At 41.4% G+C, this 63,656-nt stretch overlaps 7 protein-coding genes across 17 annotated transcripts; 4 read left to right on the plus strand and 3 right to left on the minus strand.

The window, feature by feature from the left end:
- Positions 1-1,014: 1,014 nt before the first annotated feature.
- LOC111650265 (epidermal growth factor receptor kinase substrate 8-like protein 1) lies at positions 1,015-10,708 on the plus strand. Of its 2 annotated transcripts, none has more exons than XM_023400124.2 (19): positions 1,015-1,119; positions 1,872-1,924; positions 2,038-2,196; positions 2,339-2,488; positions 2,610-2,686; positions 3,948-4,060; positions 4,347-4,405; positions 4,504-4,633; positions 4,738-4,826; positions 4,913-4,987; positions 6,215-6,363; positions 6,728-6,872; positions 7,207-7,262; positions 7,350-7,458; positions 7,759-7,884; positions 8,018-8,168; positions 8,989-9,154; positions 9,383-9,515; positions 10,224-10,708. In XM_023400124.2, exons 2-19 carry the CDS (start codon positions 1,895-1,897, stop codon positions 10,308-10,310), a joined length of 2,004 nt encoding a protein of 667 aa, XP_023255892.1. In that variant the 5' UTR covers positions 1,015-1,119; positions 1,872-1,894; the 3' UTR covers positions 10,311-10,708. The 2 variants fall into 2 exon arrangements, with proteins under 2 accessions (XP_023255892.1, XP_023255893.1); XM_023400125.2 differs by having other exon boundaries at positions 4,350-4,405.
- luc7l (LUC7-like (S. cerevisiae)) lies at positions 10,699-18,303 on the minus strand. Of its 5 annotated transcripts, XM_087172270.1 has the most exons (11): positions 18,090-18,157; positions 16,362-16,432; positions 15,197-16,050; positions 14,850-14,948; positions 13,749-13,859; positions 13,434-13,577; positions 13,150-13,326; positions 12,873-12,961; positions 12,738-12,767; positions 12,470-12,631; positions 10,699-11,952 (listed from the first exon to the last, which is right to left on the minus strand). In XM_087172270.1, the coding sequence occupies exons 4-11, from the start codon at positions 14,943-14,945 to the stop codon at positions 11,832-11,834; spliced, it is 930 nt and encodes a 309-aa protein (XP_087028396.1). In that variant the 5' UTR covers positions 14,946-14,948; positions 15,197-16,050; positions 16,362-16,432; positions 18,090-18,157; the 3' UTR covers positions 10,699-11,831. The 5 variants fall into 5 exon arrangements, with proteins under 5 accessions (XP_087028396.1, XP_023255894.1, XP_087028395.1 ...); XM_023400126.2 differs by lacking the exon at positions 16,362-16,432 and having other exon boundaries at positions 15,197-15,291; positions 18,090-18,303; XM_087172269.1 differs by having other exon boundaries at positions 15,197-16,432; positions 18,090-18,298.
- A 277-nt stretch (positions 18,304-18,580) lies between these two features.
- On the plus strand, positions 18,581-24,434 carry fam234a (family with sequence similarity 234 member A). Of its 3 annotated transcripts, none has more exons than XM_023400146.2 (12): positions 18,581-18,780; positions 19,535-19,836; positions 19,917-20,027; positions 20,130-20,312; positions 20,868-20,992; positions 21,249-21,381; positions 21,896-22,028; positions 22,137-22,280; positions 22,521-22,602; positions 22,724-22,876; positions 22,977-23,079; positions 23,199-24,434. In XM_023400146.2, the coding sequence occupies exons 2-12, from the start codon at positions 19,566-19,568 to the stop codon at positions 23,408-23,410; spliced, it is 1,650 nt and encodes a 549-aa protein (XP_023255914.1). In that variant the 5' UTR covers positions 18,581-18,780; positions 19,535-19,565; the 3' UTR covers positions 23,411-24,434. The 3 variants fall into 3 exon arrangements, with proteins under 3 accessions (XP_023255914.1, XP_023255915.1, XP_023255916.1); XM_023400147.2 differs by having other exon boundaries at positions 18,656-18,780; positions 19,532-19,836; XM_023400148.1 differs by lacking the exon at positions 18,581-18,780 and adding an exon at positions 19,213-19,332.
- A 1,281-nt stretch (positions 24,435-25,715) lies between these two features.
- Positions 25,716-28,229, plus strand: cox6b1 (cytochrome c oxidase subunit 6B1). The gene is made up of 4 exons (XM_023400114.2): positions 25,716-25,954; positions 26,733-26,846; positions 27,211-27,311; positions 27,963-28,229. Exons 2-4 carry the CDS (start codon positions 26,741-26,743, stop codon positions 28,014-28,016), a joined length of 261 nt encoding a protein of 86 aa, XP_023255882.1. The 5' UTR covers positions 25,716-25,954; positions 26,733-26,740; the 3' UTR covers positions 28,017-28,229.
- A 225-nt stretch (positions 28,230-28,454) lies between these two features.
- katnip (katanin interacting protein) lies at positions 28,455-43,760 on the minus strand. Of its 2 annotated transcripts, XM_023400142.2 has the most exons (29): positions 43,649-43,760; positions 42,942-43,059; positions 41,720-41,808; positions 41,272-41,447; positions 40,734-40,846; positions 40,542-40,643; positions 40,239-40,388; positions 39,757-39,997; positions 39,337-39,468; positions 39,028-39,179; positions 38,650-38,756; positions 38,256-38,352; positions 37,933-38,142; positions 37,189-37,326; positions 35,385-36,249; positions 34,153-34,920; positions 33,853-34,061; positions 33,683-33,761; positions 33,419-33,596; positions 33,166-33,331; positions 32,868-33,034; positions 32,708-32,772; positions 32,188-32,298; positions 31,495-31,634; positions 31,284-31,385; positions 31,026-31,186; positions 30,720-30,746; positions 30,287-30,372; positions 28,455-30,181 (listed from the first exon to the last, which is right to left on the minus strand). In XM_023400142.2, the coding sequence occupies exons 2-29, from the start codon at positions 42,951-42,953 to the stop codon at positions 30,123-30,125; spliced, it is 4,902 nt and encodes a 1,633-aa protein (XP_023255910.1). In that variant the 5' UTR covers positions 42,954-43,059; positions 43,649-43,760; the 3' UTR covers positions 28,455-30,122. The 2 variants fall into 2 exon arrangements, with proteins under 2 accessions (XP_023255910.1, XP_023255911.1); XM_023400143.2 differs by lacking the exon at positions 30,720-30,746.
- A 195-nt stretch (positions 43,761-43,955) lies between these two features.
- On the minus strand, positions 43,956-50,895 carry dcun1d3 (defective in cullin neddylation 1 domain containing 3). 3 transcript variants are annotated; one of them, XM_023400164.2, is made up of 6 exons: positions 50,387-50,891; positions 49,187-49,269; positions 48,720-48,834; positions 48,487-48,537; positions 47,777-48,327; positions 43,956-45,987 (listed from the first exon to the last, which is right to left on the minus strand). In XM_023400164.2, the coding sequence occupies exons 5-6, from the start codon at positions 48,214-48,216 to the stop codon at positions 45,444-45,446; spliced, it is 984 nt and encodes a 327-aa protein (XP_023255932.1). In that variant the 5' UTR covers positions 48,217-48,327; positions 48,487-48,537; positions 48,720-48,834; positions 49,187-49,269; positions 50,387-50,891; the 3' UTR covers positions 43,956-45,443. The 3 variants fall into 3 exon arrangements, with proteins under 3 accessions (XP_023255932.1, XP_023255931.1, XP_023255933.1); XM_023400163.2 differs by lacking the exon at positions 48,720-48,834; XM_023400165.2 differs by lacking the exons at positions 48,487-48,537; positions 48,720-48,834 and having other exon boundaries at positions 50,387-50,895.
- A 236-nt stretch (positions 50,896-51,131) lies between these two features.
- lyrm1 (LYR motif containing 1) lies at positions 51,132-54,647 on the plus strand. Its single transcript, XM_023400121.2, has 5 exons — positions 51,132-51,260; positions 52,654-52,825; positions 52,914-52,974; positions 53,807-53,838; positions 53,940-54,647. Exons 2-5 carry the CDS (start codon positions 52,667-52,669, stop codon positions 54,051-54,053), a joined length of 366 nt encoding a protein of 121 aa, XP_023255889.1. The 5' UTR covers positions 51,132-51,260; positions 52,654-52,666; the 3' UTR covers positions 54,054-54,647.
- The last annotated feature ends 9,009 nt before the right edge of the window (positions 54,648-63,656 follow it).

Raw genomic sequence — 63,656 nt, forward strand, 5'->3', positions numbered from 1 at the left:
CACCCACCCCGCACGCCTGAACCATGTGTGTGCGCACGTGCATGTATGTCCTGTATAAAGGTGTTTAGTTTGAAAAGCTGCAACTCTCTGCCTGTGTCTGCAGACACCAGGTAACGATTCACTAGTACACTTTATTTCCCAACATTTAGGTTTGAATGTTGTTTAAAACCTTCTCCTATCAGGGTTTGGTTGTTTCCTTCGCTTTCCTTGTGTTATCCCTTTTTTTTCCATACCTGTGTGTGTGTGTGTGTGTGTGTCTGTGTGTCTGTGTGTCTAGACGTGTGCGTGGTTACTTAGTTCATCTCCCGCCAACCCATCCGCACAGGTGAGCCTCATCATCTCATCAATTTATCAACCACCCACGCCAGTAAATAAAACCCGGCTAATCCCTCCGGTCTTCACCAGGTCGTACCAGTGCGGTAAAACGCCACGGCCAGCTCTCAAATTTTTCTCAAGTTGTCCTAGTGTTTCTCATGCTCCAACTTATGCTGTTTTCCTGTGCCTCAGGTATCACCACCTGCGACTCCTATCTGTTTGGATTCAGCTCCAGTCTGCCTCTCCTCCTCAGCCACTACTGGCATCCCCAGCTCGGCTCCGCCAGTCTCCCAGCGTCCCCTGCCCAGCTCCGTCGAACCCATTCCTCAGCCTGCCTCCAAACCTGTCTCCATATCAACAATAAATTACTCTGTAAACCTCCACCTGCCTCTCGAGTTTGTGACCTGATTACAACATCTCCACAGTTATTAATAATAATTAAAATTACTCACTTTGTATGTATATGCCCAACATGGGTAAATCTCTAAACTAAGTTACCCAAAGATCCCAAGTTCCAAAAACAAGTTAATACTTATTAATATGAAGGTGTACAGGAGGGAGAATGAGTAAATATTTTTATCTCTTATATCAAGCTGGGTTGGTACACTGGGCGGGACTGCGCAAGGTGACACAACTCTGCTCTGTGAAAGCTTTCAGTACCAATGAGTGGAGCATAAGGCACCTGCAGGTACACTGAGAGGCAGGACAGGTTTTACTCTCAGTATAAAGACACACACACACACACACACACACACACACAGCTGTTAGCATCAGGAATACCGCACTGGAAGCCTTTCAGCGTTGGTAAGTTGATCAAACTTCCATTTCCAATCATCCATCTAGCTCATAGCTGGTTAATTTTGGACTCCTTGTTTCTACATTTGGATACTAATCTGGATAGCTGATGATGTGCTTTTTAATGGTTATTATCAGGGTGATGTTGCTGCGGTTGATTTTTTTTAACTATGGAAACATTAACTCTCAGAAGTGTAGATTGAGGAATTTAGTCAATATTTTAATAGGTGTTAACTCTTTTCACTTAATAGTGTACACACTGAGCTCTCAGACTTTTATTATATGTGAATATGACTCCAAACACACCAGTTTGCCACTGACTGTATGAGGTAACAAGACGGATCATGTATTTCTGATGAAACCATAACTGATACTGAACGTTTGTTGTCTCAGTACCAGTGATTCCAGTATTGATGGTCACTGAGGAGCAGAGAGATTGAATGGTGTGATACACTGTACTGTGGTCAGACTGGTTGGGTGGCTCACTCACTGTGCGTAATCCCAGGGTGCTGAAGGAGACACAAGTACAGGCTGACGTAGACTGAAACAGGGTAAAGGAAAATTTGAATGAGGATGTCGCTTTCACGGGTACTGTCTAAGAAGTGTTAGTTTAGAGAAAGACTACTTCTTGTCTTAAACAACACCATCAGTACTGGATGAAGAAATCTACATGTCTGTGGATCAAAGGTCCTTTGGCAACACCCTTTGCAGCTGCACCTAAAATGTTTTCTGATCCTCTCTCTCCATCTGTCTACTCATAGAAAGCTGACACGGTGGACAAAAGATGACAAACATCTCGCAATATCTTGTTAACGTGAGTCTTACCTGCTACACCTTAACTCAACCTGTCTCCTCTGAGATTAGGTGATATTTTAAGAAGCATTTTTCCTCCCTTCCTCATCATTACTTCTTACTCTCTGCTTGCAGCACCTGCTGACGTTCTCACTCCAGGACGGGGATGTGCAGAGTGTGGAGGAGGCCAAGTCACGTCTCTCCTTCCTGGCTCAGAACAAAAAGCTATGGAGCCAACAGATGTGCCTGGATGTTGGATCAGAGGCCATTCATCTCCGAGACATACAGAGCCAGGTGAGAATGTGACGTGATGCTCTACAGGCCTGTAGGTTGTGAGTGATTTAAATGAAAGAGGATGAGATTTAAACATGTTCAACTGAGAAATCCCATTTAGATTTGTGTGTATAACATAATTAAATTTGATCTACTCCTGCAGGATGAGCTGGAGAACTACTCCTTCAAATCCATCTACCGATGTGACGCCATTAACACAGAAAAACACTTCTCATCCCTCCTCATGTTAATCTGCCAAAGTGAAGATCAGAAGAAGCCGGACATTCTCTTCTTCAACTGTGAGACGGTGAAGGTGAGTAATAACACCTGAGCAGCTTCCCAGCCTTTCCTGCCTGACTCAGCGAGTCAGTTTGAATCATCAGCATGGTTCAAGTTTTACAAGTGATGCCACCTCCAGTTTCTTATTCTCACAGGCAGACGAAATCTGTGACCAAATAACTCAAGCGGTTTCGGATTCCTCCAGGAGTAAGAAGCTCCCTGATGCCCTCAGGTACATCCTGCACCAGAATGACACTGACAAAGACTTTAAACCTGTAAACAATTGATTTATTGTCGGTTCTTTATGAAATTCAAGCTTTTAAGTGACAATTTCCGCGTCTTTTCATGGTTTTAATGGAAGATACTATGATTTAGTCTCTGTGTGTGTGATTGCCTTCATATTGTATCAGAGGAGGTTGATGGACACGCAAACTAGAAACAGACACGCAGCCAAACAAAAGACAGACACAGATAATACATGATAATTCACCCATCTGCCATTAAACTGTTTGCTTTCTTCCTTTTTTATTTCCATTATGTCCCTTTTTTTCACTGAATCAAAGCAGCCATCCACCTGTCTGAGAGAGGGAGAGAGAGGGGAAGAGGGGGGTAGAGAGAGAGAGGGAGGGAGGGAGACAGAGAGGACAGTGTAAACAGCTGAGAGAGAGAGAGCGAGAGAGAGAGAGAGAGAGAGAGAAGACTCGTTATACCGGTTTCTACATAACTTAAGAAGGTGTGACAGAGAAAACAAGGCCATTGTGACAGAGAGCAGAGACAGAGAGCGAGTGGAGGGATGACGGCGGCAGAGTGTTCGCTCAGAGCCTGAACCGATCACCTGCTTTGAAAATTTTTCTTTTTAAAGGACGTGCGAAGGACAGAGACATGTGGTAAGACTGACAGATAGACGGATGTTTTTTTGTTTTGTTTTATGTTTAGATGCCCATTCAGTAACACAAAGGGAAACGTTTGAGTCAGCACTCCCTGGTATTTACATAAAGATTATGTGTGCGCAAGAGTGGGCAAACATACAAAAGTTTTGACCTACGTCTTGGTCTTTTGCATTTAAAACTGGCTTGTTGGTAACTGAGAGGAATTTCGATTGAAGCACGGTGTTGTGTGCTGTATGAGGCAAAGTCATGAGTAAGCACAGTTATATTGTTTACAGTCTTTCATAGTGGAATAAGGGCTGCAGGATTGAATTTCAGTGACACCACATTATGTCTACGCTGATGAAGGACTGCGTTGTCTGGCTGGACTCTCTGATCAAAGATGTCCTGTTGTACCTAGTCCCTGAGGCTGCTCTCAGAATAAGGATGAGCCTGTCTGACAATCAAAATGTGTGTTTATGAAAATGTGTTTGACTTGTTGAAGCCCCCTCTGAAGGCTGTTACCTTTTATTGGTGCTGAGTGAACGGTGGCTGCCGTCATCAGCAAGAAGGATGCAGTGTTGTGTGAGAGTGTGGCGGGGTTGAAGCTCTCCTCTCATCCTCCAGGCTTCCTCAGAGCGGTGGGGAGATGATCGACCCCTATGAAATCCCAAGTCCCCCATTTGCACACGCTCCGAATGCCCCACCAGCAAACCCGCCACCTTACCCTGGACCTAGAGGTAAGGAAAAAAAAAGACTTATTTTCTCATGAACGCCTTGTGCATGACAGTAAAATCCTTTGCTGTAAAAGTATTTGGTGAGATTTGACAAGATTAGGAAAGAAGTGAGACACTGAGGTATTTAAGGTTAAAGGCTGAGGAGCACAGAGATTGCTTTGTGTGTTTGTGTTTGTAAGGGTGGGGGTGGGTTTCAGGGGTAAGAAAACGGGGCAGGAATTCCAAATGCAGCAAACACCAGGGCCATGAATGAAAATGGATCAACTGAATCGTCTTCTCTCTCCCCCAGCAGCAAACGCTGTGAACGGCGAGCCTGATATCACTTTCCTACGAGCGGAGAGAGAAGTGGTACGTGTCCTCGTCACCTTTGTGTCTTTTCAGTCCCCTCCACCTGCACTTCATACCTGAACGGCACAACAGACTGTTTTCTCTCTCTCTCCCTTCAGGGGATCCTCAATCACTGCTTCGATGACATCGAGAACTTCATGGCCAGGCTGCAGCAGACGGCCGAGGCTGCGACGGTGCTGAGCCAGAGGAAGAAGAAAAAGAAGAAGAGTAAAAAGCAAAGTGCCGAAGGTAAAAAAGACAATGATAGATTTTCATTTTCAAAATTGAACTACCACAGCTTTTGGCCACGATAACCCTTTTGTATTTTGTATATCTCCTATTCTGAACAACAGAAGATCTACTCACAGCAAAGGCCCGCCCCCCACCAGAGGAGGAATTCATCAATATCTTCCAGAAATTCAAATATTGCTTCAGCCTACTGGTGTGTCTTCAGTCAGGTCACAGTTCTTTTCTCTTTTTTTTTCTTACTGCACAACATTGTGTTAAATTCTATTTATGTCTTTATAGGCCCGTCTGAAATCAATCATCTCCAATCCTTCATCAGAGGAGCTGGTTCACCATGTGTTCAAACCTTTGGACATGGTGAGTGCCCTAACCTCTACGTCTCCACCAGCTGGGCTTGTGGGGACAACACCTGTTGTTGCTATTGTTGTAAACACAAGGTCTTGTCTGTTATAGCAGCACAGATAGGAAAGCCGGGGTGGGACATGACGAACGTCTTAAAATAAATCTAGCATCCACGTGTCAGAGGGATGACACATCATTTACTATATGGGTGCAGATAAACAGAGGATAAAGGTGAAGGAAAAAAACAAAACATTTGAAGACCGTCATGGTGATTACGTCATATATTAGATGTTACTGGACACAAATCCGTCAGCATGTGTCTAGTCAAAATAATGGAAAAGTCGTCAGTGTAGTTGAGTTGTGTTGCCAGAAACTATAAGTTGTCCTCAGTGTTTGCACAGGGAAGGTCCCTCTGTGAAAACCTAATTGAAACTCCAAACACTTGATTAATGCAGCATTTGTTTTAGCATTTGCTCTTGTTTGCGTGGCAGTGTTTGCACGCTGTCATGACTTTTTTGGTACATACTTCTAAACACATTTGGTTCAGATTTGAGCTGCCAAACTGGCCTCGTCGGTGTCCCCTCACTGCTGCTTTGAATCATAGAAATGGTTTATTCCAGCTGTTACAAATACTTTCTGCCCTAACTTTCTTTAAAAAAGAAAAACAAGTGCTGCTGATTTAGAAACTGAAATGGCAAAATATTAGTTCTGATAACATTTACCTGCCTGTTATTACAGCCACAACAATAACGCAGCCTTAGTTTGAAGTGCTGTACATCACAAGTCAGCAGAAACTGAGAGAATTTAATTCAATGCAATATTTAACAAAGTAAAAGAACAAAATAAAAGTACATCGTCAGATGTGGAATGTCAGGTGTGTCTCAGTTGATGTGATATAACATTAAAGCTCTCTGCCTCAGTTTCTCCATTCAGGTATGAATCAGTCCAAAGAGAGTCAAATGGCGTAATGGGTGTGTTTGATTTGTGTATATTGGCACACCTGAAATGAAACACAGAGCCTCATACCTCTGGGACACTTCTTCTTGTGTGTGTGTGTGTGTGCACATGTGTTGTTTGTGCATGTGGATGTGTCCATTAGGCTTTTGTGTCTCTGTGCTTTGATTGTCAGTGCTAGTAGCTAACAGAAGAAAACAGTTTGACCGCTACACTTTGAGTATCAGGCCTGTTTTTGCAGACTGGAGGCATTAACATTTCGGTTTTGTCTCATCTGGGTCCCGACAGATGGTGAAAACGACTGGAGGACCAGGTCTCGGAGCCTCTGTGTCCAGCCCCGCCATGACCAACTCCGCTGTGTCCCTGCTACAAGACAACCTGAACGAGGAGGAGAGGCAGCTGTGGTCGTCTCTGGGACCAAACTGGACACTCCCTCGGTCAGTACCAACAATGACCGCCAGCTAACAGTGAAATATTTTTTTGTTAAGAATATTAATCCATGTTCACTTTATTTTGCCTGCTGAGATTATTTATTACATCTCTGCCAAAGTTAACATTTCATGGTTGGGATTCATTTTTTTCTTATTATATTGGATTAATAGACTGATTATCACATTGGATGGAGGTTCTTCACTAACCACAGCTGCAGGAACTGTTCAATACCTTAACATCATAATAGGGAATTTTAGAGTTAATGTGTGCACCACCTGTATTAGCCTGGTAAAAACAGGATGAACTCTTTAAATGTAATCATAGTTTTGGGGCGATGAGGACCAATGCAGGCTGTGTCTGCTCTCTCAGGTCTCAGCTCAGAGGGCCTGTGGCTCCGTACACCCCTGTGTTCTTGGACGGTTGGAAGCCGGAAGCCTCGAGGGCAGACGGGCAGGTTTGGGAGGATCCGGTCGAGTCACAGCACAAACATGAAGCCCTCCGAGTCAAACAAGAGGTATGGAATACCTGCGCATGAAGTAGGTTAGACACTTGTTCCTTTGTGTGTCAAAAGAGAAGAGTGCTGAAAAATATCAATAAATATCAAGCACAATAATCACCAGAGCCGCACTTTCCTTTAGAGTTGCTTCAGTTCAGTCTGCTCACGCCGTTAGAAATTCAGGATTGTTTAACATTTAGCAACAGAAACATTTGCACTGGAGGTGTGTTTCTAAAGGGTTTGAAAATACATGTTTGCACTCTATATGCAAACTTGTTTAAACCTTTGGGCATAAACTGGTTGAATGGATGGGTCGTGTGTGTGTGACAGTCTATCTCCTTTTCACCCACAGCAGCAACAGCCTCCTCAGCCGGTCGGTCCTCCTGATACCCGTGTCAGTGATGAAACGTAGGTCAAGTCTAAGAAGCAAATCAGTCAGCTGCTCTTACTAACCTCGACTGCACGATAACAGCATCTGTCTCCTCTTCCTCTCAGAGATGGCGGCACACTCCCACCAGAGGCTGAAAGAGTCTACAGCTGCAGTTACGACTTCATAGCCAGGAACAGTAGTGAGCTGTCAGTGCAGCAGGGGGAGACACTTGAGGTGATAAAGTCAAGTAATTCATGCAGAATTACACAGTGAAATGTGTTCATGGTGCATTCGGGAATCCACCACGAGGCCTCTGTATTCATTTGTGATTAATCTTATTATTCTAGAGGTTGTGAAATTATTTGATGTGCAGCTGTAAGAAACACACATGCACTCAGGATAAGTGTGCATGCTGTCAACAGAACACTGACATCCTATGAATAATATTTTTTTTAGATGAAAAGCTTTAGAAAGCATGCAGTTGTTGATTCACCCGACAGTTCACTGACTGACAGCAACTCCTCCGTCTGACAGGTGATCGAATCATCCAAGCGCTGGTGGAAGTGCCGTAATCGCTTCAACCAGATCGGCTTCGTCCCCTTCAACATCCTGGAGCCTGCAGCTCACATAGATAGCCCCGTCACCAACAAACCCCCCAATGTAAGACACAAACACACCTGCACATGCGTGCATACATGCACACATGAAACTGACAAGCACAGAGGTATGCTCTCACCTGTACATACCTGAGTGAATTCCAGTGTTACATTCTCTCCACCCCACATTCCTGCAGGCTCCCGCTCCACCTCCCCTCGCCATGACTTCCTCTACAGTCCCACCCAGCCCTCCTGCTCTGCTGCTGGCCCCCACCCACTCCCCACAGCGCCCCCGCAGCTCACCGGCATACAGCCAACATATACCAGCTGCAGAGGACACGGATAAAGGTATGAAACTACATGGGTTATGTTTAGGAGACTTGGGTGTGACACATAAATGCTGTGATAAGGAACTTAGAATATAGGGGAATACATAGTGTCCTAGATTGTCTCTGACACAGGTACTCTGTGTGTGTGTGTGTGTGTGTGTGTGTGTGACAGAAATAATGGACAGACAGTAGTGGAGAAAATACTGATACATTACATGTATTTTCTTTTTAAATAAATGAAATACTAGGCCTCATTTTAATGATAAACAGACGTAAAGACAAGACGTAAAGATAAACAGACTGAGTTTCCATCCCATGCAACTCTAACAGAATGAAAGGACAGAACCTAAATAAATACTTTTAACTGGTGAACAAACATTAAAACTTAAAGATAAAGGTCTCAAATGTCAGGCAAAACATTTTCGCCTCAAGGTCCATTTAGTAGCTGCTCTGATTCTTTTGAACATATCACACAGTCTTTCTCAGCAGATGGAGTTTGTCACTGATTTGTAGATGTTCAAATTTTCAGATTACTCATGTTTACTGGCTTATTTAGGAGGCTTATGGCCAAAAATGTTCTCTAGAAGAAATGTGATTTCAAAAGTATCATAATTAAAATTAAATCTGGTAGTCTGATGTGAATAATACTCACAAAATGACAAGCACACAAAAAGATTAAGAACTAATTAATAACTGATTAGTAGTTATTTCTGGAATGATTGTGTAATTTATGTGAAGCCCAACTCTTGTACATGTCTTTCTCATGTAGATATACGTTATCATTTGAGCATGACAGGCTGAAACGTCGCCCTCACTTCTATCACCTTCAATCTTTTCAGTAATGATGGTGAATGACGAGCTGCTCCAGAGGCTGACCAATGGAAAGGCCAATCTAAACAAACCTCTGGTCATCCCTCGCTCCGTGGAGACCTCTGTTCCTCTGGACTACCACTCTCCTCCAGAGGAGGTGGCTGAGTGGCTCAGAGGGAAAGGCTTCAGTGAACCGTGAGTAGATCTCAGCTTCTGACTACAGACCAGATTACCTGCATACAAACACTGGACTGCTGCCAATATGCTTGAGTTAATTCATTCAGCGGTCGACACAAATGACCGCATTACACTGATACTTATTGTAGTAAATAAGTGCAGATTTATATGGAGGGAAAGCGTGTACTGTAGCAGCTCCAGGAGAGAGTTTACCGTCTGGAGTCACCTGTGTTTTGTGTCCCTCAGGACGGTGTCATGTTTGGGAGTGCTGACAGGTGCCCAGCTCTTCTCCCTCAACAAGGAGGAGCTGCGAGCTGTGATTCCAGATGAGGGCGCCAGAGTGTACAGTCAGCTCACTGTGCAGAAAGCACTGCTGGAGGTAAACTCAGGGAACATTGCAGCTACTTTCAAGTTGGGAGTTATCTCCCTGTTTTTAATTGATGTTTATCAATGACAGAACTATTGAGTAAGCAAAAAACCCAATGTGAACAGTCAACAAGCAAGTCCCCATGTGAAGATTGGGACTTGCTTGTTGACAATTCACTGCATCTAATTACAGTCCTGATTAAAATGCTGAACTATGCACAGAAGACCAAAACAAGTTTCCAGTTTCCAAACCCATAAAGCTATTACAACTCTCAGCAGTCTCACAGAGTGAAATGTGCTCAGTCTTCTTGCCTGAAATGACACTAATTATGGTGTTACATGCTTTATTTTAACCAGAATCATGTTCATTTAAAAGCAGTATTTATTCATCAACAAATGCATAATTAACTAGTGTCAGAAACAGGGAGACTAATATTTAATTAATGGTTAATAGTCCAATATTAATTATGTGAGGATTGAAACTGTAATAGCTTTCTCCTGCCATCACTATATATTGTGAACTACGCAGCCGAGTCAAAAAATAGTAAACACCAAGGTCTCTATTCACACGTGAGCCCACACATTAATACCTTTGAACTCTGTGACACGAGCTTTTTCAATCTCTGCAGTTTTCACCTCATTATCAACGCAGCATGCTTTGATGGTAAGAACACTGACCCCTTTAGCTTCAGCTGTCCTAATTTGCTTCTTTCTTCAACAGGATGCCAGACGGGCCACAGAGTTGGAAGCAGTCATGGAGAAACAGAAAATGAAGGTTGATCTGAAACTGGAGAGCAGCACATTGTGAGCAGGAGGAGGTGGGGGGGGGTCTACATCATGAAGTTTCAGATGAAGGATTGTGTCACCGAAGAGCGAACTCATGAATTGTTGATTATATTTACCTGAGAACAAACAAACATCGTCAGCTGACCATCAAAATGCATCTATGAACATCATGCTCATTCTCACATCATTACTTCAAGCTTTTAATGCAAGCAGGTGCTGTGCAGACGAAATACATTTGCACATAAAGAAGACCATTTGTAAATTATTTTGTCTGTTTTAATGTGAATAGTTTTCTTCACTGTCCATTTCTGCTTAGTAGTTAAGAACTAACTTAAATGAAATGTATTTAACTTTGTAAAATACGTGTCTAACAATTCAACCATGATTAACATGCCTCGACACAATAAAAATTAAAATGGTGGGATTGTTTAATTCAGACATTAAAGAAAGATTTCCAGCAGAACATAAACAGATATGACTTCACACATTAGGTATGCATTCATTAAAATCTGTTTGCATTTCCGTATAAATCTACTCACAAGGGAATTTGTTCAAATTGGGCCAAAAATTCAGTTCGACTTGACACAAAGGTGTACACAGTTTCAGCATTGAATTTCCAATGTATATTTTCTGAGCCTACTGTCTCACATGCCGACACTAAGTTTGGAGTTACCATCTCTTCTCATTATTTTAAATAAAAGAAATCAAACTCGAACAAATTATAAAACAAGAGACTTGCAGCCAATATAAACTCAAACCAAACATTTACTTAGACTGGCCAAAGTCTTAACTGAACAGATTCCCTTCACTACTGGCAGCATAAAACAAACATGGTTTAAACAAAAAAAAAGTGGACAATGAGAGACATGAGATTCATACCTATACTAGCAACTTTAAAACCTTAAGGTTTTCAATTGATTTCCTAAAACTTTAACTGGGCATCAGCAAACTAAGTACTGGAGACAAATATGTAGGCAGACATTCAAGAACTGCAATCAAGCAGAGGGAGAAAAAAAAAATCCCAAAAAACCACAACTTCTTGATAGGACGAGGCTTTTCAGACCATGACAATCAGTGGGCCCAAACATATTCACAGACAGATTCTGTATCAAAAGACCACCGGTTAATAATAAAAGAATATACATAAGATCCATTTTATGCTTCAGTCCAGCAGATCATCAGTTCATGTTTGTTGGAATAATTGTAGGGTAGTTTATAACAAGACATGGGATGTGTTGGACAGACAGCCACCAAATACAGATGTGGGTATTACAATACACTCCACTACTGATCAATAACTAATCCCGCCATCCAAATGCAATCTGATATATCTGGATGCTAGATAAGTGACTCCATACAATATTTCAGGTGTGTGTACACTCTGGGTCGGCTGCATTAACTGTTAAAGCAAAGAAAGGAGGCAGGCGGGAGAACAAAGGGGTCAAGGCAAGGACTGTGTGTAACATTAGGTTACTATAAACAGACAAGACAGGTGAGAGAGACAGGAGGAGATTGTGTGTCGGTGGTGGATGGAGTTTGGTCTTCAGAGGTCCCCTGCGTCCCTGTCGTCTGCCCGGCGGGAGTCCGACCTGCCGTTCATCCCGTCCCTCCTGTCTCGCTCCCGTGACCTGTCTCTGGAGGAGCGCTCTCGGTCCCTAGACGACCTGGACGACAAGAACATGAAAGATATTCAGCAAAGGAAATCAAGCATACAGAAGAAAAAGAAAGGAAAATGGGAGTGTATCTCTTCGCCTCTTCTCCCTTAGCCTGAAGGGCTTTATTTCAGATTCATGACCAGATACGTGTATATACTCTACTTGAAGCTAAGGACCGAACAGATTAAGACACTTGCAAACATCTGTCAAAATATGAGCCTATTTCAAGTAATAGTACCAATCATTTTGGTATTTACTGCTAGTGATGTAATCAAATATGAAACGGTTTGTAGGAAGTTATTTAGGAACACACACCTACATCCTCTGTTTCTTGTCACAACATGCCGGTAACCTTTCACTGTTCAACCGTCTCAACAGAGACAAACAAGCCTAAGTACGGCTAAAATTCTTTATTTTGTTCTAATAAACAAGTAAAAGACGCACAATCTGTAAAACAGCCACAACAGTGACAAACGGTGAAGATATAATTCTGTGGTGCAAAGTGTGTGAGCTTTGCTGTGTGTACTTGTGTCTGGAGCTCTGCTCGTGGCTGTGACGGTGGCCTCGGCTGCGGGAGCGGGAGCGGCTGCGATGCCGCCTCCTCCTCTCCCTGGAGCGTGAGCGCGAGCGGCGCCTGTCTCGTGATGAGGAGCGCGAGCGCCTCCTTCTGCGGTCACGAGAACGGGACCTGATGAAAGTGACAGATAACAAAGGTTATAATTTGCCTCAGATAATCTCTTTCATGAGAACAACTGATTTAAAATGTAGATAGATGGATAATGCAGCGTTCTTACCTTCTGTGCTCTCTGCTCCGTGATCTGGTCCTATAAAATAAATGGAAAACAAAACAGTGTAAGTTTGAACAGTAAAAAATACATTTCATGCAACAAATGAACTTCCATGAATGTCCTTCAGGACTCTGCACCCACCTTCTCCTCATCCTTTCCTCTTTCTCCCTCTCTTCTCGTCTCTTTAGGCGCTCCTGATTCCTTTTCTCCTGCTTGTCGACCACAGTTTTCTAATCAAAATAAAATCACAGAACACAATAGGTGAGATCAACTTTATCAAAACTTCTGGGCTCTGGACTTTTTCATTCCTGCATGTTTCTTAATAATCAGCCCCATGTCACTCCAAGATATACTTTAATTCATTTAAGATATTTTTGATTCTTTGTAGGTTCACATGGTGAGACAAGCTGACATATACCTTTAGTTGGTCCAGTTTCTCTCTGATCTGGATGAAGCCCAGGTGAAGCTTCCCACCAAAATGGTCGGCCAAACGACGGTCATTGTCATGGAGACCCAGGTAAGCAGAGCATACCTCACACACCCGAAGCTTCTGCTGCTGGAAGCTGGAGGCTGGCATTGAGTTTCTGTACTCTTCCTGGGGAAACATGTACAGAAAAGGGAGGTGTTGAGGGATCAGAAGATGGAACTATTAATACAATAACCCACACTCCACTAAGCACTTCCTGTGTACTCATTTCTCACCTCCGCATCCTTCTTCCTGGTGCGGACCTTCTCCACTTCCTGCAGGACCTTCTGGGCCTCATCCACATTTCCCTCAGCACCGAGCTGCTCAGCCTTGGCCAGGAGCTTTCCTATTTCCTCATTCAGTTCATGAACCTTCTCTGCCTACAGTCCAGGACAACACAATTTACATCTGGTTATACCCAGAACAAAATATACTATAGCAAACTAGATGGTACATAAAAAAGAAAAGAGCATTAAAAAAACAAACAATGAATTCACAGTGAATGTGATTCATGAGTTTCATAATGTTTTCTTAAAAATCTGTTTGCTCACCTTTGCTGCCACCTCAGCACTGATCTCTTCTTGGGTCTCAGCCAGGCGCTTCTTGGCTAGTTCCGTTCTCCTGTCACAGTCGGCAATGAATGACTCCAGGTGATCCACCGCCTTTCAGAGAAAGAAAAAAAAAAGTCATTAACAGAAAGTGGCAGACGGGTTGGCCGTGCTGATTCTTACTTTATAATGTGTCCAGCTTTGATCAACATAAAACCCCAAAAAACTGTCAGTCTGTGGGTTTTTGTTGAGGTGCTGCATTGTAGGGTTAACTCTGCATATACTGTACATCATATATGTGATGTGCTCATGTGAGCTGGTTAACTCATGATGGAAGAAGTTTCAGGAGACACAGGGTGTATGTGAACCCATTCAAAACTCATAAAAAAATTCACTACGTATCCAAATAAGGATATTCTTCATAGAACCGCAGCACCCATCCATACATGTGTGAATACCTATTGGGTACCACCTTAACATTAAAATCAAGTTATCCTAAGCCTTGTTGTATATTTCATTCAATGCCTATGTTCTCCTTAAGATAGGACTGAGTATCTCGTGGCGCTGAAGAGTTCCAGCATTATGACTGTTCACTCTCTCAACCATCATATCTTTTACAACCTTGGTTGCTCATGGCAACTGCTGTTGCGTATTGTGCCAGACTGAATATCAGTGTCTTCACAGCTATCTTTGAGAGAGACGATGAACAATTGCTTTTAGGAATTATTTCCAATTGATCTGTGGAAAAACTGCCTTATACTACCTAATACAGCAAAATACATCTGTTGATCCTACATATCTTGAGTGAGAAGTGGGATTTGTTGTTTTTTTACTTTGTGCATACTGTCTAAAATGGTTGGTCAAAGACTATAGCCATTTTGTGGCTGCAACCTGGTGATAGCACGTAGCTACTTGGTTTTTGGGGAGGAAATGTAGTGTACAAACTACTCTCCACAAAAGCAACATGCAATCTATTGTTTAAACAAAATAACAAAATTTAAGAATATAAGAATTTACCTTCTGATACGGAAACACTGCAATTAGTGCAAACTGACATTTCTACAATCCGCACACTAGTGTTATTTATAGTATGTCATCACTTACATCAAGCTCAAAGAACAGATCTCTCTCCTTGGAGGCAATTTCATAATCTGCCCGAAGCGCTAGGTCATGGATCTTCGTGCACTCTCCGAGGTCCATACGCTGTCAAACACAAGCAGACGTGAACCAAACTGCACAAACTCAAATACAAATGAGTGATGTTGTTGTGTTTATGATGACATGATGGTACATATTCAGTTTCTATTCTTCTTTGTAGTATTTTACTGAAAGAGTACTGGTATCCTGTGAAGATTCAAATGTGTTTTTAAAGCTTTCGATACATTTCAGCATCTTAAAATAGGTATTGGTGTCATATTTTGGTGCTTAGACCTAAACTGTAGCCCACTTACAGTTCCAGACAGGATGTCATGTGGACAGCAGTTGAGAAGATGACTTTTGCAGACTCGCTCGTCAGTGAACTTGACCCTCTGCCGCGTCTCATCCCCTGAAACAATCCAAAACACAACCAGTGAGACAGACCTCACATACTTGATAGTAGGTGCGAGGTATCCAGTGCTTTAATATATATTCTTGTAATGACAATAAAATAATTGAGGAGTTATGTGTCTTTATAAATAAATTCAAAGATTCTGTGCCAATGAGATAACCAATTCTTTCTAATTGTCAAAGTTTTTCCACACACTTCATCAGTGTAACATTATATTTACCAGTAATGAACTAACTGTGCATCTACTGGACTTTGTTTACATGTGTACATTACATGTGGTTCTGCATGTATGTGGTACTTGCTGTTATTCATGGTGCTTACCTTACCCAAACCTCAAAAAATTAGACAATATTAGAGCCTCAAATCAGTTTAACTTGTGATCAGGCTCAACATCCACTCTGTACAGTGGAGCATCAAAGGATCAGGCTAGGACTGACAATACTGGTAAATGGCGAACTTTTGTTTCATTTAGCTATTATGATTTTATGTCATTATTACATTGACTATGCAGGAAAGGCCTGCTATCAAGACTGTCATAAGAAATGTAAACATTTCAGACAAGGGTTCCAGCCAAGCCCTTTACAAATATAAAACATTGAAAACAAAAATACAACAGAAATCCAAGGAAAAAATTTAGTTTATACACACTGCGATCTGCACCACATACTGTACCCTTCTGCATCTTCAAGACCTCAGCAGCAGAATTTTAAACCCGCTGTAGAAAAGTATAAATGGGAACAGTTTTCTTGCCCATACCTGTAGTAAGAAGTTGGGAGTCATACACAAGTCAGATTGTAAATGATGTGTGCAAAGTTTTTGCTTCGACTGATTGCTAAAATTGCCTTCTGAAAACAGACGTCTAATGGAAAACTGAGAAGTGTTCGTTTGGATTCAGCGCGATCAGACGTCTTAGCTCAGGCTGCATAATATTACTCCAAATGGTAATTCTACTGCCACTGAAGATTTACCCATTTGTGTGATTAAAAAAAGGCTACAATAACTTCCGGAAGGCAAACAAATTGTTCGGATATTCATCATAACAGCTTTAAAAATTATGTGTGACTCACGGCTCGATGAACATGAGGCTTTTCTGCAACTCCTTTGCAGATTGATGTAGGCTGGCAAAGATACACTGAACCTTAATGAATAAAATAAAGGGGCCACAATTGTTCAGTTTGTATGCAACAAATGTATGGGAAGAATTTGATATCAATCTCATCACACATACACCCACAAACTCACAACACAAATTCACTCTTACTGCACAGATGGATTTAACAACTTTTTAAAAGACAATCCACAAGGCTGCAGTTTTATTCAACGCACTGTCACGATGAATCTCTGATTTATAAAATGGCAGGACAGCAATAAACTGTCATTTCCTGCCAATGACAATCAGACTTGATAGCTGAATTACCTTTTAATGTTTACGTCCAAATGGCTGGAAGCTAACACTAAAATTGTATTTTAGAATGTTAAAGCATCCATAAAGGCAGCTGCCAATCATATCCATTATACAGAATAACAGTATTCAATAATTTCTAAAAACAGATTTGCTTGTGTCAAGTTCACTAAATAGGCTAGGTCACATAGACATCACTTTTAGATTTTATCATTATTTATTTAACAACAAATCAATAGTGCTGGTACACACTTTGATGTAGCTCATGCAGACAAAAGCAGATCAAGTAAAATTTTAATGTACTTTAATTTTACTTCAGTATTTCCATTTTTTGATTCTTTGCAGTTCTATTAAATTACAGAAGTATGTATACTTTTGAGTCCCTTAATTTCTCAGAAAACTGCTGTTATATGTTATTTGGCAGATTATGATGTACAATACAATACACGGAACCAATTTAAGGTTTCAGAGATGATGCACTGTTCTGAAATTAACAATCCAACACTATATAAAGTAGTTCAGGTTAGCCCCACCTTACATCAGCAACAACACTAAAAATTTGCCTCCACGTTAATGTATTTATATTTAGAAATAATTCAAAACCACAACGCTATGCTAACGGGGCATTCCAATGCATTAATATTTTTACTTTTAATACTTCAAATATATTTTTCTGATTATAGCAAGTATATCCCGAGTGAGATTATGAATGCAGGATATGATCTTCAGTCATTTTAAACTGTTGTGTTGTGTACTTGAATCTTCTTTCTCTCCTGGTGACGTTGTACTGTATCACTTGAATTAATATGATTGATGTTTATGCATTTGCCACAGGAACGTCTGATATTGTAACATTTGCAGTCTATCAAATGATCGGTTGAATATCCCGTAAATACCCGCAATGTTAATTTAGAAACAACTGCTAGGCCCAATACGACTGCGTGATCGTTAAAAGTGTATCAACTATAAAAATATATGAATGTAACAAAGTGGAGTCAACATTATCCAGCAGTTATACTTGGATTAATAATAGATTGATAAATTGTTGTATATCGTCCAGTGTTAAGCAGCAAAGCGCCTGATGGATCGATAACTTCACAATAAACATTAGCGTTAGCTAAGTTAGCCAAAAGCTAGGAAGTTGGTTAATGTTAAAAGTAGTGAAAGCGTAACAAAAAACGTCTTTAAATTAAAACTAGCCACAGTGGATGCAAACATTAAATCCTAACGTTAATCCGTAAATGGTTCTTGAGTCTAACGTTACAGTATTTTACACAGCCCTCTGCAGTACATCCATTCATGCAGGTCTGTCCATCACACGCCAACAGCAGCCAGCCTCAGCGGTGGCTCCATCTTGGCTAGCTAGCTCAGCTAGCATGCTACGGCAACTCACCATCCCTCGCTGTTCCCATCAACTGGTCGAGCAGAGCTCTCATTTGAGCTTGAGCAGACATTGCTGGGTCTTCCGTCGATAGCGCTATATAAAAATTTGGTAACTGAGCGCAGCTCCTTAGTATTTCTGTTAGGTTATTTGACAATTTAGTCGTCCAAGCATCACCTCTCGCAGCTTTTCTCTATTTCGTGGATTCGCCAGTTTCCGTTTTATATTGGGGGAAGTGACGACAGAGCCCGTTGTTTCAAAGTTCCGGTTAGCTAATGATAAAAGAGCCTGACCAATCGTAATGCTTGAGTGTAGATGGATTAACCAATCAGAGCGGCTTCAACCCATTTCTGGCAAACCTTCGTAATTTTAACCCCTGAGTTTAGCCTGTCAGGCAGCAGCTACTCACAATTCGTTGTCCACTGGTAGCTCCTCTAACCACAGTTATATCTAGGTTTGGATTAGAAAAGGTTCATCTTAAAGTTTTTTGTCGTAGTTTGAGGTTTTCATGTGATTTTGTTGTAAAAATCACCAATATAAGTTGAGAGAGAGCTTTACCTGACAGACACACTCAGGGCATCAAGCACAGCTAGCTAATTTGTTTACGCAGCTGAGGTTGATAGGCAGCTTTGTTGGTGTTTGTCAGGCCTACTACCTGATTTAGCCTCACCAGTGACCACACGAGACGTTAGTGGAGAGTAAAGTAAGAAAAACTTTTCTTGGGTCGGTCTAAATTCTGTTTGAACTTCAGATAGTGGGACTTTTGTGACAACATTAGCCCGTATTCCTTTTCTGTGGGGGCTGGCCTTTGTTCAACAAGTTGGTAAACTAACCAGGTGTTAACCGTAAACTTTCCGAACCAAAGGGCGCTAACAAAGATAGCTACACGACATTGAATTGTGTACTTGGAGGAAACGCTTTTCTTGGGCTACATAGTGAACATCGTATGTTAAATCCACTAATTTAAAAAATAAATTTTCACAACAGATGTGCTTGCTAACCTTGATACATACACGCCAATACCTTTAACATTTTCCAATGGAGTAACAAGCCTGAGGCTACAGAACAATTAACAGGGTGTGCTAGCCTGAGTGTTGATGATTGTTCATTATGGGTTTGTTGTTTTTGTGCTGAGAAATCTCTGGAGTCAGTGCTGGCACCTCTGAATAGGCTCAGATCCACAAAGGGTGATGCAGCAGAAATAGCTGGACCGACAGACACTGCTGCCTTCAGTATTTTTTCATCTACTATATCTGTGAGTGCCAGCGAGTTTTGTCTGTTATTATTGCTGGTTACTTTGACACATGCAGGTTTGTAGTTTACTCCATATTGCGACAAATACAGAAGGAAACTCTACACAATAAGAGTGTTTACTGTGTAGTCCAAAAATAGTGCTTTCTCATTTAAGTGTTAAATTAAGATCAGCTTTACTGTAATCTCTTTCCCCTGTCAAGCAGGTCAGTGGGTCAGGAATGCATTGAAGCGACAATGGAGTCCACAGATCATGCCACTGAAGGCGACCCTCTGAAGAGGGGAGAGGATGGGGCGGAGACGGGAACAGCACCATCAGCAACAGAGCTGAATAAGAAAAGTTGTAAGGAAGTCCTGGGTTTTGCCAAACTGACCCACTGGCGAACTGCAGTCTTCTTCCTCTCCTTGTTCATCTGCCTCACCATAGTGTTTGCCTTCTCCTTCGTCATCCCCTGTCCCGTCAGACCGCAGTATCTAATTTCCTGGAACAGGACTTTCTCTGAAGCAGGTGTGTACGGTGGTGTGCTTTTCACTGCTCTGTAGTGTCTTTAATACAGGACTAATTTCGACTTTCTTTCTCTGCCACAGCAACCTATGACTTCTTAGCTATTGAAGCTGCAAGCAGCGACAAGGTGATGGATGTGCTGTACGTCCTCAAAATGAGGGAAGGCAGTCAGAACAACACATGTGCTGATGCAGGTATAAAACGTTCTTCAAAAAATTACCAAGTGCTCACACTATATGGTGGCTCGGTATGATGGTTGGTTTGTGTAATTCATATACACTCTGTGTGTTTTCTAGGTCTGCCTTCCCCATGTGTGTTTGTGTTAGCAGTGGATGGGACAGATGGAGAGACCCTGTGGGAGCGTCCACTGCATCCTGAATTCCACTGGGCCCAGTGCGGTCTGCAGAAAGAAACAGGCAGACCTTGGGACTGTCTGCTGTCCCATTCAGACCAATTCACAGCTATTGACAAACACTCTGGTTTGTGACTAATTACTATATATCTCTGTTATGGATAGAGTAAATTACATCACATTTTTATGATTGATTTTTATTCTAACACATTAATAACAACACAGAACACTTGAGTTGTTTTGTCACTTCTGTTTTTTAAAATTCAATTGTTTTTTTTCAGACGGCAATAAAATGTTTAAGCCCCTAATAGAATGTGTATGTGATTATAGCAAATTGCTCTGATGTTATGTGTTTGTGAAAATTGCAGTATTCTGTGTAGCGCTTTCAGATCAGGTATCGTGTAAAATTTCGCTCAGGTTTAACACATTGTGAACTAAGTTATAGTTATAAGAAAGCTGCATTTTGCTCTGTAAACTGAGCAAACTGAACCTGCTGATGATGCCTGAGATGCACTTAAAAGGTCAGAGAAAATGTAGTGAGTAAGTGAGTTAAGATTATTTTATAAAACTACTATTCAAGAATGAAGTTTAATGCTCAAGGAAAGTTGTAGTTGTTGTTATATAATCTACTGAACTCAGTCAGTTTGAGTGCTCTGTTCCTGTGTGGTGTGTTTGTGTACAGGTGAAATTAAGTGGCAGCACCGTCAGCCCCCTGATCTGCACAGCACTGTGCCTGTTCTTAGTGTCCCAGATCTGGATGGGGACAAGGTCAATGATGTGGCTCTGGTGGCGTCTGACAACACACAGGTAAACATCAGTAAGGCTATTTGTTACAGCTACATTTATTTACTTCTGTTGTATCACACAGAGCGAGTACTGAGTTATATTATAATCCTCACTGTTTGAAATGTGTGTATCTTTTTGCATTGTCCTTGCTAATAACCTGCTGTAACAGGCTTCAAATATGCAAATAAATTACTTTCGCTTTGGCAGTGAAATAATCTATTAATGTTGCAGGGAAATAGAATTTACCCAATTTCATTGTCTCCCATCATATCTGCAGACTCAGCTAGTTTTCCTCTCAGGGAAGACGGGCGTCCAGATCGGTTCTACAGTAGCTCTTGACTCCAAAGAGACACCCAAACATCTTCTCCATCGCACAACAGAAGGTTCTCACTATGTACTGCTCCAGAAAGGTTAGTATCTGAAATCAGCTATGGCATTCCCAACAGGTTACTGCATATCTGCATTCAGGCCAGCTAAGTCTTTCCTAATGGAGGAGGTGCTGCACTGTATTGAATTTTTTTTTTTTTTAAATGCCAGAAATTAGAATTGCAGTTCAGGTGCTCTTTAAATCTAAAAGTGAAAATAACCCAAAGTTATAAAGAAGTTCAAAAGCCATTATTAGAACTGGAAACCAAGGTAAAGTGGCACTGACTCAGAGAGCATGATGAGACAGAGGCACAAAAGCAGCAGAATATAACAGTCTGGCGTAGCTTTAAAGACCCCTTTTTTCTTTTTATTAAAATGTTTTAATAAAAAAGTTTATTTAATAAGTTTTTAATAAAACTTTATTTTATAAAAATAACCTTTCTAAGCAGCAATCTTACAATTATATCCCATCTTTACACAGTTTTAACAAGAATTGAATTATTATGACAGATATTTTGATGAACTTTATTCTCAATGTAATCTTGTATTCGTTCATAGACACGGGCTTGTATGGACTGGCACTGTGGAGGATTGCTGCCCAGGCTAAAGCAGGGATGGAGGTCAGTCTCAAGAAGGATAAACACTGGGAGAAAAATGCTAGTGCCACATCTGGCCTCGTACCTATCTATGAGTAAGAAGAACCTTTTTATTATTTCACCAACATGGATTTCACTTAACAGCTTGTAATCATTGTGGCTTTAGCCAGAGATTTTTGCTCCTATTTATTTCTACCTTGTAGGTCTGACTCAGTGAGACAAGTGCTCAGAACAGACGAAACACAGGATCCATCCAACCTGCTGCTTGTGACCGGGAAGGAAGTGGCATTAGTCGATGGAAAAAATCTGCATTTACTGTGGAGATTCAATACCAGTTCAGTCCTCGGGTAACCCTTCTGTTTTTTATTTTATTTAAATAGGCAACAGTTTTGATCATTCACATTTTTCTGGCACATCTTGTGTTACCAGTAATAATTTAGATATAGTTGTATATGTGCAGTAGAAAATGTAAGCCAGGTAGATCTTTATTATAGCAGTGGGAGCACTCCAAATATCAAAGTAAACCATTGACTGTTATTATAACCAGGCTTCACGAGTCAAATACATGTTGTCCCCTGTGTTCTCAGTGAACCCTCCTTTGGTCACTTCAACAAAGATGGTTTACTTGATGTTGTAGTGGAGGAGGATATTGGCAACTACACAAAGAGGGTAAGTTGAGTTAACACTTTTGTGATACCTACATTTTATTTCCTATGTGCAGCTCCTCTCATATGGTATTGGTGATGGAGTTGAATCGTACATTAACTACCACTTCCTGCCTTGTATGCAGATAATAATTCTTGATGGGAAGTCTGGTTGTGTGCTGTGGGAAGTCAACCTGTTGGCCAGCCCTAATTCACCAAGACCTGCCTCAATACACACCACCAACTCTGTTTCAATCTTTGTGTTTTGGGGCATAATGCCAACAGAGACCAACTCTTCTGTAAGTACACTGCCTTTATGGACAGACATATGTCATAGATGAAACTCAGTTACTCCCAAGATTTACATAATGCTGATGTTACTCACCTGTTTGCTTCTAGGAACCTTTAACTGGTGACCGACGTTCTTACATGCTGCATCCACTCTATTCTAAAGTTCTTCTGGAGTCCACCAATGTCATGGACCACATCATTACATTTAAAGGTGCAGTTGAATTTCCTATGCTCTAAAACGAAATTATACTATCATTTAACTACAATGTGTGACTCAGTGCTTGGAGAGATAACAATCTTTTTGTGACGGAATTTGTGTTTTTATCTCAGCCACGCTGTTGGAGCGTGGGCGCCATGCTGCCTACTTCCTGCTGACAGGGCCTAAGACAAAGGGGGATGAAGGCACTGTGGTCCTCAGCAAGAGAAAGCTGAAGCAGGACGTCCCTTACAGCAAAGTACTCCGTATCGGCACCGGAGGAGGCTCAGAGACCAATGAGGACATCAAAGAGGCCTTCAACCGACTCCGCTTCAGCGACTGGTGAAAGGACCAACTGTAACATGTAGTGCTGAAACCAGTTTGGCACAGCTGACTGTACGCTGGCTTAACTTGGCTTTGTAAACCAAAGTGTGTACACTAGTTATGACTTATCAACTGCTGACAGCCAAAAAAATCCCTTTTTTTATTTAGAAACATGGGCTGACTTGATTTGATAGGGTTCTTCCATTGCTCTCCATTGGACAAACTGGGCATTGTCTGTCTTCAGACTTGACTGTATACATACAATCATTTATTTAAGTTAATCTTGTGTCCAAAGAGCTACTTGTTCTGCGACAATCACTGTGCACAGATGCTGTTCTCCTGCTGATGAATCCAGAGGACCTGCCTTGTTGTATTGTTTCTAGCACTTTCATGAATCAATACAATACTCTTTTTTTTTTTTAACTGCAGAGGCTGGATTATTATTTGTATCTATGCAACTGTATGTCGCACTGTGCTTTAAAGGTAGCAGCAGACCCACACTATCACAGGTGGTACTTCCTGTGTATTTCAAATGACAATGTCCTTAAAGATCACACAATGATAGGGCTACTTTTCTTTCATTAAATATTCTGTCCAGTAAAATAGGCAGATGTACGGTGAAACTTGAAATACAACAGAAACACCACCAACCTTAAAATACGCACTATGTGGTTACATTTTTTGTTATGTATTCTGTTCATGAAATTATTGGTACTGCTGTTGATAATCAAAATGTGTGTGTCCCTTACTTAATCCAAGATGCTGTAACTGGTGATGCTAATGCATTCTGACTAAACCTTTTGAGAAAGTTGTTGCTGATTCTCAAAGGATCACCATAATACTGGGTTATTGCTGTGGGTTTACAGCTCCTTATGAAGCAGTTTCTTTTCATACTGATATATATTACTTAAATAAGTGAAAATGAGTTTCTTGTTTTTGCTATACATTAATATATTGAACCTGTGGTACAGGTCTTTGTTGGAGCTGGCTTTTCTTTCTGACCTGATATGTTTGAATTTGAGCAATATTAAACAATTTTAAAATAACTTATTTTGTTTAACCTCTGTTTCTTATTATTGATGCAAACACAATGAAAGTACAAAATATCTGGGGCATCCTTCTAATTTTAGCAATTGAAGTTGGCCTCTTTGCAAAACAGAACAAATTGAGTGATCTGAGAGGAATAACATCATTTTAGTCTGCTTATTCTATGTACATACACTGTAGATTTAATACTGCCCAGTTACCTCATATGTTCATACAAGTCCTAATCAATAATATAGAGAACGCATTTTGCTGCCCTCTTGTGTTGAAGCATAGACACTTGGTGAATGAGTTTCAAGAGAAGATGCAGCAGCTGCCATGCGCAATGAAGCGCATGCAGAGCTGCCTGCCTGACTTGAAGTCCATGGTTATGTTGAAGCTAGTCACGTACCACAGGGGGTGTGCCATTCACTTTACTCCGTAAATAATTGCAATGCGTCAGTTCTTCACCATGACGCACGCCCGCTGATAGGCTCCTATCCTCGTGAATTACTTTGTAGGAATGGGAAGCCGGTTATTGTAGGGAATTAGCCGGATCATGAAACACTTTGCCCACCTTACCTGCTATTTTTGGGGAAACCGTTCACGGCAGGAAAAGGCGCGGAGACGAGGCTGGAGGGGAGTGGAGGAGTAGGGAGCGCGATGGAGGGGCTCACTAACGGCGCACTACAGAGTCATGATGCTAGGATACTAGATGGACGCCTTTGTCAGCATCCTATCAGTAAAGTGGGATTAATTTCTAGCAGTACAGCCCACTCTCTATCATTTCAGATCAGTGATTTTAAGTCGGTGCTCTCTAAGTTAGATGTACCTGCGCACTGTGAAAACGCCCCGCCACACGCTGTGTAACAGACCAGCCACATTAATAGGACTGTGCTCCTCTGTCGCCTTGCAACACCACCAACACTTTAGATACGACTCATAAACAGTATCGCCGCTGCGCCCCCGCATGATTTGGCAGCTGTTAATTCCTAGACAGTGACTCCCTGGTTTTGACAAATGAGCACAGTCGCTTCTGTTATTTCGTTGCTGAATACAGACGCAGTATGAAGCCCATTCAAAGAGGAAAATAACACGTCTCTCTCTTTCACCGCTGCAACTCAAGCCAAACCACCTGATTTACCTTTGATACTTACAGCAAACATCTATTAATGATTAACAATAACAGTGAATGGCAGAATACTTCCGCCTTGAGAAGAGTTCAGCTGAACTCACATGGAAATAAACCCGATAAAAATAAGCCACGCTTCTCCCGTGGTGTCTCCAGCCATCCCTGCCGCCTCTCATTACCCGCACATAAAGTAGACATGTGTAGATAGCCTGAACTGTGAGAGTGAGTGTGTGCCTGCCACCTCAATGTGACCTGCGTCCGCCATACCGTTATGATAGGACTGCACGGCTGCAATATCTTCAGACCGGAGCGCGCGCGCGTGGGGCGCACACAGTTTATCAGAGGAACGACACGCTTTCACCGTCCGGTATAAAAGTCACTTTGAGCTCGAGCCAGCAACTGCTACAAAAGGTAACGTTTACCTTTATACCTACATTTTCTTTTTAAACTATTAATCTCTAGTCACCAAACATGTATTTTAAAGGCTGTGTATGCATAATGAGAGATTAGTCGTCAAAAAAGGCTGTGCTGCCGTGTCTGAAAATAACACTAATTCAAGTTCCGCGTGGGGATTTTTTCATATACACCGGCTTTATTTGACCTTGCACAAGTAATTAATCACATTATTAAACTAACGAATACCAGTGTTATAACCTGTTTGTGTGAAATAGAAAGAGAAACTGGTTGTGTTAGGAGGAAATGCTTATAAAGGCCTGGTGAACGAGGCTATTGATAAGCTGTTTGCCAATATCGGTTACACGTATTTCTTTCCCTACGTTTTTCCTTTTTTTGGGGGGTAAAACAGATATTATTAGACGCTTGTTTGATCGCCTACAACAAATAGTCATATAGACTAAAGCATATAGTTTTATGTTATACTATAAATGTGCTCTGTGAAAGGAGTATTTTAATGAGAGCTCTAGGTCTCTAGAAAGATCCTGCAGGTGCCGCATGCAGCTCCCCCAAAATCTCCCAAAAATAAGCCTCTGCAACAGAGCTATGACATAAAGTCAGTGCTTACACACCTGAGCTACAGCTGTACGTGCATTCATGTCGGTCTGTCTGTGTGGTAAACATGCATTTGACACATGACGCACGAGTAACGATGTTTGAAATAAGCTTTCGCTTGATGTTTTGAAGCTTTTTGACTTGGATCTTAATGTATCCACCGATCGTGCTCTTTTAACAGAGGTGAAAATGGCTGAGGACATTAAGACCAAACTTGAAAACTACCGAACTGCTCCTTTTGATGCCAGATTCCCCAACCAGAACCAGACCAGGAACTGCTGGTCCAACTACCTGGGTAAGGAGTGCATGTCAAGGTCAAAGCAGTCAGCTGTGGTTCCAGACATTTCTAATCAAAGAAAAAAAATACTAATCGAACATGTTAAAACTCTGCAGACATGTTGTGCTATTTGGATATTACAAAGGAATAAAATGTAGTAAATGTATTATCATAAAAACTTTGATTTAATGATGCCCTAAATCTGAGTCAGGTAAAACTTAATACAGCTCACCTAACGTCTTAAAAGTAGTTGACCTCTGACCTCTGGGAGTTAATCCAGTTAGAGATTTCTTATGGCATGACATGACCCTTCGCCTTGAAAAATGGATCAAGGCCCATGGTCTTTTTTTAATATTCATTGTTGTTGTTTCGCTATTAATAGACTATCACCGCTGCCAGAAAGCTCTGACCGCCAAAGGAGAAGACACCATGCCATGTGAATGGTACAGAAGGGTCTACAAGTCACTCTGCCCCATGTCCTGGGTAAATACTTTTTTCACATGTCAACTTTTCCATAAACTGTCTTACAAGAAGACAGACAAGTTGAATTGTAACGGCCGAATATATGTGGTACTTTCCCCTATTTGGCCTGGGTTTATTTAGCAGGGGTCAAACAACTTTATCATTCCCTGCGTTCCTGTCTCTGCTCAGTAATGAGAATCAAAACAACATGAAGCTTTTCAGTCCAAACTTAAGAGATAAGCCAAAGAATGCAACATCATTTGAGTTACCTTTGAAGCCAAATCCTAGGAACAATTTGAAATATCAACAGAAATAATCACCACAGGTCCCTAAATAGCCTTGCTGCCTGAAGTTTCAGTTCCTCATACATTAGAGAGCATCACTTGTAATGTTATTTTCTCTGTTATATGGTGTCTTAAATCATCACAAAATTATATCAGATACAAAAACTGCAGGTGCATTTCTCTCAATGGGCAGAAACCCCCAAGCATATTGTATAGTCTGTATATCATATAGTGCTATCACAGCACGTTTATGCCATGTTTCTTACTTGTAATTATCAGTCTCGGAGAATTTTATCAAGGTTTTTCACATTTCCTGAATCTTTGTGAATTAAAAATAGATATATTTATGTCATAAAGTAAGTTTCACTCTGAAATTCTGTCTGTTTAGGTCCAGAAATGGGATGACCAGAGAGAAGAGGGAACCTTTCCAGGAAAAATCTAAGATTGTCATCTTCAAAGCTGTTGAACTGCAAAGATGTAATCTTTTCAGCTAAATGTTTGTGTATGTGGTGGGAGACCATGTGGCTCTATCACCACCTTTCCTCTACTGGTGCTCTGTCCCAGGAGCACACTGCAACTGAATGGTCATTCCCTACAAATTTCAAAAAATGTACAGTGAATTCTGCATTAAAATATCTCAGGATATATTTATGGACTTCGGTTGTTCCCTATGTTTTTTCCTTTTTACAGTGTGCTGTTCATTCAACCAGAGTATGGTAACCATGTTGGCTTAGATGAGAAGTGCGTGAGGTCAACTGAGTACATTTAAGTCTGAACATGCAGGCCTGTTGTAGAAAGCAGACACAAGTCATTCACCCACAGCAAAAAGGATGTTTTGTAAACCAGCAAACAAGAGTTCATCTTTATCAGAAATCCAATGGAAGATATATTATTTAAATTTTATTCAGTCAAATAAAACTACATCAAATATACATATTTAATCAAGATTAGAAAAATAATTAAATATTTCAAAACACTAAATGTTACACATACAACAGCCACCACCCTACAGAGCAGGACTGAAAAAAAGAGTAATGGCTACTGTTGCTGTTGGACATACAGAAATTAAATACATAAAACTGCATTTGAGATACAATTACTCCCATTAAGTGTAAGGAGTATGAAATAGTTTATATTGGGGCTTAATGAAGCAGTAAAAACTCCTCCAAAGAAAAAAGTATCTATAAGACCACTAATGCTGAGGAACCTTTCCCATGCAACAAGTTAGCACAGTAAATATTGAATGAATGAATAGTATAACACCAACAACCAAGTATTATAGTGAAAGTAGAAGCATATTTATCCCTTTTTAAAGATTATTCTTCTCAATGTGAGGTAAGTTTATAGTATTTGCATATAAGAAGTTACCTGTAACTGTATCAACTCAAAATCTAAACTGGAAAATGTAGATTTTTTTTTTTTTTTTTTCAAACCAAGTTACTAAAACAGCTTCACTGGCTCAAGAAATGTTTGCCTCCAAAAAACAAAACACCTTATAGTAACTTCAATAAAAAGGTCACTTGGATTGCAAACCAGTTTTTTTCTACCTGATGTAAAGCAGAAATAAAACTGACCTAATTGTGTAGAGCCAAATATATACTGAAAATTCAAGTGTGGATTTTGCTAACATATTCAGAAGTTTTCATCGTATTTTACTTGAAATGTACAAAAAATCTGACTAATGTACTTGTTCACGGACCACTTTTAACCATCCATATAAATCTTCCAGAGGTCAAAACATTGGAAGCACTTCCCCAAGTAAAACCATTAGGCTTTGAAATATATTAGCCAACAGATAGAAATTATTGAAAGATATAAATTAGTGTCTGCATAGCATTATGGTTGGTTGGTGCACTGGTGGGAGTGTTAGTCAGTTCTCATATCCATTAGGCAAGGAGCCGATCGTTTAGGCTCATAAGTGGATAAAATTCGTTAAGAAATGTAACATCAGCCACATCCTGATGCGAGTGTATTTGTGTGGCCTTGGAGCTTATTTACATTTTTTTTTTTTTTTTTTTTTTTTGGAGTATTTACACGCCACAAGCAGCATTTAAATATGCAGCACAAAAGTCACAAGTAGCAGCCACAGATATAGTGTTTAGTACTAGGCACAATAATAGGGCTGATAAAAATGCAGCCTCACAGGTTTATCCTGGCACTGGGATGGACAACCGGGGCAACGACATAGTACATGTTCCAAGATAATATGCATGTTTGGGTGTGTTTTCACAGCAACGGAAATGGGAGTAAATCCAACCATAAAGTGGCGTCCTGTGTGTGTGTGTGTGTGTGTGTGTGTGTCTGTGTGTGTGTGTGTGTGTGCGTGCGCAAACCCATTGTTATCCGTGCAGCCTCTGTCCTCTCCAGCGTGGACCATGTGAGCCGCTGCCAAACCACGGCTAGGTGGCCGATTTGGGTCTTAATGTGATAGCGCTTTTTTAAAGTCACCCACAAGAAAGTGGTTTAAAAAGTGAGCCATAGATCCTCCCCTTTAGTTTTGCTCACTTTGTATGAACACTGAATCCACATCTGTCGGTTTATTTGTCAGTCAGTACCTCCTCTTTCCATGTTTCCCGCCATCAGTCATGCAGGTCTTAGGTCGAAGAGCTGCATTGAGGGAGAACAAACAAGCTTTTACATTAATATATTCCAGCTACTGAGTATATGTACCTAAAAGGCTCTAACCTGAGTCCAGTTGTTTCCCCAACTCACCTGGATCTGCTGTCTGCTTCTTCTTGTTGTGATGGACTATCTGATTCTCATTGGTCATCTTCACATCCTGATCCTCCACATAATTACTGCAACACAGCAAGAAATGGAAGACACAGAAAACGCATTTAAGTCAATGTGTTGTGCATGAGGGAAACTGGAACAGAGAACAACACAAAATGGAGGGCTGACTGATAACAAAGCTTGAAGCCAGCAGGTCCAGGCCTTGAGACCAAAGATGAGGCTAGAGAGGTTACAGAGGAGAGAGAGAGAGGGAGAGAGAGGAGGGACTGAGGCATCAAATGTAAGATGTGTGGTAAGGAAGGGTGTGGGATGTCTGGGGGGACATTTGAGGGCACTGGAGCACTCTGCAATACAGGGATTGACCACAGGGAGGTGCTGACACGGGGCTTTTCAAGGGGGCTCTGTTACTCACTGTTGGCTGTGTCGGCTGCCGCGGGGGCTGAAGTGGAGAAAAGCACATCTTTGTTCAAAACAACTCGCTACTTGGGACAGTGGGAATGAATGTAACCCTTTTTGTCAACCCATCAGTGTCTCTGCATCAGACTGCCAGTTCCTCATCAAATGTCATTGAATTAATTCACAGTAATTCACTAGTAATAAATCATCTGTCTATAACCATTTGGCGTTGAATGTTTTGGAGAAGATGCAGGGCTGACCAGCAAACTATTTTTTGTTAAAATAATTGTAAGTATATCTAGGTCTTAGAAAATGTGTGTACCTGATAACAGTATTCCTCTCACGGTGTGCGATGTAGGCATTGTCTGTGAACAGGATGGTGTGGTAGGGCACCACTGGATCACAGGTAGGCAGAATGCCTCGTGCCACGTAGCTTACACTGTCCAAGATACCATTATACACCAGGAGGTCGTCCACCAGCAGCTGTACACACAGAGAGACATTCAGATTTTGCTGCCTGGAGTCACAAAAGAAACAAAGAAAAAAGACTGACCAACTCACAGCAGACAAAGAGGCTTACCCCAAACTCCTTCACTCCTCTCTGTGGTGTCTTCGAGTAGTTCCACAGTTTGATCATGGACACCGTCACTGGCTGATCAAAGATGACGTACACACGGTTCACCTACATGGACACAAGCAATATATTCAACTGCAAACTTTTTAATGCGATTGTGTTAACTGACTGCAGGGTGCTCAGTCAGGTTCTCTCCCTCTCTTTCACACTTCCTCACCAGTCCAGGGAGAACCGGGGCTAACCACATATGTCTTCCATCATGGGTACTGTTGACTCCATCTACTAATTTATCTGGAGTCCTCACATCACCACTCACGTTGTCCAGTACATTCACACTGTCTGGGAAAGCAGCGATGTCTGGTGGACGTTAAGGAATAGACATTTATTAATGCTCCTTCGACAGCTGTCATTAATTTACCACTGATTACATTCATTAACTATATGCACCCACCCTCTGTAGCTGATCAGAATAGGACTGGTTGTGTAGCAGTTATAGAAGGTTTTGTAACCTTTAATGTCTCTCTTCTTTAGGTCTCCTCTCCTGTTTGGAGTAAAGCCTTTCCTCTCATAGATTTATGATGGAAACTGGGTAAAAACTCTTTGCTAAACCAAGATAACCATATAGCTTCTGAGGAACATTTTCAGTTGGAAAAGCACACGTGTAACCAATAATACCAATTCCTACAAGTTCCATTTGAGTGTATGGGGCAATATTCATAAGTTGTGACCTTAAGATTTATAGTCATTTTAACTCATTGTCTATGGATTTACACCACAACTTCTAACGCGAGCAATCACCAGACTACGTATAAAGTAATTGATGGTATGGATATATTACAGCTGGTGAGGGGAGTCCAAGTTTGCGAGGATAGATGTGTGAAGGTCGATGTGAACTCATAAAAAAGGATACTGTTGTCACTGAGACTGATTTTCTCATGGTTCTGGTCGTAAAACTCGAGGCCATTGAGACCGATGTAGTACGGGTCTCCCCAGGTTGTTAACAGCTGCAGCTGAAAAATGACTGATGGGTTAAGTTCAAGGAATAAACAACATGTTGTACAGCACATATAAAACTTGGTATTCTATTTTCCATTCATTCATGATAGTACACTGGCAATGTTTAGATTGGCACGTACAGTAACACTAGCACTATTAACCTGTTAGCCAGCTGTGACAGTGACATTAAACATGGCTGCATACACAGTATTCACTGTATCATTTGCACTTTGGCTCAATATTACTGTGCACTAGGACAGGATGCATCTCCACTCCTTATCTTCCTCCTCCAGCCTGCAGCCTGTTGTTTTTCTTCACTGTTAAAAAAAGACCTGTTAGTGAACTGTGCATGCCTGTGTTGTTACCAAAGCAACCGCTGCAGATGGGTTAATGTTCCCTGAACCCACAAATCTGATCTGTCTACAAAAGGATACACCCACAAGGCATGATGGGAGCTTCATAGTCCATGCTGGCCTGCTCTTGTTTCTTAGAGCTTCCTCTGAATTAGAAACAACAAAATTATAAATTAGGAAATTAGATTTCAAACTTTCTCCTGAAATAGGAGTACAAGCGAATGCAAACTCTGGCTCCTACTTATGGTAGTCTTCAGCACTCTTGTTGTCTGTGGGCGTCTGGAGGAAGTCTACAAAAAGGATCTCCTGTGCAAAGTCAAAGTGACAGTTGCCCGGTCCTTTCCTGATCAGGAATCCCTCCGTTGGGGAGATCGCAACATCGTCCATGAACACATGGATCACCTTCACCTGAACCAAACACATACATACAGATTTGTCTGTTTATGGTCTTCTGCATAGAACCTTTCTTTTCAATTTTAATCTAAACAACTGCACCTTCTTAGCAAAAACTGTTTGAGTCCAACAGACAAATATCTCACCCCTCTGTAAGAGTCCTCAGGAGACTTGTTGTAGTTCCAGATACGGAGTCCAGCGATGGTCTGGGCCTCGTTGAAGGTAATATTCAGGGTGTGGGGATCTCCATAGGAGAAAGGGATCAACCACATGTGCTGGTCCTCTGTGGTAATGTTGTTGCCATCAATAAGTCTGAATAATGAAAACAGATAGTCTGGCTTTTGATCGCGATATTAGATCTCTCTTGAGAGCACATAGTACATTTAGTGTTGGACGTACTTATCAATTGTGCGCAGATCGTGTCCATACTCAGGCAGGTCGTTGAGGTCCCTGGGTGAGGCAGCCACCATACTGAGGTCTAAAGGTAAACTCTCTCCCTCTTTCCCCACCACCTCCAGTCCAGTCAGGCCTATGTAGTGGGAGTCACCCCAAGTCAACAACAGCTCTAATCTAAGGCCTGGGGAGGAAGGGAGACAGTTATTGTAACTATCCAGTAAAAAGAGAACAGAGCATGTATTGACCGTATATTGTTAATGTACTCACACTTTCCGGTGTACATCCCGGGAATATGTTCCATGTTGTCCTCAGACTGGCTCACAGTGGGATTGAGGTGGAGTTTCAACTAAGAAATTACATGGACACATTTAAAGCATAATTAGGCTACGCAAATATCCGAACATGTTTTGTTGAATAGATGGTTTAAATGTCCTTACAGTGAGGTCTTCCTCTCGGAAACCGGCCTGTGTGAAGGGTCTTTCCTCTCCCTCTCCATCAGCGGTGCGTGGTCTCTGCAGCTCCTCCTCATACACCAGGCTCTCTGGACCATCATCTTCACTGAAGAAGGTTTCATCGTAACGAGACATAGCCTCCAGGATGTCATCATCAGTGGTGAACAGGATAGTGTCCCCAAACTGGTCCAAACCTTAAAAGACAACAGCGTAAGAAAAAAGGACAATTTGATAAAAACACACAAAAGGAGCATAAAAACAAGGCAGCCTGTTCTGTTCAGATACCTCCAGACAGGGTCCCTGAGGCCTTGGCAATCTCTCCTCTGAAGATGCACCTGCCATCCAGGAGCATTTCCACCTCTTTCACCCCTCGGAAAGAGTGGATGCGTGACTTGTTGTAGTTCCATACACGGATCATGGCCACTTGGTAGGGAGCTCCGAAGTCCAGGAAGATGGTGTGGCTACAACCAGTGGTGAAGGGGGCTAGCCAGAGATGCATGTCATCCTGTGTGCGATTAACGCCATCAATCAAGTTGGTAACAACACGTGGATCTTTACCATATGCAGGGAGAATGTTGATGTCTGGAGGATCGGCACGGATGTGAGCAGGTCGAAGAGGCTCTCCGCTGGAGCTGAACACCTCCAGGCCGTTGAGTCCCACGTAGTGGCGATCACCCCATGTGGACAAGATGTTGATGATCAGTCTTTGACCCTGTGGCAGCACCGGGATTTCAAACTCATCTTCCCGCTCCATGGATGGATCATCATCAGGGCCTTCACACAGAGCCCCCTGAGTGGTCAAGGCGGAAAGGGAGCTCCTAGGTGTCATGGAGGGGTTGACTGGGACTGTGGGTGGACCACGGCCCTGGCGCTGGAGGAACTCATCAAAGATGTCACCTTCGAAGCCCATGTTGGAGATGCGTCCACGTTGGCATTGGTTGAATTTAATGAGGGAGTCCCAGGACTCCATGAGGGTGTCATCCTGCTGATTGTGCAGCTGGGCTCGAGACGAGCTCTGCCTCCTGCAAGTGTTCACCAATGCCAGTGGTTCCTCTGGAAAATACACAAACAATGAATTACAAACAATCCAAAGGAAATAAGATAACCAGGCCAATAACAGGTGTCACATGCTCTATCGACAAGTGACTGAGGAAGCAGCATTTCCTGCAGGGCCCCAGTGATGAGGTGTATAAAACCACATGACCCAGATAGCGCCCAAGTGAAGTCAAACAAACAGTGACAAAAATAAAAAGCCTCACACTAATGGTTATACAGTTGAAAAATTCCACTACACTTTTTGATGATTCCTGTCACTTCTCTAGTTTAATAATAATTGTATTACTATTTTAAGAGATTATAATATTCACTTTAGAAGTGTGATAGCATGTGAGTAACCTGGCTGGTTGCTATTATTAGGCGAAATACAAACTACAAGGGTTAAATAAACACATTTATAGGTGTCCCTCTGTTGTTTCAGTATTACATCCTCACATATGAGAGGTAGCAGCATTGACTACCTGTGTTTGACAGTGCTGTCGCTCTGAGGTGCTGATCATCCGTCTGCCTGGCAGTAACTGCGCTGCTTCGGAATGAGCTCCTGCGTCCACTGATGGGTCTGTCTGCCTTTTGCTCCCCGAGTTCCTCCAGCAGGTCACAGCTCAGGTCCAGAGAGTCAGCCTTCCACTGACCCCCATTCACTGTCCTCTCCATCCCTCTGCACACCCGACCCGGGTTACAAGGCAGCTCCGGGAGCATGGAAGAAGATGATGCTGATGGTGATTTGGGCTCCGCAGAATGCTGAGGCACCAGCCATCTGGGCCTCTCCCTGCTGGCCTCGCAGCCCTCTGGAGCTCCTCTACTCAGGGGCTGCAGCCATTGGGGGGCCACCCGTGAGGAGGACGGCTGGGTGGTGACAGTCTGCTCCATGGGTACTGGCTGCACCACCTGCTGCCTGAGAGAGAGGGGTTCTTCTGAGGCAGACAGGTCAAAAGAGTTTCTTTGTGTGGAGGAGCGGCGAGAGGAGGATGAAACTCCCACTTGTGAAGGAGCAATTGGTGGAAGTGGTGTATGTGATTTCTCTTGCATGTCTATCATAGCCTGACCTGCTGCATCTGATGGCTGCAGATTGGAGCTGTGGTGTCGCTGGGTGCTGCTGCCCTCTCCACCATTCCTGTTTTCATGGCGTTGTGGGCTGACACCTCGCAGACTGTGCCCTGAAGACACAGGGCTGGAAAACAAGGAGTCTGAGACCTGGAAATCCTGAAGATCAATCGTGGTGCTGTAGTCAAAGACCTGGTTGCCACAGCCCTTCTCCAGCTCACCTTCAAACACCAACGTGCTGTTGAGGTACAGCTTAATATGCCGTGCACCAATGTCAAGCTCCTGAAAAAGAAGCAGGGCATTAATTTACCTGTACTTTGAACTTATAGCCCTGTTTAACAGCTTGCACACTATTTGGCTTTAAACACCCATTCGTGTTACTGAATGCTCAAATAATTTTTTTTTTAATGTCTAAGATCTACAAAACATACAACATTCTACATATATAGATTTAAGATGCAAATAAATCAAATGTCTTTTATATACAATATTTTGAGTATATAATGATTCCAATTCTCAAGCAAAGCAACACAAACTACAAACCCAAAAGCATAAGCATATATAAATATATATACTCACACACATGTTGATTCATTTACCTATTTCTTATATGCAGAATAAGAGCTCTCCAAGCTAGCAGTAATTAGCACACTCACAGATACCAAGTCATGGCTGCCATGAAGGAATGGCTGAAGCCCAACTCAAATCTGCTTGATCCTCCAGACAGGAAACCACTGTAAACCCAGGTCAGATTAGAACCTATTTCCCACCAACAGCTCCTTACCTTCCAGGGTCAAGACATCAAGTAATTCTAGACAGCTGTAGTAACACAGAAAGAGAAACGCTGGGGTCTTTGTACCCCTCTATGAACAGCAGTGAGGTTGAGAGGCAGAAGCCCACGTTTCCCCCAACACTAATCCTCTGGGGCTAATCTCTCACTGCTCCACATTTGGACACACTGACTGGCAGCTCAGCCAGCCACTGCTTAAAGAGAACCACACCCCTGACGTAGCCACGCCAATACAGTCACCCTGTATATTAGTGACAATGCACAAGGATGAACGATTTATGAGCTTGAAATGAACAGCCTCTGAGCTCAAGAGAGGGATAAATCAAAAGACGTTTGGAACAGATTTTTACTCATGAACAGATGTTATTTAACAATTCAACTTTTTATAAACTGCAATGGCAGATTAAAAAATAAAAAATAAAAGCACATACACTGAGGCTTCTGTTGTAGTTCCAGATTTTGATATGGGATATTCCAAAGTCTGGGGAGCGCTCTGTGTTCCTGATGATGAAGTAGAGCTGGATAGGAGGGTGGAATGGACATGTCCACATGTGACGCTCTTTGGTGGTCTGTCAACCCAAGAGAATAGATAGAATAGATAGAATATCCCTTTTACACAACAGACAGGTGTACAAGCACAGGTGTAATCAATAATGTTGATGATGGCTGCATCCCCTTCAGGGGTCTCCAATTGAGTGCACGCTTGTTTACTGCCATAGTTAATGTTATTAGCAACACTAATGCTTCTCCCTTTCCTATGAAAAGGAAAAGTCAAAATGTCTGCTGTGATTTAAAAAAAATAATAATTTTAATGTTCTCCAAAGAAAATTTCATGTAAATGTGAGGAAGATGAAAAAAACATTTTATGTAAATTAATTAATTAATTAATTAATTAATTTTCAAATTAATATTGTACTAAAGGTAAAAAATGAATTTATGTAAAATTATGAATAATATGTAAAAATGTTACATATGTCTACATTCTCAAAATTTTAAGTGCAAATATGTAAGAATGCAGGGCAATGGGAAGGACTCACAAAGGACAGTGTGCTAGACTAGGTTGATATATTCACAAAGTCAGAGTTTAATTGTTAAAATTTTCTATACAGATTTAATTTGTGCCTACATACCAGCAGAGATCTTTCAAACCGGACGCTGAGGTAGCAGACACTCACCTTCACCTTTCCATTGACAAGCGCCCCCAGATTCCCGGGGTAGTCAGTGTTCCTGATGTCGAGGTCGTGAGGCGACACATACAGCTTCTTGTTTCGGGGACAGAAGAACTGCAGCTCAGTCAGCCCGACCTGAAGAGCGTTTCCCCAGTTTGATAGGATCTCCATGGTAACATACAATGCGGGGGTGACCTCTGCTGAGGGCTGCCTTCTCTGCAATGACAACACAAAAGATTAATCTAAGTGTTTCTGTAAACTTGTATGTATCGCACCCAGCAGCATCAGGATTATTCATTCTGAACTGTGCGACGGTGTTACTGACTCACCGGCTGCTTGTTACAGTCTGTTTTGACACTCTGAGGAATGTTGTAACTGGGTCCAGCTTCAAGTTTCTCCAAGGCTGTCAGCAGTTGCTGTTGTTGCCTGAACACAAGGATGACATACTCAGCTCTGCTGCTTTGCCTGCTGTCCCTGACTTTCATACTAGTGGTGAGGGATGGCTGACCACTGTGATAGCTACACTGATAAATAATTCTTCATGGTCAGAGGGCATACACAGCATAAATTTCGGTTTCTATTAGTTTCTAAAAAACATTGTTATGCTTGCTCTGACACTGCATGATGTGCAAGATCACCACAAGTACCAGGTGTCCTTCTACCCAGAGGACACACTGTATGTACAGTACCTATGTGTTCAACTGTCATATTCTGTCAACACACCTGGGGCCCATAAGAGTGATTCTCTGCATGGCCAAAGTGACACTGCTGTCATTCTTGTCGTGGGTGTTGTAGTGCACTAAGCCATTTATCATCTGGTGTGCCCTGCCCTGGATGAGGAGAAAGCAGAATAAAAGAAGAAGATAAATAAGCTTCAGGGGCAGGGTTTACATGCAAGACAAAGCCAGGACATTGCTGTATTAAAATCAAAATCACATACAGTGCATGTGTAGAGTTATGGGTGGAAACATTGAAAAGGGAACCCAGGCCAAAATAGTATACAGTCTGTTACGTCCTGGATAATGATAGTAACTGTTAACAGTACAGGAAATGTTTGTAAAAATGCAAAAATGTGAAAAGTGCAGTGTGAGGCAGGCGGACCGTGCTGCGACTGAAGAGCTCAGGACTCTGCAGAGGGTCGTTTTCTCTCTGGATGGCTTGGCGCACCCTGCACGCCATCTCCTCTGTGTCTCGCTCCTCAACGGAAGCCTTTCTGGCCGCTGACAGGGGCCTATCCACGCGACTTCTTGGCCCTTAAGCAAGAGGCACATTTTTCTTTTCAGCAGCAACCATGCATCTGCATACATCAGTCTTTAAATCTTAGTGCTTTTAAATCATGGTTCTCAGGTCATACTTTTTAATGTGAACATATCGCCTTGACCAGATTTTGAAAAATGTTAAAAGACTTACTATGAGCGTCCCAGCTCTCAACTGAAGGCGGCCGATCTAATGTCTTGCTCTTCACCAACATAGGCTTGGTGGGTATGAAGTTATCAGTATTTTCTTTCCTTTTTGCAGACAGAGAACGTTCAATCTTACGACCTACAACAATGGAGAAAGTAAACAATTTGTGTCTTAGGAAGGAATTAAGGAACATTTACAAACAGGGAATATACTGTGATTACCAATAGGTTTAATAGGCATCTGCACTACATGTGCTGATGAACATAGCAGCTGAACTGCTCAGTACAAGCTGGTGTACTTTCTTATTCTCCTTGTGTACCGGTCAGAGCTGATGAAGCAGATAAGGTGGAGACCACTGTGGACAATTAAGACTCAGCCTAAAAATCAATAACACATTTACATATGAGAGTGGATGCTGAGGCCTACCTTTAGGGGAGGGTCCAAAGTCTAGGACAATGAGGTTTGCTGAGTCGAAATGACTGTGGGAGCTGCTGGGCCGAGGGTTAGAGGAGGACTTGGAGGACGAAAGAGGCAACCCCAGTTCGTCCAGACTCTCAGTGCTCTCCTCCCTCTCAATCTGCTCCTCCACCCACTCTTCGTCTGACTCCTCCCCCGCTGAGCCGCGGTTGCTCCGCCGCATGCTAACCTCCAGGCTCCGACGCAGAACCTAATTTACAAAAGGTCAGTGTTTATGTGGGCATCCATGCAAGCAGTTATCAGTCTAAGCACTCACAGGCAAAAGCACACAACACATGCATGCTGACAGTTTAAGTATCCCCTTGATTTGTGTGACAACCACTGAAAAACCATCATAAATTAATACCTACAAGAATAAAACAAATTTAGATGATTGACGCCACCTTGGCAAGATGAAATAAAACAGTGTGCATTTTTCTTTATCCGCTCACCTTCACTTCCTCAAGGTTGAGAAGCACCTTCTCACTGTGCTCCTGGCTTGCTTGGCCTCCTTGGCTCTCAGGCCTGGAGCTGAAAGAGCGCGACACCTTGCGTGTGTCCCTTGGGGAGCAGGGACTACGAGGAGAGCGCGGACTGGAGCTCTGCATGAAACACAGTGATTGGATAAAGGGGAAATGGCAGAGATAGAGAGATGCTAAGTAGTACAGACAGCTGCATCTGACACATAGCCCCTCCCCTAAAAAAAAACACCCACACACACAGGCTTAGTAGGCATTGTTATGTCTTCACTCTACCTCCATGTCTACGCTTTCATAGGGCTCAAAATCCTCAGAGTAGCGCTTTTCTGGAGATATCTGCAAACTTGGTCCTCCCTCTGTTCGAATTTTGACAGAATTCTGCATAAATGATAAAAGAGGAAAATACTTTCATTATAAAATATTTGCACTGTTAAGGTTTGGAAATATTAAGAAATCAGAGGCCTCTACCTGCACCCATTCTTTCCTCTGGACCTTTCCTGGGGCAGTGTGGCTCCTCTTCCTGTGCGTTTGCTCCGGATCACGGCTATCTTCAGTTAACTGGTGGGCACTTCTACAGACGTCTGCCGATGAGTCACAGCACAGAAAGGAACAAGGAGCATGAGCAGCGTGAAGCAGACCATTGCCTCAGAGGAGAAGGAACGCACACTCACATACGCAGATGGTCCACAGCACATAGAGGAAGAACGAAAAACTGGCTGCCAGCTACAACTGTCACTATCATTTATTCACTGGGAATCGGCATGGGAACATGCCATGTGAACTACAAGCTGAGGAGTGGTGGCTATTAGCTGGTTTCCATACGGTCTGGGGATGACAGAAGCGTAGAGTATTTCAGTGTAAAAATGATTTCAGTGTAGAAATGACTGAACACTCAAGAACAATATATCGCCCTGCACAACAGAGTGGTAAAAAGTGATGAGGTCTTACATAAGAAATTTTTACTTTTGAGTGTCTGTAGGTTTATTTTGGTCCAGGAACAACATACCTGCTGTACGTGCAGGCCTCCACGCAGATGGGGAGGTGACAGACTTGTGGATGGAGATCTTGGGCTGTTTCTTACTGGCTTCAGCATTGGCTCCGTTCAGATAAATGGAAAAACCTTGCTCTAGCTGTTCCAACTCAATCTCCCTGGGATCTTTGACTTTAAGGCGCTTTAGGATCCTAAGGAGGAGAAAAAACTGGTGACTACTTCTGAAATCGTGAATATAAAAAGTGTATCTCAGGTTTGAGGCTAAGATCAAGATTCAAGACTCAAATGAGAGTATCACACATTCACTCTCCTACAATTCAACAAAATTCAAAACACTTTCTTGAGTCTTAAAGCAAACAACCAATCAGTGCTCCTATTAGGTAGCACTGGAAGTCATGGAGTTGTGTACCTCCTCTGTGAAATATAATCTGTCCCTCCCCAACAGCCTGCGCTCACACTTCACCTGTTTTTTCGCTGGAGGGCGATTAAATATTCATCCAGAGTGTCATCCACAGCAGAGGCAAGCTTCTCTCCTTGGCACGTCTTGCTCTCCTTCAAGAACACGTGCATGAACACACACACACACACACACACACACACACACACACACACACACACACACAGGAAGCAGAAAAGCCTACATCAGCTGTTTGAGGAAAAAAGTGACATTACACCTCATTCTTGGACAGGTATTCACGTTCACAAACTACAATCACTTTATCCAGTACATCACAAAATTTATGCAAACAACTTGCCCCGCCAATCTTGAGCAAATAAAGCATTGATGCAGCGATGAAGAACTGATCATCAACTGAAAATACCACTAGAAACCTATTCATTGCTGGGGTACAGATGCATCCCTTGGTGAAAACAGTCTAATGTGTTTCAAACAGACTCTGCAGAATAACACATATGCCCTGTCAAATTCAGGCTCTTCTTTAAAAGGTGGTCCCACCCTGTACTTGTTAGATGTTAGCAAAACAGTGGTTACAGAGTGACTGGAACAAGAGCTGTGACATCTTGCAATAATGTACCCTTGTATAATACATGAGGTGCAGCCCACAATAACAAATCTATGATATGAACCATCACTTAGAGCGATAAAAACTGAATATTAGTGTTTAAAAGCCAAGCTTGACTAGATTTTTTTTTTAAATGTAAAAATACATCTGTCACAACAGCCAGTCTTTGTTCAGACATCACGCGACACAACTAAAATTAGATTTCTGTCTGCTTCAGTCTTTAAAAACGTTGTACTTCACCCTCAGTCACAGATAAGTGTGTCTTGGAGGTCGCATCAGTTGGTTGCACAACATCTTCACTTACAGCTCATGCCATTCCATTTAAATCAAGTAAATCATCATGCAAGACGAGCAAAGAAATGACAAAGCCCTTACTTAGTGTCTATAAGTCAACTAGGCTACAGCATCTGTCAGTGTCAGGGGCAGAAGAGAAGCAAAGAAATTTGAAGGGAAATAGAGAAAACTTGTTAGTAACAGAGTATAGAGAAACAGAGTGGCAGCTGAGATACTGCTGTAAAATATGGTATGCATGTTGCAATTAATGGCCTGAAAATTAAAGAGAGCTTCTTCATAGTATCTCTTATCAAGTAAAATGACAGATGGTGTGAACTTAAAACTACTGGAAGAGCAGATGAGCCGTTATATAAAGCGATCTTTGCTTACCTCGTTATCCATTGTGAGGCTGCAGATGATGCTGTTCACATAACCCTATCCCATATTTCTGAGAGAGCCGATCATGCTTCAATAATAGCACTGGAAACAGTGCTGTGTTTGAGTGCCACTGCAGAGGGACACAGATGAGAACCCCAAGGTTACCTGTGACCATGAAACCTAAATTATCTTGAATGCAGTTCGTTTAAAATGCCGCCCCACCCGCTGAACGATTCAGCAGAACAAATACATAATATCTGATATTTCCAAGTCAAACGTTACCCAGCTCATTTCAGCCATGTTTTCCTCAAAACTCAATTTAAACATCTTAACATACAGTTGACCTGAGTACCGCTGTAGGGAGACGGCAGATGTGTGGTTAACGTTTTATATCTCAATTTATATGGCATTAGTAGCTAACACGCTAGCAATTGCTAACAATGTTATCGTTAACGATCAAGCTAAGGCTTTCTGCCAGTTTCCAGTGCCGTTACCGGTCAACTGTTTATTGCACAATTTATCTCCCTGGGTTAGCGACAGATGCAAAACTAGCAAGCCGCCAAGCAGTTCAGTTAAGCTAGCATTGACGCTAACAACAAACTGAAAGGCTAATGAGTTAGCATGTAACTAGCTAACATGAAATGACACACTGGCTTTCAGATCTGGTACTCTTTTACAACCTTGGCTCGGGTTTTAATAAAGATAAGAAAATTACTTACTGTCCCTGCAAAATTGTATGTCGCTGGGCATTAGCTTTAAAATGAAGGAGTTTTTCTGATTTCTCATGCGCCCAGCGTGTTGTGTTGGTTGGTTACCAGGATAGCTGTCCACCAATAGAGAGAGCCGCATCAGTGTCAGACACGCCCCCAGCCTGCTGCTGCCACATCCATACAAGCCTGCACAAAACCCTGTACTGCTGAACCACACTTCTGGAGCACTGAAGACACTGGTATACAAGTTAGGTTATTCAGAAAGAGCACAGCACGATCCTTGAAGTAAAATCACACACATTTTCATGGTCATCAGTCAAAAGTTCAACACTGTTTTTATTATTATAAATCAATACATTTTATATAAAAAAAAAAAAAAGAACAAAGGGGGTCTGAAATAAAACCATTGTAGATGTAAACCAAACAGATCTGGTTATGGCAAGCCTCTTACCACACTGGACCCATATCACAGACACTTGATTAGCCAGCATGTCTAGTTAACACTCACTCACTCATCCTACAACACCCTAGGCTATACTTAAGATCACTCTACAGTTTGGAAAAGGTTTAAAATGGAAATAATGTGGTTGACATCGATCTTTCTGCAAAGCGTTGCAAGTATAGCGACTTAGTATGCCATTGGTTTTTGTGCAATCCTAACATCCATCACCAGCAGCATTCAAAATTACTTGTGAAATGTGCACACAATTTTTTTTGAAGGTAAACAATATAAGCTTTGTGTGGCGCCCAGTGTTATGCTCATGAATGTAACTCAGGTTTGAGCATCTTCTGTCCAGAAATGACCAAGACCTAGCTTTAGCCCGTTTGTCACAGACTTCCTAAAATGAGATCAACGAGGCATCTGAGAAGAGCCAGCATCATTGTGGTGTATACACTTAACTGCTTCTTAAAAATAAGTGGACATCAAAATGTTGCTAGAGGTCAAAAGGGAGCACAGCCAGCTGCTTAAACAAGCTAAGTTGCTCACTGCACTAGTAGCACTCAGAAACACTCAACACAGGAGAGAGGATGGGTCAGTTACTATAGTATTCAACTTGAATTTGAAATGGATATTGCAACTTTCCTGAATGAAGGATATAAATTTCAATGTCATTTGTATTATTTTCAAAAATAAAATGCCCTTGTGACACAATTGTAATTTATTACTGTTTGCCATGTAATTGCAGGCCAACAGGTGTGAAGGCAATACAAGTGCAACCAATTAATCTTCACAGCACTGCAAGATAAAAGCATACAATCTAACAAAATTAGTCCAATCGTGATGATTTCACCAACCCCGACCCTTATGATAAATCTCATGTTTTGGTAGTAAGAAATTATTTGTAGACAGGATGCCCCAAATTTCCCTTCTTATTTATTATTAACTATTTCTTTGTACAAAACATATCAGCAGTGTTACCAGGTCAAAATTAACTGTCTAGATGATAATTGGTGGAAAGGTTTATGGCTTTCTGCTTTTGAAACCAAGCTTTTACTTACTGTGCTGGGTTATGGTAGGTAGGTGTAGGTTAAAATGGACCACATGTCCAATTACTAAAAACACACATGGGAGGAGAAAAAAGTAAAACAATAACTTAAATAGAAGTGCTTAAAACATAACAGTTCTTAGAGCCCTTTCAAAAACCAAAAAAAGTTGCAAAGCAGGAATCCCACCCCAACAGAATAGGAGAGCGAAATGAACAGCTGTATTGGTAATACTAATATTCATCCAATGATTCACAGATGTACAGTTCACTTATAGGTCATATCCTTCCCTCCCTTACAAATATTTCTTGTTTCCTGGTCAGTGGCCCCCCCACGTCTGTGAGCCCTGGCTTCCCTCTGTTTCAAGTCTATCTGTGGTAGGAGAACACTCTGTCTCAGTACACCTCCCCTCTTCCTCCTTTGCCATCAGCGCCCGTTCTTCCTCTTTTTTCCTGCGCTCCAACTCCCACTCCACAAAGGTGTCAAAGAGGCTGGGCCAGGCCTCGTCCTCACTGTAGTTGCTCAGGTCAGGCCCAATGGCCTGGGTGAAGTTGAGGAACATGTTCCATGTGTCCCTTGAGATGCCCCGAATACCTGAGGGGTTCTCCGCTAGGAAGTCCAGCCAGTGCTCCAGGATTGCAGGTGTGTCCTGTGTGAAAACCAGGCGCCACAGGGCAATGGCTATATCGCGCTGTAGAGAGCGTTGGCCCTCCTCAGCGTCCAGGCCAAATTGGAAGGTGAAGCGATACAGGTCCTTGAAGTTCTCCTCGCCCTGGGCATCCAGCAGCATGCATGGGAAGCGCGAGCAGATGCCTTTGAGGCTGTCTGCCTGGATGGCCTTGCAACCCTCAACAAACTCCTTCCTGATGACACAAAGAAACAGAACCGAACATCAGAATTATATTAGACCAGTTCACTCAAGATAATGTGGCCAAGAGCGTACTGTTCAACAGAGCTATAGGAGCAGCACCAGAGCTAAGTAACAGTTAAATTTGCCACAAGCAACAATAAAGCATTGTGAAGTCATTTTAATGAAAACAACAGGATGTCTGTCTAGAGCAGCACTACAAACATCACTGACAAAGAAGGCAGAGAAGGTCCCTTGCAGTTTAAGGAACATTGTAGTGAAAACTGTTCATGCTTTCAATGCAACTTTGACAAACATTATTTTCGCTTCAGTGTTGTGGGCCTCAACCCATGCAAATATACTTTGTTATTTGAGCCCTACAACAATATAGGCTTTCAAAGTCAAATGTAATATAAAGAGCTTCAGTAAGCATCGGTTGACAATGAAACATGTTGGTAACCAGAGTGTGGTATTGTCCAAAGCCTCTGGATAGAAAAGTGCTGAGTTAAAAATCAGAGAGGGGGAGCAGTGACAAGTGACCCAGCCAGCAGCTAGCCCCATTCATCTGTGACACTAACTGCCGAGTGGAAGCGCAGAGCAGGATCCATTTCCTCTGTTCCCCCTACCTGACAGTGGGACACTGTGTGTGTGTGTGTGTGTGTGTGTGTGTGTGTGTGTGTGTGTGTGTGTGTGTGTGTGTGTGTGTTTTAACATGAAAAGCTAAAGTGAGCGAGGAGGTGGGATGGATGAACCACTGCACAGTGAAAGACTGAAGACTTGAAGGTTAAACAGTTCAGGGAGGAGAAATTGCTGCTGTTTTATACAGTGGCTAGAAGAGTTAGGGTGCATGATATTGTGTTAGCAGAATCCGATAATAATTGCTTAAAAACAAATTACAGATATCAGGGACCATTTTAAAGTTATGACAGATAGGCGCTTTTAATTAATAAACCAACTTGTGGGATTGAAGGTTCTTGAAAGCCTAAATGTGTGCCACTGTTAAAACTGTAATATACTCTCTTCTAAATGTGATCATTTCTGTCCAATTTTAAAAAGGTGATATTCTCATTGATTTACAAATAGACAGGGATCTTTGTACACAGTGCTGGTCGTGTGGAGATGTAGCAACAATCTGACTTTATAAGATGTCCAGGGTTTCCCTGATATGAGGGAACTTTATTTTACAAGCGATACGTTTCAGCGCTAACAGCTTTACATTAGTAGATAGTGTTACATAGTGCCAGTGTGGAACTTGATGTCAGGAAATTTTCTCTCTCGTAAGTTCAATCACAGTTCTCAGCTTACACTTTAGGTGTGCTGAACCTGAAAAATTCCACTGAAGAAAGACACAGTAACTTTTTTTAACCACAAATGGCAGCTGCAAAGCTGTGCCTTAGGAAAAGGTTAATCCCTTCCACTTGTGGGATTTGAGGGGGGAAACAGCAATTTTATTTAATTTTTTAATTATCACCTTTATTGGCTGGCATGCTAGTGAAGATAAAGACAGGACACATGGGAGAGAGACTGCACGAGATGCAAAAAGGGAATCAAGCCAGGAACAGAAATTTAATACCAAAATAAATGTGGCATATTTTACACATCTGAATTAAAATAGTCTGTGCTACATGATAACAGCACCCAGCTGGGTAATTAAATCAGGCCCTATGTTTTTCAGTCATCTGGGACAAGGAAACATCTGTATCAAATGTTCCGTTTTCACCTACCGCCGATTACTATTCTATGGTTATGCTATTTTATCTTGAACAAATAAAAGTGAAAACCCGTTCATCAAAACTCTACTTTACCTTGTAAACTTGCACATGGTGGCTGCTTGAAACTTCCAGGCAAGAACAAGCACACGAAACTCTGCTGGGTCCACGCACAGGTCATTGCAAAACATCTCCATGCCTTCCTCCAGGATGGCATCTTCCTGTTCATCCTTGTAGCAGCAGAACAACTCCTCGATGCGCAGCATTGACAGCCCGTCTCCATCCAGAAACTCATCCTTGCGTGGTTCCCCCATCACTGCGGGTATGACAGGCGTCTCCACTGTAACTTCCAAGGCCTTGGTGCCATTCGACAGCTCGCTGGTGGCTTTGCTACATGGGGCACTGGGCTCTTCTTTGTGGCTCCCACCACCACTGCCACCTTTCTTATGGTGGGACTTGGAGCTGCTCTCCTTATCTCCACTCTTACTGCCGAGTGAGGACGTCGGATTCTTACACTTGGTGACACACTGGCCCATGTCTTCCTCCGCGGTCCCTCGTCTGTCTTTCCTCCTCGCCTTCAGTCCCCGTCCGAACCACCTACACACCTCTGCTCTGGCCTGGCAAGACACCTCAACATACCCTCAGGCCTGAGGTGAAGAACAATTTAACAATGTTCATTATCATGGAGTGTAGCTCTAAACTGAAGTCAATCTTGCTCACAATCAAAAAGGTCAAGATCCACATTTCTGTGGCTCTTATTATCAAGAAATGAAACGACAGGAATTTCTGAAGTGAAATTAAGCTACCTGTGCCAAATCTGCTACAATCCAGGTCTTGCACTGCTAGACTTAAAAACCCTAAAAAGAGAAGACCAGAGAAAAACATTCTATATGTATAAATACATTGATTACCATTGCAGATTACTATAGAAACCTCTATAAAAAAAAGAAAAGAAAAACATGACTGGTAATCACAGAAACCAACTGAGGCTGAATTGATTTTGGGTTACACAGAAGAACTACATAACTTTAATACGAACTTTGATATGTTTTCCTTGTTGTCACCAAAGGTTCTGAGCATGTGAGCTCCTTTCTTGCATTCTTGGAAAAAGATGTAGGGAGCGGTAACATCACTGTAGAAACTCACATCTTCTCCTAATCCTCCCAAAAATCAACACCAAAGTGGTAAATGAGGTTGCAATCGGCACATAGAATAATAAAAGGAAATGTTAACTTAATGTGCAAAGTACTCAATAGGCAGGTAATGAAATTATTTACTCTTTATGGAGGGGAGGATAAAAAAACTGATCACTGGCCAAATTAGGTTTTACAGTAATAAAATTGATGCAACATGATTTCTCTTCAGTTGCTCAACATAAGCTGTGTGTACCTATTAATGTGTACCTATTAATGCAATTAATCATTCTGCTGTCACATCTACACCCATAAAATGTACAAGTTGATCAAGTGTTTGATAACGAATGAAGTAGCTGGTCAGATTACTTACAGACAGTCCCTCAGATGGCACTGGCCACAGATCAAAGTGTCTTTCTATTCGGCTCCATCATTGTGACCTTGACATCCACAATGCTGAAAAGACATATCATCTTGTCATCATAAGCAGAAAGTGATAGCTCATCATTCCCCAACCTGCAGGACTATTTCAGCATTTCAACATGCTATGAATGTGTAATTTGATCACAGGACAACAGTTTGTCTTATTGTACAATTATTCCATTACTCATTTGTAACTACAATGAGGATGGTCAATAGCATTTGAACTGAAAACATACTGTGCACTGTGGACTTAAGCAGGGCTTATAAATCTCTGGTTCTGGGGTTAAAAATCTAACAGGAACCTCACACAGGGCACAGGGTAGCTTTGTCCTGAATTACAGCCCAGGAACTATGTTGTAAAATCCCAAACTTCGAGCTACTTGTAAATCCTTCTTCTGAAACCAACCTTTACTTTGTGTGGTTTTCTCTGATCATGTCAGGCCATCGACGAAGAAAACCTATGTTCATCATCAGAGCAAATCGACTGTGTGACTGATCATTGCACTGGGCATGTACAGGCAAATCTCTCACAGGTCCGTTCGGCTAACTCCCATAACTAACAATTGATGGACGTGTGAAGGCCTGCTTATTAATTTCAATTTCTTAATTATCATCCTCAACAAGCTAGCATGCTAGGTTAGCAAACACTTGGGTGTTCATTAGTTTATATTGTTAGTCCGAAAGCGGTCAGAGATAAGTTTAACTAGAATACAAATGTGTGATATTTGTACCATTGTTGTAAGTGCACAGCCTCAGTTAAGTGAGATATCTGACAACAACTAACGTTAGCTAGCATTAACGTTATTTTGCCAACTTATGTTCTTTGGGAATTGACGAGCAGAAACAGGATCAAGTGAGCTCAACAGCACATTCACAACACTAAAAATGTCTTGTATACAGTGTTTTGATAATCACTTACACCTGGCAATTTGACCATTCACTCACTCAGATGGTACTTGTTGTGAAGCTGTTATCGATTACCAACACATCAACGCCGCCGGGCCATTTACATCTAAACTGCCTGGCCCTGACGACGTCGCCATAGCTAGCTAGCATCAACTCGGTTAACTAAAAGTTAGCTATCGGCTAAGCTAGGTCTTTCGCTTAAGACACCGAGAAATACCACAACTATCCTCGTCAAGAAACTTACCTTTTTGGAAAATTCTACTGTGTTGAACTGGATGTACATCGCTCCAGGAATGCCAGTACAAATTAAGTTGTTCGTAAGTTGACCAAGGTAGCGTTTACGAGCAGAAGCGAACTGAGGCAAACTCGTCGCGTTAACTCAGATAGCTAGCTAACTAGCTGGCAGCTGACAAAAAAAAACTTCCACATCAATATCGCATTCTCCGTCGCTTTTAGAATAAAATCAACTAGCAAAAAGCTAGCACACCAGAGTGTGCTTTTGAATCCATCTTGAATTGTGTTCGTTCTTTGAAGACAGTTAAAAGACCACCTCGGACTACACCAGCCAGTTTCTTTGTGCTTCCCCCTTTTAGTCATTGAGTGTAGCTACATTATGGGCATTTTCCTGCATCACTTCCTCCAACAGCTGATCTTCATCTGCGCGTTGGCAGCGATAAAACTAAATCTGTTCGTTTTAACAAAGTCATGTTATTGTAAATACTACATTACTCGTCGTCCAGATGGACGACTTATTTCAGAATTAATTATTGAAGCGCTGGTTTTGACGATGACATTTTACTGAGCTTTTAGAGAATAATACGGAACACTGGAAAATATGTGAAAACACCTCTCTAACTCACCTGAAATGACTTAAACTGGGTCCATAAATATTGAACTATATAAATGTATATTACAATTTAAACAGCTAAGTCATCTCCAACTTTGTGTACGGTAAAAAAAAAAAAAAAATTACAGTCAGTCATTTATGTTATTATTATTATGGGTTTATTTTTCGTTTCCTTCTTGCAACCTTTGAAAACGTCATCATCAGTGGACAAGTGTTTTTCTGCTGCCCTAGCAAGCTGCTTGCGAATTAGCCTCTTCTTCAGACACAGTCGGTAGGTCAAAGTTTTTGCTGTCAGATAATTTGGAAAACATGATTAACGATAACGCTAATGCAAGTCGTTATTGTGAATGTGGCTCTCGCCCCACGACTAATTTAACCACGTTCTCTGAAACAACAGATGCTCATCTTGGGCTGTCAATGTGAGAGGGCTCAAGGAGAGCTAGCTTTATGCTAACATCTGATGCCAAAGTATAAGAAAACAAGAGCTAATACAAATAGAATTACATTATTCTTAAGACTTCCTTTAATCTCTCTCTCACACATAGACACACACACACATACATATTAGAATATACAATTAATACCTTACAGTCAGTCATGTAACTGTTAAAAGGCAATGTTTGGAAAACAGCCCCGTGTAGGTTTTAGTGACATCTACTGTTGAGTGATGGGGACTCTCTGGAAAAGAAAGCATGATTTAACCCTGGGCCCCAGACTTCAAGGGGCCCAAAATGTCCTTGGTTCACTGCATGTCAAGTGGATTTGGTAATTTGATTATTTGCAGATGTTGTTGGGAATCTGCACCTCTAAAGCACATCTTCAACAAAGGCACGTCATATGTTATTAACAAATCTTGCTGGTCTCTCTTGCAGAGGGGCAGATTCAAGATCTTTATTATTTTGTTTTTGATTGTCTTGTTTTTGGTGCATGTCCGTTAATGCTCTGTTTAATTAAATCACTACAAACTCACATGCTGGGATAGGCTCGAGCCCCCCCGCGACCCTACTAGAGGATAAGCGGTAGAAAATGAATGAATGAACTACAAACTCACAAGACACTGAAAACTTCTGGTATTATTCCAGCATAGTAATGGTTGGTTTTAATGGTTTATGGCACAAATAAATACACCTCCATGTTTAGTGTGTGTGTGTGTGTGTGTGTGTGTGTGTGTGTGTGTGTGTGTGTGTGTGTGTGTGTGTGTGTGTGTGAAGCAAACATAATGGGAAGACTTTTTGAAGAATTCTCTTATCTTAATAAAAAAATCTTTTAGATAACTTAATGTACCTAACTTCCTGTCCTCAAAAGATACATACACCTGGATTATAGATGTGTGACAGCCGAGCACTATGTTCTCTCGTCACCACTCATAAGTAATATGATGTCCAGCAAACTGTTACCAAACTTGCAGCCTTTTGCATGATGTAGTGTCTTTAGAGGTATATAAATTGACAAAGAGACTGAGTAAATTCAACTAGGGGCAGGCTGTTGGAAACATGATTGATTTTGTGTGTAATCTTCATGACAATACATCAAAGTTGTCAACAAAACGGTATCTTTTAGCAGGAGTTGCGCATAAGAAACACATGATACGATAGTATTAGAAGGGTTTGTAATGTCATCAAGCTTAATTTCCTTTATCGTGCTTGCACCTGCTGTTTTCTCAGATTTTGATCCCAGATGACGGCTTCCACTCGCAGGACAGTGCTGTCACTGTACATGCGGGTGTTTCGCATCGCCCGAACCTGGCAGGCACAGAGTGGGGTTACAGGTGACACAGAGACTGAGAGAAAGTACATACTTCAGGAGGCCCGCACTCTATTCAGGCAAAACCAGCAGGTGTGAACAACAATATTCTGCTCATGGAAATGAATGTACAGTTGTTTTATAGGAGTGTGCATTACTAATCTCTTGTTACTTGTTTCAGCTCACAGATCAAGAGTCAATAAAGAAGTGTGTAGAAGAATGTGAAGCAAGGATAGAAATAGGTAAGACACAAGTTTTCCTTACAAAACTCTGGACTAGACAAGAGGCCGCTATTTAAAGTGGTGCTTTCATTTGTTTTCTGTTTATCAAATGAGAATTCAGGTTGTTTTTATGATTTCTGTTTTGTTTAGCCTAAAGCTTTTGATAAGAATCTCAAGTTGTATTGTGACCTAAATTCAGTGAAACATCCGCCAGGTGCAGAAATGATGAACCATGTGACACAGTTGCTGTAACGTTTTCATTAGGTGAATGATTCTGCTCTCTACATCTCAATCTGAGGGTGTAACTCAGTGATGTCTTTGGTCAGTTGTAATATGTGATACAGTGTGATAGAAGTATTTGTCACTGAGTGGTTGTGCAAGTTCATCTGAAAGTCTTGAGTAAGCAGAGGAATAAACACTGACCTGATGATCTGAATGTTGCTGACAAAAGAAAAGCCAGAAAAAGTAAAACCATCAGCATGTTCAGGGTTTATTTTGTCAACAGTTAACTGAAATATAAGCCTGCTGTAATCACTTGTGTAAATAACATATGATACGTTTTTCCTATTGCATGCTCTTTTATTATTTTATTTAATTTCATTTTGGTCAGATTATAAGAGATTAGTTCATTTCTAGACTTAAACTGTTTATACAACTGCTCAACTTTAAGACATTATAAAACAATAAATAAGTAATAAGACAATACAGATTAAGTGAATCATCCATATACCAAGGGAATCAGACACTTTGGGTAGGGCCATGCAGGACTATAGGATTTGCTCTGAAAGAATAATGTTTTCAAGGTTTCATATGATGTTGAGAAGCCCCTTCAACATTATTATTTTCTTCACAGGTCTACATTACAGGAACCCATATCCAAGGGCTGTAAGTTACCGTTTATCAAGCCTCCTTAATTCTTTTTGTGTAGGTTATTGTGTTGTTGATACATTTTATTCAGTTATTTTGTTCTCTGAATGTTCCTGTAGTCCTACTTACCACCACTGGGACTTGCAACTCAGAAGGGCAGGAAGCTACGAACGCAGCAGCGCCTGAGGAAGCAGGCCAAGCCAATTTACTTACAGTCACATGACGAGACCTGATGCTCGATTTTGCCGATCCTCGCTGAGAGTTCAAGTTACCAAGGACAGGAAACTAGAGTGCAGTCACAAGTTGATCTCACAGGTTGAGTTGTTCCAAGCACTCTATCATCAAGAACATCTGTCATTCAGGAAAAAGCCATTTTTCGTTGTCATGTCATTTTTTACTGTGAACTATATAAATATAAATTCTTATTGCAGCTGAGGAGTGTCGGTTTTGTAATATAAGATCAACTTGTGTATTTTATTTATTTTTCTGTGTAAAAAAATATTGTTCCTCAAATTCTTTCCATATTAAATGGAATCATATCGACCTGTTATGTCTAAATTGTGTCAAAATACAAACATTCATTGTAATTAAGCTGCTAGGAAACAACGTTGTCTTAAAGCTAAGTCTTACAGTATACACTGAGAATAAATTTGTGAATTGATATGAAGAATTCACATGATATCTATGTAAGATCTCTGGGACACATAACTCCTCCACAGCATGTATCCTTTTTAGGAACCACCCCCATTCCTCAGCTTTTCCATGCAGATAGCCTGTTAAATCATGTAGAAAATATGAAATAAACGCCAGAGGTGTTGGCAATCGCACGGGGAAACAATTAATTTGTTATATAAAATTCACAATCACTGGAGCAGATGCGGATGGTGGTTCTGAAAAGTTCTTAAAAACTGTAGAGGAAGGGCTGGGCGAGGCAGACTTCAGGGACAAACAGTATGAGGACCTTTGACTGTACAGTACATTTTTCTCGTAACAAATATCCAAGCACGTGCAATATCAGCAACATGGATCAGACTTGAAAGTGCAGCCCAGTAAGGGAGAAAAACTTTGTTCAGTCTGACTCAAACTTGCTGAATACTAAGCTCAGTATTTGCTACTGAACAATTACACATAGAAGTATAAAGTAGAAAATGTCTTATTTTGAAAACAAGCCACTGTCTCATCTCATTTCCAGCATTACATTATATAACATTGGTGCATTTTGCATGTAAAAGTGTGTGAACAGTATGAGGATTGAATGTACAGTATAAGTCGGTGCAAATGTTCCCTCCTGTTTAATAAGATGTTGATTTAAATTATTATCAAAAATACCCAATTAATTTTGCTGCAAAGGCAGTAAAAATGAAAAAGTATATTTCTTTGACAAGAGCGAGCTAAATCATATATACCTATATTTAATTTGTTCCCTAAACTAGTCATTTGAAGCAGTGATTAAAAGTTAGGTGCCAGAAGCAGCCAGGTAATGTGATTTTTGGATCAAACCAGCTACAATGATGCATAGGCTCCTATTTAAATAAAGTGGCACATTTCAGTGAGTTGGCTAACTCCCAAATGTACTTGAAAAGCCCTCTGTAGCTGCTGTGTTCTGTGGGGACTACAGTATATCTTATGTTCGTTCTGCTCCACTTTCCAGCACTGAGTGGAAAATCAAAAATGTGGATCAGCAAACATGACTCTTGATAATCTCAGCAGGGCACACATGTACAGTTCATTATTGTTCTCTGGTGATACAATGCTCTATGTGGACTTTATCAGATCTTTTGAATATCACACCCTGGACTGAGTCAACTTCACAAGCACAGTCTCCTCTCTTCTAGGACTTTTTGAGGGCATTCTCTTTGTCCTTTAGCGTCACATTGACCTGCATTCAGCCACATGATGGAGCCAGATGAACACAGAAGGGTGTATGTTTTCCTGGGTGACGTCAGTGCAGGGGCTGACGAGCCAGAGCCCAGCCTCAGGCGTCTGGGCTATGGTGTCTTCACAAGTGAACAGTCCTGGTAGAATGAAGTGGTTTAAACATGGAACTAATATGTCCTATATAAATTGTATTTTGTCCTCTCACTAGAGGACTGAAAGAGAAAACGGTGGATACAAGAAATATCACGGAGAGGGAGAATATCGTGTGTGTGCATGTGTGTGTTAAAGAGGAAAGGGCGTCTGTCGCCTCTAGCTCCAATATGTGAACATAAAATCAGAAAGTACTGATAGATGTTTTCAACTCTACAATGGCTCCTGTTTCAGTCATGCCGTCACAGATCCCACACAGTGCTACAGGACCTAATATGTGACGCACACAGAAAATAAGGTTTGTAAAGGAATCCTCAAGGGAGACTGTCTGTAAAATAATCTCTTGAATGACAAGGGGTCAGACGAGGAGACAAAGTAGGAAGACGAGCCTGCAACAACATCAGGTCCAGCTAAACTAAACTAGGTTGTCTACAAATAGTGGACCTACAAACCACTATGATTAATTCTGGTCATCAATTCTGGTTTCTGCCGGACAAACTGTCAGACTGTCTGACTAAATGATGGCCTGACTGGGTGATCACATGACTGACTAGGTAATTACATCAAAATACAGCAATGTATTATTGCCTCACATAGTTTTAAAACTTGGAAAAGGCTGCACCGAGAGGAAGCTCCTCTCGACAGTCAAGTGTACAACAGTGAGAGTGCGAAAACAAAGGTTCTTCACACAGCGTAGATGTTGCAAACAATCCCTTTATCCACCAGGGGTCACACCATACTTACTGAGGCCTTATGAAGTAGTTCAGTGAGTTCACTCCACTGAAAGATGACTGGACTTTACCACTGTCAGTGGACCACAGGCTTTGCTCTGCATCTGAGGTATCTTGTGATAAAATCAGGTGACATTAAATATGACACAAACTTGGTGCACTGTATAAAAAAAAGAGATGACTTATGATCAGGAGTAAAAAACAATCACCAGTGAACCACTAAAACTGCAACTTTATCCTAAACTGAGCTATGATGATGATTTAATTCCACCTCCCTTCAAAAACTCATTTGAGTGCTCTGTTTGGTTGTGGACTGTGTCACATTCATTACCGCTTCAGACTTAAATAATTGTCTGACGCACAGTAAACACACTCAGTTAAAGTGTGGGGTTGTTGCTGCTCTCTCTCTCCTCTCTGGAGACTATATTACCTCAGTGATAAATGACTGTCCTCAATATAATTGACCGCTGATGGGAGAGCAGCAGCAGCAGCAGCAGCAGCAGCAGCAGCAGCAGCACACTGTCTTAACATTAATGCTGAGTACTGACTCACTCTATACATTCATATATAACATTAATGTTTAACAATGACTCCTCTATTATGCACTAATTTCTTACTGGGATGATATTTCATTCATTTTAACTCATCGCTGGGTTGGTACAAACAGCATGTCTGAACAGATTACAGTACATATGTCACGTCTCTCAGAAAACTAAATAATATGAGCAAGGAACAGTTGTTCACTTTCACTTATTTAGAAGAAGAAAAAACACATTTGAGCACACTTTATAAACACTCTTAGAGTAGACTGTAAATTTTCCATCTGTAATATATTTACAATATGTATATTTGCAGATTCTCTGTCGTTTTATAATCCCTCACGAGCTCTCAGATCTTCCAGTCTGCCAGGCTTTTAAATACACACAATTTTACATACAAGAAAACAGTCTGCAGCTTTTTTTTAACTGTGCTCCAAAACTTTGGAATAGCCTGCCAAGAGCTATGAGAGATGCAGGCTCAGTGAACATTATTAAACAACAGCTGAAAACCTATTTATCTAACTTGCCTTTTAATTAATTCTCTCATGTTTTACTATTCTTACTGGTTTCTCTTTTTATTTTCATTTACATATTTTATCATCTTCTGCCTTTCTATCATCTATTTTCATTGTCTTTCAATCCGCCCTCAGTTTATTATACTATTTGATTTTTTTGTTGTAAAGCAATAGAAAAATGCTCTATAAATAATTATATTAATATCATCATTAGTATTATTATTATAGTTCTACTTAGAAAATGTTAGCATGCTAAGATGCTAAACGTAGGTGGTGAACAAAGGGAACATTATACCTGCTAAACATCAGCCTGTTAGCATTGTTATTGTGAGCATGAGCATGTTGATGTTAGCGTTTACCTAGAAGCACCACTGTGCCTAAGTACAGCCTCACAGAGCTGCCAGTGTAGCTTCATACGCTTAGCCTTGATAATATAGTGTGTATATAATACATTTTCTCAAAGAATCTTTATAGCCCCTTATTTCACGTTGTCTTACTGTATATAAAAAAAAGGTTGTGTTGCAGTGGCAGCCATGAGCAGAAATCTGTTACTTTCCACACACTGTCACCTACTTCTGTGGAAAGATGTGAAAGGATGTTTGAACTGCAGCACAGATTGGTGGAGAGGTTGTTACACATTATGTGGAAGCCTGCTGATTTATCTGAATGTGAAGTGTTACAGCTTGTGAACTGTGATCCTCGTGCTACTTAGGGTATTGATTATGACACATGAAAAACACAAAACATGGTGTGATATATTTCACTACTGGTGCACTGACTCTGTTTTGAGCAGACCGAATTGGCAGCATATGAAAAATTTGCAGACAAAGTGTTAATGAAGCAACTTTAAAGCTTCATTAGGCAAATATCCTATGTGTAAAAATACACACGTGGCACAGAAGATGCAACACTCTCTCTAGCCGACCTCCAACAGATCTGCTCTTATTGTCCATTTTTATCTCTGGCTCTGGGTGTGGTAACTGCCATAATGTCTTTGTAGCTTCTTCTGTACTTTTGTAAAGTTTTAGTTCATAAAATATTTGCGAAAAGGTCAAATAGCCTATTTTCATATTAAATTTGCTGTCAGGTGGGTTATTTATTTCAGTCATTTCTCCCAAACTCTATATTCAATGTAATTAATGGTTGTGTTCTTATATATTTTGCTCCATACTGCTGCAATGAGCCAATTTCCCCACAGGGATCATTAAAGCGTTATTTGTCTTTCAAGTACTTTATGTTGACATTCAGTTTGGTTCCGGCATGTTCTCTCCTTTCCCAGGCCAAAACCTTATTCAAAATAGTTGATAAACATCCTCATTGTTCAGAGTTTGTTGAAAATTGTTGATTTTAACTCTTTATATTTATATCTTTATCATTATTTATACTCAAGTAACATGTTTATTTGTAGGAAGATTTGCACTTTAAACCTGTAACAATAGTTCAACCATAAAGCAATGAAATAAAATGAATGAGTTAATGAAATAGCTGCCATATTTACTCTCCCGAAATCATATAATAACCAAACAGGAGCTTTAATGCAGTTTTAAGATACTTATGTTGTTTTTGAAAAAATACAAAGATTTGAATTCAGATGGAATCACAATATTTTTTACACTTACTTCCTTTAAATATGTTTTCCCTTTATGATTTAAAACATTCTCTAATTTGCAGTGCAACCCAATACAAACTGAATTTCTGTAAAAACATCAGTTCAACAATACGACTTGTACAGCTCTGGAGAAACACGAGAAGTGGCAGTTTACTGATTTCACTCTGTAAATAAGCTTTAAAAAAAAAATTCTCAAAGCAGGCATGTGACCCATTTTCGCCGTGATGTCACATACTATAAACTGGATCATGGAAAAAATGTGGTTCTTTTTTAAGGCTGTCTGGTGTAAATATATATATTTAGAGATTCACCTGAGAGCAGCGTCATTATGGAAATGATAAATAAGCTTCAGTGCAGGAAGAATACAACAGCTCCAGAAAGAGGAGAGTGATCCATCATACAGCCCCTTTAAGCCCTTCACTCCATGTGCATTATTTAGGGGTTTCGGAGAGACCCTGGGGGAAATATGGTGGAAGAAACAGTGGAAGTAGGAAAAAAAGGGAAAAGGATAGGGTAAAGAATACTGCAGGAGCTAGACATCTAATGTTGTACTTAAGAAGCTACGATAAGGTAATTAGATGCTTGTAAATGGGGAAATCCATCTCCTCGTCTTACCTGGTCAACTTGCCTTAATGCTTTGATGCAGATCACATTATCGGCTGTCCTGACAACGCTTGAACCATCATTAAATAAATATCAAGCTTGTTTTCACTTTACAATGCGGTCAAAACACGCAAGATAAGGAAAATAATAGTGCTATAGTACAATAAACTTACTGGAAGCTATTAAATTAAATTATTTTCTATTCCATTCTAGCTTAATACAATAAGTTATTTTCAACATTGCAGCACTTCCTGCTGTTCTGCAGCTACGACCTGAATGGCCTTTCATGCTTTCTGATGTGAAAAGCACAATTGTAACTCTTTGTTGCACATTTGATTTAAATAATTGTCAGTTCCTGATTAGACTGGTGCTCCAGTGATTCAATTATGAGCAATCATTCTCATCAGAATCATGGTATATATTAATTTAAAAAGGCAATCAAGTATTTTCTGAAGCCTCTAGGATTTGAATATATCTCAGCGGGTTTGTGGGATTTTTCCGTGATTGAATGATTTCTGTTATATCTTTTTGTATCTAAACTCTGCACAGATGAAACACTCATCCTAAATACATCATATTTATATGGTGCTGTCGGTGCTAATTCCACTCCACAACACGTTATGGCTTCTTTTGCATGCAATCTCCAGTAGCCTCCATTCAAAACACAACCAATGAAAACAACTCAGCACATAGCTGCCATAGTTTTTCCATCTTTTGTAAATTAGGCAACACCTGCGGTTCATTAGAGCATATTACAATGATCAATCTTTGAAGTAAGCAGTAACTTTTTCCATGGCTCATCTTGAGGAAACAGTGATTATAAAGGGCAATGACTGAGATCAATGAGAAGTGACAACAAAACAGATCAGACAAAGATTTGACATGTTCATTTAAAGTGGTATATTTAGACTGATACAATAAAGGCAATAACAGGATGAGATGTTCTTTCATGACTAAGCGTTTAATTGCCCTTTTGTGTTGCCTCAGACATTTTCTCTCGTTTTCAAGCTCCCGTCCCACTCGCTCTTTGTCTTTCTCTCGGCTTCTTTAGGACTATACGTTTCACATTGTCTCGGCTCACAGCGTAGCTGCTCTGAGATTAGAGGAGGACTGAGGTGTGTTGGAGTTGCCTCGAGTAGTGGAGCGACTATTGCTGAGTGCCTGCAGCATGGAGAGCGCAGACAAGTGCTGATGCATGCTTGGCTAAGCTCTGTCCATTGGGATGCTGCACGGAAAGTGTGTGAAGTGTATGCAAGTGTGTCAGGGAGTCAAGGTGAGGTCAGGAGCGATGGGATGTCGATTAGCTGATGATGAACAAGACTGAGCAACTAAGATATAAACCACATTATAAATTTTTAAAGATGATTTAATGAAAAGCTGTTACACGTTTGTCCTCTGGGTTCTTATCTTTCTTTTAATAAACACCTCACACACAGCAGCAGAATGAGTTTATACTTGGTGCGCTGAGGACCACTAGTTGCTGAGAGTCATAATTGTGGCCGGTGTAGAGAGTAGAGAGAGCACAAAGCATGAGAGTGCTTTATATTATTTGCCAACCAGAGTCATGTGCCCACAAATGTGAGCCAGTGCTCTGTAGAGGTGTTTAACAATGACTGGATGTGCTGAGGTCCAACTCTAGTGTTGGGTCACAGGGTGACTGTTCCTGGGTAACTCGAAGAAGCCATCAAATATTTAGCTGGCCTCCTTTTCATGATCATGGTATGTAAACAAACATATTATCTGTGTGATTGACATGCGATCTTTTGGCCTGGCACGACAGTGAAAGCTTAGACAGTTCTTTAGTGTAAAAGGAAGAGGGTCACAGAGGAGGATTAATTATCAAATTAATTTCCGCAAGATTTGATCAGACCAGCAGGAATGTTACTGCTACTTCTTCAGGGTCACTCTGAAGAACACAGCTTGGGGCTTCTGTAGAGCAAATAGAATAGTAACTACATCAAATTAGTTTTGAGAGATAAATGAGAACATGAAAGCAAAATCTATTTAAATGCCGCACCTTGTCTTCTGTGTGTTGCTGCTGTTGATTTTATGGCACCGTATCTGCTGAGAAATGCACCTTCATTTAGCATTTTCTGGTCCATTATTTACTCCTTCCCCACTCATTCTAGCTATCTTAAACACAGGGGAGGAAGTTAATGCAGGATAGATGCTTTTGTACGCAGCAAATTTAAGTGATCAAACACAATAATTGTTTGTTTTAATTGTGGTAGATGCATGAAGGTGGATGGAAAACTCATTAAAGGGGGCAGATGAATAATGGAGGAGGGTGTGTTGTTGTTGTGCTAGCTTAGTTTACATCTTCGCTGGATGGAGCGGTGTTGTGGCTCCTCGGGGGTGATGGTGGGGGAGTTGGGGCAGGTGGGGCAGTCAGAAACAAAGCAAGGTGGCAGGAGGAGGAGGAGGAGGAGGAGGAGGAGGCTGGCAGGGCAGAGAGCCAGAGTGCCTCAGCACTGCGCAGTGAAAGTGAGGAGACGGCTTCACTGAAAGGCCCAGCCAGCACCAGCCTCATCAGGCAAAAATGGAAAAAGTGTAGCCAGCCAGACAGCAAGCTGCAGGGATGCAAAGAAACCGTGACCACTGGCAGCCATTACAGGAAACACAACCTCCCCCATTGTAGTTGATGGAAAAGAAACTGTGGGTGGCAATTGCTTCATGCCGTGCGATAGGCTGCCTGATTACACACGTTTGATGTGCATTTTGATTTCCGAATGTCACATGTTGTGCTATGTTCATTCTATTCTAATTCTGATTATATGGAATAATGATCATCTGTTTGCAGCAATTATTGGTGAGCCCGTATTGATAAGTCATTGTGTAACTGAGGAAGGCAAACTGCGCTTCATACTGTACCTTCAGACAGAGGACATATATGTAGTAGACTTTACCGTGAATGCGGTGAAAGTGACAAATGAAGCCGACTGGTTGTAGGTGGCTGTAGGTGCTGGTTTCAGGTGACCAGTGTCGTACGGTCAGTGTGGTAACCAGAGCTGGAATCTCCTCTCGAAGAATAAAGAGTCCAGGCTCGGTCCATCGGGATCGGTCTGATATGTTCTGCGACCAGGATGGGAAACGACAGGCACAAAGCTGGTACACAGTCAGGCGTAAAAACAGCTGCATGAACACACAGATCAGTGCCTACATGCACTCTCACACTAAATTAAAGTCAGCCATGCTCAGTACTGTTGTTCCTCTTAACTAGCCATGCTTCCTCCTCCAAGGTGTCAGGGAGCATGTGGAAGTGAAAATTAATAATCACAGGTCTCAAAGTGTGATGTTCTGCACATCCTTTACATACACCTTGTTACGAGGGACAAGGCAATGACATGCTCTTCTAATTTTATATAGTATATAAATAGCTGTTGGTAAATCACCTGTCACATCAGCGTTTCTACATAGAATCAGAGTGATCAGAAGATTTAAGAGGGTTGGGTGGATGGCAAATGATAACAACTCATTTGTGGCTCAAAACACAAATTCATTTTAGTGGAATGGGTAGAATAATGTAAAAATATTGGCCCATCAACAACACAGCCAACTGGACCCAAGTTGAGGAAACAGTTATTTTCCTAAACAGGAGCACACTCACTTTCATTGCTTTTTTTTCCTCTTGTGAGCTTTGTCTTTTCAGGCGTTACATTCTGTCATGGCTGTGTTTTCGTGTCTCTTTAGAAGGGAATGGGAGTCTCATTTGTTGCTCTTCACCTGTGGATTAATCCATTACAAACAGAGAAAGAGGCAGCAGGTGCAAACTCAGAGAGTGATGGTGGTGGAGATGAGGTTCGGTCGGGGG

This window comes from Seriola lalandi, unplaced genomic scaffold (assembly GCF_002814215.2).
Source record: "Seriola lalandi dorsalis isolate HSWRI2012SDOR001 ecotype SW California unplaced genomic scaffold, Sedor1 jcf7180002052132, whole genome shotgun sequence".
Taxonomy (NCBI): Eukaryota; Metazoa; Chordata; class Actinopteri; order Carangiformes; family Carangidae; genus Seriola; species Seriola lalandi.

Excerpts from the sequence above, each read along its gene's own strand:
- fam234a (XM_023400146.2), top strand. The coding sequence starts at position 19,566 with ATGGAGTCCACAGATCATGCCACTGAAGGCGACCCTCTGAAGAGGGGA. Across the intron at positions 22,281-22,520 it reads AATACCAGTTCAGTCCTCGG|TGAACCCTCCTTTGGTCACT; the intron begins GTAACCCTTCTG and ends CTGTGTTCTCAG. Across the intron at positions 22,603-22,723 it reads TTGGCAACTACACAAAGAGG|ATAATAATTCTTGATGGGAA; the intron begins GTAAGTTGAGTT and ends CCTTGTATGCAG.
- LOC111650265 (XM_023400124.2), top strand. The coding sequence starts at position 1,895 with ATGACAAACATCTCGCAATATCTTGTTAAC. Across the intron at positions 6,873-7,206 it reads CCCTCCGAGTCAAACAAGAG|CAGCAACAGCCTCCTCAGCC; the intron begins GTATGGAATACC and ends TTTCACCCACAG. Across the intron at positions 9,155-9,382 it reads GGGAAAGGCTTCAGTGAACC|GACGGTGTCATGTTTGGGAG; the intron begins GTGAGTAGATCT and ends TGTGTCCCTCAG.
- lyrm1 (XM_023400121.2), top strand. The coding sequence starts at position 52,667 with ATGACGGCTTCCACTCGCAGGACAGTGCTGTCACTGTACATGCGGGTG. Across the intron at positions 52,826-52,913 it reads TATTCAGGCAAAACCAGCAG|CTCACAGATCAAGAGTCAAT; the intron begins GTGTGAACAACA and ends TACTTGTTTCAG. Across the intron at positions 53,839-53,939 it reads GGAACCCATATCCAAGGGCT|TCCTACTTACCACCACTGGG; the intron begins GTAAGTTACCGT and ends ATGTTCCTGTAG.
- luc7l (XM_023400126.2), bottom strand. The coding sequence starts at position 18,150 with ATGTCTGCTCAAGCTCAAATGAGAGCTCTGCTCGACCAGTTGATGGGA. Across the intron at positions 14,949-15,196 it reads ATGACATCCTGTCTGGAACT|CGTATGGACCTCGGAGAGTG; the intron begins GTAAGTGGGCTA and ends TGTGTTTGACAG. Across the intron at positions 13,578-13,748 it reads GTGCTGAGGTGGCAGCAAAG|GCAGAGAAGGTTCATGAACT; the intron begins GTGAGCAAACAG and ends CCTGGACTGTAG.
- katnip (XM_023400142.2), bottom strand. Across the intron at positions 39,180-39,336 it reads TGAGAGCTGGGACGCTCATA|GGCCAAGAAGTCGCGTGGAT; the intron begins GTAAGTCTTTTA and ends CTCTTGCTTAAG. Across the intron at positions 38,757-39,027 it reads AGCTCTTCAGTCGCAGCACG|GGCAGGGCACACCAGATGAT; the intron begins GTCCGCCTGCCT and ends CTCCTCATCCAG.
- dcun1d3 (XM_023400165.2), bottom strand. The coding sequence starts at position 48,216 with ATGGGCCAGTGTGTCACCAAGTGTAAGAATCCGACGTCCTCACTCGGC. Across the intron at positions 45,988-47,776 it reads ACCATGTGCAAGTTTACAAG|GAAGGAGTTTGTTGAGGGTT; the intron begins GTAAAGTAGAGT and ends TTGTGTCATCAG.
- cox6b1 (XM_023400114.2), top strand. The coding sequence starts at position 26,741 with ATGGCTGAGGACATTAAGACCAAACTTGAAAACTACCGAACTGCTCCT. Across the intron at positions 26,847-27,210 it reads CTGCTGGTCCAACTACCTGG|ACTATCACCGCTGCCAGAAA; the intron begins GTAAGGAGTGCA and ends CGCTATTAATAG. Across the intron at positions 27,312-27,962 it reads CACTCTGCCCCATGTCCTGG|GTCCAGAAATGGGATGACCA; the intron begins GTAAATACTTTT and ends CTGTCTGTTTAG.